At 31.6% G+C, this 72,089-nt stretch overlaps 1 protein-coding gene and 1 long non-coding RNA gene across 2 annotated transcripts; both read left to right on the top strand.

Annotated features, from left to right (window-relative positions):
• Positions 1–28,109: 28,109 nt before the first annotated feature.
• Positions 28,110–30,696, top strand: LOC139492975 (zinc finger MYM-type protein 2-like). The gene is made up of 2 exons (XM_071281122.1): positions 28,110–28,543; positions 30,258–30,696. The coding sequence occupies exons 1-2, from the start codon at positions 28,110–28,112 to the stop codon at positions 30,694–30,696; spliced, it is 873 nt and encodes a 290-aa protein (XP_071137223.1).
• Positions 30,697–59,553: 28,857 nt separating this feature from the next.
• Positions 59,554–70,988, top strand: LOC139491895 (uncharacterized). Its single transcript, XR_011656662.1, has 4 exons — positions 59,554–59,692; positions 66,866–66,949; positions 67,785–67,857; positions 70,134–70,988. It is a non-coding gene; the product is annotated as an uncharacterized lncRNA (long non-coding RNA).
• Positions 70,989–72,089: the final 1,101 nt, after the last annotated feature.

The following is a 72,089-nucleotide window of genomic DNA, read 5'->3' as shown; positions in this document are numbered from 1 at the left end:
GTTAAGGCTATATAACTAATTCTGTCACATTTGGCAATAACCAAAAATGACCTGTGTAGAATATACGATTTGATTAATATTTGAATTTCGACCGACATCGTGTTCTTTCCTATGAGCAATTGAACATATCTTATAAAAAAAAATGAGGCGAAACTTTCTTTGTAATAGTGTGTTTTTCTTCTCTTGCTACAAATAAACTCATTATAGATAACAGGCTTAAATTTGTGTACGCCAGACGCACATTTTGTCTACAAAAAACTCATCATGACGCTTGAATAAAGATTTAAATTAAAAGGTCAAATAAAGAACGAAGTTGAAGAGCATTTAGGACAAACAACTTCGAAAGGTTTTGCTAAAAACAGCTAAGGTATTAGAAGTATAAATTCGTAAGAAGAGACTGCAGCAATCTGAACTTATTGTTAGGTATATTATTATACAATAATCAATGATAAATGAAGGATATCAAATTACATTTGATGTAATGTCTGTGTAAATGCAAAATATATACAATGCTGATTTTCATTCAGATGTAATGGTGCTGGTTTCCTGTCTTTGGTGTGCAGCAAATCAGGGAAAATAATATGTTGTTTTTTGTCTTTGTGAACTACATTTTGACTTAAAATATAATAATTGCATGTTTATTGAGACCAAAATCGTTCGCACATGGGTAAGGAAAGTATTCATTTTAAGTTGTAAAAACTATTGATTTTGTTGCATATTTATACATGTTATAGGTCATTTGTTTTGTTTTTTATATGACCCTGCTTAGTTGCACAATAATGATCGTATTGTGACTTTGAGATATTTGAACGGAACTTATCAGCAACGTCACAGCGTTTTTAGGAGAATTAATTAGCGGCGTAATAATATGTGAGTAAATTATTTGTCTTGCGATGTAAATATGTTTTTAAAAAGGCAAATTATGGATTTCTATTTCTGTACTTTGTTTGGCCTTTTTAGCTTTTTTTTATTCGAGAGTCACTAATGAGTCTTTTGTAGACGAAACGCGCGTCTGGCGCAAATACAAAATTTAATTCTGGTATCTTTGATGAGTTTATTTTGGAGAATTAATTAGCGGCGTAATGATATGTGAGTAAATAATCTTTCTTGCAACGTAACTATGATTAAAGGGAAATAGACAACAACAAAACGAGATTAGCAGAGTCTCGTGTTTTATACGTTAACATATAATAAAATATCAACAGCTTGATGCAATGAGAAGCTTTTTTTTCCGGGTGCAAAATTGAATGAAAGTTATCATGGTACTTACAGCATTGTAAACTGTTCATATTAAGAAGTAACATATTTGCTTCGCATCACGGTGCGGAGCTATTAGTTTCAGTCGATAAACACGCCATCTTAAAATAATTACCTATCACATACAGATTCTGATTGGTTGCTTTGTGATGCGGCTGGGATACAGCACAAGCTATTGGCTTAAATGAGATAAAGAATTACTCGTCTCAGGATAAGACATCAACAAAAAAAAAAATAATTATGTGTGTTTCAGTTCCAATCAGCTGTCATTAATTAATGTTCGTGTTATTATGCATATATTGCACTCTGAAATTCAATATTGAAATATCATTAATACGTGTTTATTTGTTTTGTTAATCTGCAATATGAACGATTTGTTAAAAGTAAAAAAAGATAACCCTTTGCAGTTAAACTTTTATTCTGGGATTCCAGAAATCTTTCAAAATATCAGAAACCTGTAGTCTCTTGTGTCTCGACTTCGTCTCGTGAGATAATTGCAGATGTCTTCAACAAAAGCTATGGTATTATTTACGAAACATCGCAAAAATATTCAAAAGATATGAAATATCTATAACCTATCTTCCCATAAAATCCAATTTTGGACAATATGCAGGAGAGCATACAATACACCTATATATATGTAATAATTGTATCAGTCAGACTCAAGTATCAATTTATGATTAAACTTAGAGATTTGTTGAGGGCAGTGAATCTAAGTTTGCCAAAGGAAGTACAGAATGAGCAAATTTGTGAATTTGAATTTGATTTTTTTGTTTTGATAACATGTGAAAACTTTTGTGAAGTGAGAAACTGCTGCTGAATTGAAATGTTATTGGGAATTTCACCTGCATTTGTCTGTGAGCTACAGGAATAACCGTGATTACCTACGACAATATAATCAACGATATTATCAATGTTACTTGATATGGGGAATTCTGTATCCGATCCATAAAAGTAGTCATGTATCTACGATACATTACAGAAGAAGCGATCCTAAACCCACCGCCATTTTCTGCAATGTAATTTTCTATTTTTGTTACGATTGGACAACTAAATAGCAACGGTTATATATACATATGTGTTCGGTTATAATTTCTTCACGTCTTATTTATCTTTAACTTATGATTTTTATGACAAAGAAATCAGAGCTTAAGATAAGAACTGCAAATTAGGTTTTTTACCAACCTTTTTCATGTAATTCATTGAAATATTTTTCATATGCATCATCACTTGCGATTTCCCCCATTTACAAAGATCAAATTGGGTTTTAACCACAAAGCTTCTGAATAGTTAAGGTTGTACACCACAACATTCGTGAATGTTTTGGGTTTTTCATCCTCAGGTTATTGAACGAAGACATATTATTAGTGATGTCCCTGTTTGTTTTCTCCTATATTTGAGTGTGAATTCACATTGCTATAAGACGTGTCACGGTATTTTTCTATCCCAAATTCATGTATTTGTTTTTTTTTAATGTTGTGTCGTTGTTATCCTCTAATATTTAATGCGTTTCCCTCAGTTTTAGTTTGTTACCCCGATTTTGTTTTTTGTCCATATATTTATGAGTTTTGAACAGCGGTATACTACTGTTGCCTTTATTTATCTTAAGTAAATTAAATTCAAATATATATATTATAGCTGCTTAATTTGGTATTCTCATATGATCAAGTCTCTTTTGATTTTAATTCGTCTCGTTTGTTTAAAGGTTTATGCAATGTTTTCTCTGACATCACCCATCCCCTATTTACTTTTCGAAACATATTAGCCACTCATGGGAGTGTCCAAGTAATCACATAATCATTAATTATTTTTTTAAACAAGATAATCAAATAATCAAATATATAGTTCAAGATTATCAAATCATCAAATATACAGTCCAAGATAATCAAATAATCAAATATACAGTTTAAGATAATCAAATTATTAAATATACAGTCCAAGATAATCAAATTATCAAATATACAGTCCAAGATAATCAAATATACAGTTCAAGATAATCAAATAATAAAATATACAGTTCAAAATAATCAAATTATCAAATATACAGTCCAAGATAATCAAATAATCAAATATACAGTTCAAGATAATAAAATTATCAAATATACAGTCCAAGATAATCAAATAATCAAATATACAGTCCAAGATAGTCAAATAATAAAATATACAGTTCAAGATGATCAAATAATCAAATATACATTCCAAGATAATCAAATAATCAAATATACAGTCCAAGATAATCAAATAATCAAATATACACTCCAAGATAATCAAATAATCAAATATACAGTCCAAGATAATCAAATAATCAAATATATAGTCCAAGATAATCAAATGATCAAAAATACAGTCCAGGATTATCAAATTATCAAATATACAGTCCAAGATTATCAAATTATTAAATATACAGTCCAAGATAATCAAATAATCAAATATACAGTCCAAGATAATCAAATAATCAAACATACAGTCCAAGATAATCAAATGATCAAATATTCAGTCCACGATGATCAAATAATCAAATATACACTCCAAGATAATCAAATAACCAAATATACAATCCAAAATCAAATTATCAAATATACAGTCCAAGATAATCAAATAAACAAATATACAGTCCAAGATAATCAAATAACCAAATATACAATCCAAAATCAAATTATCAAATATACAGTCCAAGATTATCAAATCATCAAATATACAATATCAAGATAATCAAATAATCAAATACATAGTCCAAGATAATCAAATAATGAAATATACAGTCCAAGATAATCAAATTATCAAATATACAGTCCAAGATAATCAAATAATCAAATATACAGTCCAAGATAATCAAATAATCAAATATACAGTCCAAGATAAGCAAATGATCAAATATACAGTCCAAGATAATCAAATTATCAAATATACAGTCTAAGGTAATATCATCATGTAGTTTTCTTTGAATCAATGACATTACCTAGGAAATTGTTCTTGTAAGACGCCAAAAAAAAAGCAACGCCAAAATAGTATGATAATGGCCACTGTTAAACGTCCACTGCTAACTGAATACATATTTAGGACAAAAAAATGTGGTTAATATGATATGAATATAAATTAACTGATCAAGCTTTTCATTAGACTGATACTTTCATCAGCTTTGTAACGTGCTAGTTTACAAGGAACAATCCGTAGAAGGATGTCAACCGTCTCCCCGTAAAACACGATTCTGACTCCGACCCGACCAGCCATTGTTCGTACTCATAAATGCTTCGTTTTAAGGGCAAACAATACAGTTTTGATTCCATATTTTCAGTTTGATGAAAATTTCCATATAGACTAATTTTTGCCTGATTTAATCAAAAATGTAATAAAAAATATACTTTCATGTGCTATTTTTTTTAGTTAAATGAGGTCGGAATTTTTCATATTTGCTAAAAATTCAGATTTCTGGCCATGTTTTCCCTTTCAAAAGAAATCCATAACTTTTTTGTTTTAAAAGATAAACACAAATTGTTTTTTGTTAAAAAATTTGTAATTTCTGTATTTTATAAGTGTCATAAAAATATGCATTTTTTATTCAAAACTAAGTAATATTTATCAAATGGTCATCAATTGAAAAAAAAACGTAATTGTTTGCTGTATATTTATCAAAATTAAAAAAAGAAATGCACTATTTACAGTTTTATAAAATTTAGTCCACATAATCTCCCTGCAAAATGAAACAAAGTGTCGTTATAAAAAATAGGGGTCCATGCAATCGTTATCAAATTAAATCAGTTTGAATGATGAAAATCAGTCAAAAATGCATCTTTTCCCGATATATAAAAAAGAAGATGTGGTATGATTGCCAATGAGACAACTATCCACAAAAGACCAAAATGACACAGACATTAACAACTATAGGTCACCGTACGGCCTTCAACAATGAGCAAAGCCCATACCGCATAGTCAGCTATAAAAGGCCCCGATAAGACAATGTAAAACAATTCAATCGAGAAAACTAACGGCCTTTTTTATGAAAAAAATGAACGAAAAACAAATATGTAACACATAAACAAACGATGTCACAGTTTGACGTCGCGAAAATAAGATTTTACGTTAGCAACGTCATTACCTCCCCTGTAACTGTATCGTATGCCTTTAAGGGATGAAGCATCAACTACTAATATTCAATCAAGTCTTTTGTTTGACCCGGTCGGGCTTCGAACCCACAGCATACCACACTCAATTCAAATCAAAACATTATTTACAGTCGGTACACATGTTAGGCTCAGATCGACGTCAGTTCCTGAAATCAACGTCCAATCAGACGTCAGAATACAGCAAGATTCCAAATCTATTGCCAGTTATATGCCCCTCTATTCGAAGTTTGTTATTGGTTCTCAAATATACGTCAAACGTTTGTTTGAGACCACAAGACTTAAAATAAATAATTTGTTACATACAGAATTATGTTTCATCTATCAAAATTTATAAAGATTTACTTTTCAACATTATATCATCGATGTAAACAGTTAAATTCTAAAAGTATGTACTTCGTCGTATCATTTAAAAAACACAAAAATACACTAAACATTGTTGTTGATGGCTATTTTAAGCAATAGTGCAAATTTCATATGTTCTTGGGTTATGTGACATAGTCAAGCTGTATTTGAAATACAAGATATGGTTTTACTTTCGATAGAATTTTGCTCCTTCTATTTTTTGTTATTTTTTTGAAATTTATTTTGGTAAAATCCATCAAAATTGTGTTTACATTTAATTGTTCAATACGTAATTACCCATGTTACCTTCTTACACACCTGAGCAAGGGGCAAACAATTTTATAAAATTCCAAAAGGAACACAGATCAACTGTTTGCTTGGGTTCCCTTATTTTTTAGAACGAAAAAGATTTCTCTCAATTACAAAAGAGGGTATTTAACGCAACACCACTTTATCAGTTAGGATAAATTGCACACTCGATAGCATGTGATAGAAGAAAAATCCACGCTTTTTTTTACTTTTATAAATTGATAAGAAATGACTTATTTCATTTCATTTATTCTATGCTATACTCTTAGGTAAATTATTATTTTGGTTTTCTCAGCAATTTTATCATAGTAACAATACCGTCTTTAAGAAGTTTAATAACATTAACGGTACCAATTTTCCTGCACCAGATGTGCATTTCGACAATACATGTCTCTTCTGTGATGCTCGTGTTCAGCAGTCCTAATTTCAGATAGAAAAAGGCGCAATGTTGACACAATCAAAAGTAATTTAACAAACAGAATTGGAATGATTGGTTTATTGTTAAATCTAAATAAAGAGACTGGGAGTTCCAAAGATGAAAGATTTGCAATTAATCTCAAACAAACGCCAAAACTTGACTTTCGGCATATTTGTGCTTTGTAATATACATGTAAATTACCATAAAAGATTGGATGTGAAATACCTAAACGTATAACATGTCTACATGTGGATTTTTATTTACGAATGATGTCCTTGTACCGATGATAAAATTTAGTAAATGTTTTACTAATGTTGAAATATCAAACTGTTCATCAAAATTTGTAGCAAGTATAAAACCTATCAAATGGTAAAAAACTAATTATTGTTTAGTTGTACAAAATGCCATTCTTAGCTGTTCCGAAATCATTTTTAATTCTGAGTTTTGTTTTGTTATTATCAATAAGAAGTCGTATTACTGTATGTAATGTTTCTAATATCCTGTAATTAATAATGTAGACATATTAAACTATTCATCATAATTCGTAACAAGAATAAAAAAAACCTATCAATAGCAAAGATATAATCGTTAATGCCTGTTTATCGAAGCAATCTTATGACTATGATATGTCCAAAGACCACCTTAAGACACATCTTATATAGGGTTCGTGTTGCTTAGTCTTCAGTTTTCTATGTTGTGTCTTGTGTACGATTGGTTGTCTGTCTTTTTCTTTTTTAGCCATGGCGTTCAGTTTATTTTCGATCTATGAGTTTGAATGTCCCTATAGTTTCTTTCGCCCCTCTTTTATGTGGGTATATCAAACGTATTGCAAACTAGAATACATAGGAATTGTCCTAAGCTAAGACACCAATTTAGGTGTCATAGGATAGTATCCTTAAGATAGTCCTAAATTTAGGATACATTTGATGGTGCTTGATTTGAATCTCAAATCCCGGTAAGCACTATTGTTTGCAACATTGCATGGAGAGTGAGTTTCACTATCAAGGTATATTTGTTTCATCTAGAGAAGTTTCCCTGGATACTGTGTAATACACAATGCCATATACCATATATATTCCTGTTGGAACAAATATGCTATACTCTTTATTTCGTGAGGAACAAATACTGTTATATTTGTTCCAGTTGAAATAATATTATACAAAATATATTTCCAATTGGAACTGATAGGATGACGTAACTTATACTTTATGACACTACTGCATTCAGGTGAATCTTTTGTTCTGAATCTGTAAAGTTTGTTCCCTTATTTAGCTCATATTCAGTAGTATATTTCAACGTATGTACTTTTTGACTCTTGGAATGGACTCACTAAAAATTATTTCTTCGTTTCTAATAATTATGCAAATTTCCTGTTATATCATAGTTTTATATGAATGTTCTTCTTTTTGTCTGTTTCAGCCTTAAGTTTCAGTAGATTGATTTTTATTGACAAGTGATAACTAATACTAGTAGTGTGTACTCCGCAAATTGTGCTTTAATAGAGTTTACCTGACAGTCTTAAATAAGATTCTCCTAGAACCATCCTAACACCTTTATTCAATTAATAAAAATATGTAGAGAAATAAATGAAATATATTATGATGTATTTTAGTATAAATGTTAAAAACAGGAGGTTGCATTTTTTATGAAGAAAAACTAACTCAAAATAAAGTTTCAAGGTAATTCGTACTAAATAATACATTATAATTGTTTTATTTGGCTATTTTAACAAAGAAATGGCATTAATTTATGTATGTTTTCTAGTTAAATCTGACATACAACGCTATGATGGAATTTGTTTCTTTGTTTTGATACTGTAATGAAAAATTTTAACCACTGCCAAAAGTATCTGTAATGAATTTGCAGAAGAGATTAACAAAAATTGTTTGTGTATGAATAGAAAGAAAACAATATATTCCCAAAAGTTGGAGTCGTGTGTCCTATACTTGGGATGACAGTTAGTTAAACCTTGTGAATCGAACATGCATTGAAAAAATCACACTCAGTCTGTTCTTCGATCACATCTTTATTTGAAGTCAAAAGGTAAAAACTACAAAAGACAACATAAAACAACCTTACGTACGATAACGAATAAAAATGTGTTCAATAATACGATTTCGAATACAATGTCAAAAAAATTTTTACCAAAATTTATGACACAAATGGTGCCCATAAAAAAATCTAACTAAACATGGGGACAATTAACAAAGAAAAAAGTTGAAATTTTAGAGAGGGATTCATACCAAATACTTATACAAAACTTGTTTTGGACCTTTATAAAACGTATTTAACTGAATTACACATAAACTGACAAAATATTCAACAATATTGACATATTAATATAATATGTTGATAAAGTATGTGGCTGCGTTTTTAAACAACCTGATGCCCGACTTTAGCAAGGATTCACTGCCGAACGAGAGAAGACAAGGAAATATCATAGTTCTATACCTCAGTCAACTCTGGATAGAAATAATGAAATGGAAATTAAAGACCAAACAGCCTATTCATTTCTACCAGTAATTTTTCCTTAAAATTTAGTGAGAAGGTATTTCATGATTTGAGGAACAAAATATGATGAAAAAGTGGGGGTCACCGACTTAGTTTTGTCGCTATAGCAATCTCAGTTTCGTGTTTCCCCGAATATTAACATAATAATTGCTTGTTATATAAACTGTCCAAAAAATACTTAATATCAAACCTATAAGCCTAATTCTTGTTTCACGTTCAACAGTAGATTTGTATCTATCAAATACAGGTTCAAGAGTTTAAGACTCATATTGTTCTGATCTTTAAAAAAATATGATTTATTTCATTCCCCCCCAAAAAAAACTCGTAAAAATGAAAAAACATTTCCAGTATTAAAAAATATCTACCAGTGATTTCTTCGTAATAATTTCAAGAAGGAAAGTGCCATGTGTACTCTTCAAAATAAAGCAAAAAAAAGTGTGTGTCACCGACTTTTCAAAAAAGTTATGAGTAATTTTAATGTTTTTTTTTCTCGTTCGTTTTGAAGAAAAGAGTTCCTTTTTCTTCATAACGTTGCATCCAACGTCATAGTACAAACTTTTCTTGCTGGTGCACTATTTGAAAAAATCGCAAATTGGACGTTTGAAACCCACAATTTCCAAGAATAACAACTCTATTCACCTACTTTATTGTCCGGTCCGGTAATACAAGAAATTAAATGCACGTGTCAGTGCAGATCTTATGATGTTGTTGCCGCACAATGTTAACCTTCAGAAACACCTTCTGTCGGAATGGAAAATTGTTTGAAATAACCTTTCACGACGCTTTCGTCGGGAAAGTCTGTTGTTGTCCTCTGCCCCTTATTAGCAAAATTATTGAAAATAGAAAAAAAACAAATGAAAGATGGCACTGGCTAACTACAGAGTATTCCACTATATCAGACTAGATGTGTGTGTTTTTTTTTCGCGTCAATTTCAGGAGTTTGCCGTAACGAACTCATTTGCTACTGTCGACAGACGGACATACAAAAGCATGGACGGACTTCTTTATACCATTATTTTTTCCCGAATAAGACGAACGTATAGAAATTATATCATCTAGTTTGTGAATTCATTATTTCTGAATATTTAAGATATAAGGCAATTATAATTATAGGTATAATATATGAATTAAAGTTTTTGATTCTAAAACGTAATGTACATCTATTATACAATAAAATCCCTGTTATTACTACCTCACATGTTTTGGATAAACGAGACACTTAATATAAAAAACAAAAAGTTTTTAATTCAAAAATTAATTTAGAAATAATTTTTCTGTTGAAAACTACAAAGTAAGGTTTCTCCAACAGGATAAAATATTATAAATCTAAATTTCTAATTTTGGATATTAAAACAAAGACAAGGTTGTTGCCGGCATTGAAAATCAAAATTTGTTTTCAATCTTTCCGGTCATAGTTGTAGCTAAATGAAAGGGAGAGATCATAGTTTTATGTTGGACATTATTCTTGGAGCAATTGTTTTTGTCATAAGTTAAATTTACAACAAATTAATTTTAAGCACCGAATTTTTTTATTTTAATTCATATTCGCTGAGTTTTAATTTTATTAATATGTTTTGCCTTACAGCTATTTTCCTACTGCATGTAGGGTAAAACTTTGGTTGGCTTCCTTGCTATGTTTGTATAAATGTTTATTCAAGCTTTGTAAATAAGATTGACATCTTCATATATATAGGTATGTATACCTGTATATATGATATTTAAATTTAACTGGACATTATCAAAATATATAGTTATACAAAATATACAATCAAAGCAAGCAAGCTAACCAAAGTGTTGATCTACATACATTAGGAAATTAGCTGTAAGCTTCAGTCAGATCAGGCGAAATGATTATCATTTCTTCTAAAGACAATTTGAAATGAGACAAATGACAAACGACAATGACCCTTTGTCATCATTTTATTTTTATTATAACGCCTCGTTCACACGTACATTTAATTCAAATTGAATTTGAATCGAATTTCGAATCGAATTCGCCAATCGCGTTCACACGCTCTTCTTGGCTAATTCGAATTATCCGATTCGCATTAGAAATACGCTTTTGTTAATATGAATTAAAAGTTAACGGCGTTTGGACAATTTAGCGAATTTGAGAGCGCATTGCAATTCGGATTAGAATTGACGTTAGGACGTCAAACGTTTTGAATGCGAATTAAACTAATTAAAATTAGTTAATGCGAATCGAATTCGAATTACGTGTGAACTCAGCATAAGATTTTGTCAAATAAGCAGTATAAATAAATTTTAACTTCATTGCAATATCGGATATTATTTTGCGAGAATCATCCAGACATCAGTTACATACCTACGATGCCAGTATATCAAAACTTCTAGAAATAATTTTTTATCGGCCTGACCCTCTAAATACTCAATTTTTGAAATTTTTGAAAAATTGAAATTAAAATAAGAAGGATCAAATCATAGGGAACATGTGCACTAAGTTTTAATTTGATAGGATTTCAACTTCATTAAAAACTACCTTGACCAAAAACTTTGACCTGAAGCGAGACGGACGAACGAACGGTACAACGGACAAACGGACGCACAGACCAGAAAACATAAATTGGACATGAAAATAACTTTCCCCATAATTATCATTACCCCGGTAACCCGTACACTATCAGCGCAAATGAAAGACAAAATCTACACAAGTAAAAGCATTAAAAAAATGAAATGTAGATCGGTGCAAATATAAGACAAAATCTACGCATGTGAAAGAATAAAAAAATGAAATGCAGATCGGCGCAAAAAAGTCGAGATCAAAAGTTATGTTTTGTTATTTTTATTAGAACGAAGGTTTAATATAGTGTAGTATCTTTTGTGTCCATTTGTGTTAAATTTCCACAAGATATCAGCGCAACGCTTAATTCCTCTTTTCTTGGGAGACGAATTTTTAAGCGTACACCTTGTTGGCATCCGTGAAAAACGCAAAATAGGACGTTATAATTTGACGTTTTTGTAGAAACAACGTCATAGAGCTTTTATGTCACTACCAAGTTGCGTTAGTTGATGCGCATAAACAATAGGCTGTTTGGTCTTTAATACAACTTGTTTATATAGTGGTTTGATTACATTGTTGATAAACTAAAAGGTCGAAAGAGAGAAAGAACAGTAAAAAAAACCATGAGAGTATAAACCTCAAGCATGAGAAGATTTGAAAGGGACAACACCTAGCACGAGCGACAAAATCTTCCATATCATGATTATAATTAAAAGACTATGAATGGTATTGTGAACATGTAATAAATCATGAAACGAATGTTATGATAAACGATTTTACCATAAGAGCAAAGGAATATATTTATGTCCAAAGAGGACTAAAGAAGCCCATTACGTTACTAAATTTTCTTGAATGTTACAGTTATTTACGTATAGTTTTGTTTGTTGGTAATATTGATTTATGGTTTTTACCTTTGACATTTTCCTTTGACTTTGGCATGTTTGGTATAGTTTACGATATGCATCTTAAATTTATCTGTTTTAATGCAAAATATTAATATTATATCTTGTAAAATATAAAATGCATTGCCATTGGACAAAATTTGGTTGCTAGGTTGCAATAGCAATGATAATATTTAAAAAAAAATGTGAATTTAACTAATATTTTTACAGCAAATAAATGTATAAAGTTCCTATTAAACAAGTTGGATTTGAAATATTAATATTAATGTTTCCGTTGCTAGACAAAACAATAAACGAGATAGACCAAAAATGCGACATTTTTCAGATTTGGTATAGAGTTACAACATGACAAATTAAAAGAAATTTACGAATGTGGCCACAAATGGCCCTTTTCGCCCTATAATGATTTACACAGTCGTTTCCCATTCAACATCAGTGCACACTATCTTCACATTTACAACATGTATTACACTACAGTCACGTGACCAACATCGATGTACATTGTGGTCACGAATAAACGGACCAATGAATTTTTCAGTCACAAACACGACTTAAATGTATTCTTCAGACACGTGTTTAACATGCTGCAGTCATTTAAACAGAATCATGTTTGTAGACAACAGCCGCACCGAAACATATTTGACTTTGAGTCATTGTCTGAAATCAAATTTTCATTTCAGTTTAGTTTTTATACACTGTAAGATACACAGCTCCATTCATCATACCACCGGTTGCGCCAATAAATACTGTTGCATATCGAACACCAATTGGTGGTTCCTCAATCGCAATCCATACTGCTTCGACGACCCCCGCACCAAATTGTATTATGTGGATCAACACATAAAGGGACAGCTTTAAAGCAAGACGTCTAGCGTTGACAGCTGATTGTTGCCCGAAAGATGCATTCATCGCAGTTGTTTGTCTTCTTATATAAATCCACATAGTTATGTACAAAGCCGTAATCAAGACTAGTGAAACAAGAAATAACAGTCCAATTTGTAGAAAATGGGAGGTCAAAAATCCACGCTCTTCTTTCAATAAACAACTGAATAATTAAAAATTGAAAAACAAATCAGTAAAACGAATGTTCTAATCTATACACAGTCAAATGGGCAAAATTGTCCCTTGATGAATTTTAAACTTCTATTAATCAAATAGATCATTTTGTCAACATTTAACAATTCAGCAGAAAGGCCGATGTAAAATGCGAGCCTTTTTTGACCCCTGAAATAGCAAAAATATTAACTTATCCAAACCTTTCAAATTTATTTAAATTTTATTGATAAATTAACAGGTTACTTTAACTGGATACTTCAGTGCATAAAGTTGACGACTGATGTCACTATGACGTCATATACATGTCAAAATATGGGCGTCCAGCGTACCAATTGTAAGCCTGGTATATTAAATGACTTTTTGATTTTCTAAAATTGCCTTTTCACGCATATGTTTTGGTGAAATTATATATGAGCAACCCTTTTATCCAAACAGATAATATGTTAAAAACATTTACACCTTTGTAAAATACATCTTGTTGCAAAATATCTTGTATGGGTAAAGCTGTTGCTCATATCTTAATATGAATGACACATCTGAAGGCTTTTATTAAATAGATTGATTATATTAACATGATTAACACATTTGTATAACACATTTTAAATTTACTTATCTGTGTTGACAAAGCCTAGGCTCATTTCGAAAAATTAATTACATGATCTCAAAATGAGGCCATTTTTGCAGTTTTTCAGCTTTGTAATTAATTGAAGCAGTGTTAAGCCTAAATCAAAATACGTAAGACAATATTCCAAACTGAATACTTACATATCCCAGAAGCGTGTCTTATGTGGGCGTTTTTCAATAAAAATGTGACTTTCAGAACTAAAAAAATGAAAAATCAACTTGTCGAAATTTTTATTTCAAGAGTTATTTTAAATACCTCTATTATAGACCTGTTTGTAAACAAAAAGTGCAATCTTAAATATTCTTTAAAATGATATTATTTTCATAATTTGTGTACTGTTTCGTAGGGGACTTTTTTGCAATTTTAAATATTTCCTATAGACATTCCAGTTTGTTTACTTTAAAAACTAGAAAAATCTCTTTTTTTTCTGAATTGGAAAACCATTTTTATCGTTAAAGATTAGACAGTACTTCACATATGAAGGTACAACTCGTGTTACGTAGTGGACATTTTGCTGCGTTACGTAGTGGACAAAACCGTTTCGTAGTGGACTAAAAGTTTCGTAGTTAACATCAACCCTATTATATAATGTATATGTTAATAAAAACATAATAAAAATTACATAAAACTTACCCTTGTTATTTGTTTTGCACGAATATAATTGAAAAAAGATTAAAAAAAGACTGCATGGTAGTGGTAGTGTCCAATACGAAACGTTTTTCTCCCATACTTGTTTCGTAGGGGACCGTTTCGTTGGGGACATATTCGCATGTTTTATTTTCCCCCCACAATCCCTATATTGCAATAGTAACAAGACTGATTGTATTCATCAAAGCATTTATTAAGCTGTACACTGATATTTTTTTCATAATTTTAAAACCAGATACTGAAGGAGATTTGATCCGTTTCGTAGTGGACATTAACAAAAATACGGTATCACTCTGGTCCATTTGATGTGCTCAATTTTTCTTACCAACAATTTAATTGCCGTTATAAAAGCATCAGTTCTTTTGTAAGACCCTAATGTTTATATCTCTTGCAAACAAAAATTACATTGATTTTTTAAAACTGTTTATTGGCAAATTTTAATGACTTTGTTTCGTAGTGGACATTTTGTGAGGGACACACCTTCTGAAATTAAAAATCCTATATTGAAAGCTGTTTATTAAAATATGTTGGCTCTGAACATACTTTTGAATTATTAAAGAACTTATGTAAAGTAAAAATAACATTTATTTCTTCATTTTTTTGCGATATTTTAGAGTATGAATGTTGAACAGGCAGTCTAGGGACATGCCATTTTGGTTGTTTTGGACCATGCATGAGTCATTATCTTATCAATCCCTCTAAAAATAAACTGTTTCTTTGCTTAAAAATGTTAAATCTAATTCAATGTACTGATTGCACAAAAAATTACTTGTAAAGATCAAACATATTTTTTTTTAAATTGGCTGGGACAAGAAAATACGTTTTTATTGAAAAACGCCCATGTACACCTGAAGGATGTTACATGTATTTGGTAGATTTACACTGATGTTTTAATTTTTATAATATTTCATTTCAAAATTTGGAATCTATTTGTGACATAGACCTTAAAAATAAGTTTTTACTTCATACGTCTGTATATTACAACAAAAAATCGTCATTAATCAGTCGTTTCCAAAAAAAATAAATAAAAAAAATACATTTAATATATATATTTTCAATGACAAGTTAATATGCTGTCCATTTAAATCTGGAATAAATTCTTTCAGCATCTTACATAGGAGTGACATATATTTTTTTATACATAGGTCAAATATCAGAGAATAACTGTACTTACGATACTGGATTTCTTTCAAATTGATTAAAGAATGCTGCTATGGTAAGTGAAACCAAAGGGATTCCAAAAGCAGGACACAAGAGATAAGCATCCCACTTTCCTAACGGCATATTTCGACTCCGCATCACAAGATTAAATGCATAAATGGCTGTTGTTGCATTTAAAATCACTTGCGAAAGTTGAAACTCCATTATGAAAAATCCGTAAATTGTGCATTCCAACTTGCTGATTTCACGTTTTAGGTATCTTTTTAACCAATCATGAGTTCCATACGCTGTTTGAGAAAAATAAAACAGGATATCACAGATAACTGTATATAGACTAAATCTATCAATGACTTTCCATTTGAAGAAATTTCCCGTTTTTGTCTTCAATAGTACAATTAAAACTATAACGGAAATAACTATACTACAAAATGTAATAACGATCATTGGTATACCAACTTCCTTTGGAGTTGAGTAAACATTATCAGTGTCATTTATCAATTTGCTTCTTTGCATCGTTCTTCAGCTGTCGAATTTTTTGTTTTCGTACAATATGATCGATTGTCTTGTATATGAAAAGTAATAACAAATGGCTCTTTCACTGCCTTCAAAGATATCCGGGTATAATATGAGTTGCGTACATAGTTTAAATAAAGTTTTGACGAGTATAATCGTGTGATGTTAACTTGTTTTACCTCACCTTAAAACAGAGCCTGTTGGGCGTGGTTATGTCTTATCGTATCAGATCAGAATCTCCCATTTTAATGTGATCGGTAAATATGGATACAATTTTAGCAAATCCTGACAGGCAAAAACTTTAGAAAATGTATAATCTATAATATAATGTACGTGTTTGTGTTTAAAATATTAAAAGTTCGAAATCAACAAGAATTATTCCCAAGTCATAGTATTTGTTCCTCATTTTTATTTAATGATATATGCTAAAATTCAGGTAACCGATTGATTGATGTATATCCGTGCGTTTTTTTCAAAATAAAGTAACATGTATTTCTATGTGTTCTAGGCTTACCAGAAAAAATATGCTTCATTTCTTTAGATTAACCTATTAAGGTGGTTTGTTATAAATTATTATATATTCTTTCCAGTGCGCTAAAGAACATTTCTCTAAAGAAACCTATTAAGGTCGTTAGTTATAAGTCAGCATATATTCTTTCCAATGCGTTTAAGAACATTTTTTTAGAGACACCTATTAAGGTTGTTTGTTATAATTCAGCATATATTCTTTCCAATGCGTTTAAGAAAATTTCTTTACATTGCACTACGTATTATCATAATTTCATTAAGACACTATTATTTCATAGTTAATTATTATCACGTCTATTGTGAAATAAAAAATCAATATGAAGAAAATTTTGATAATTTATTTTACATTCAGTCAATGACAATGCATAATGAATTACTGAAATTGCACCCTTAAAGCAGTTGCCCTGCTTGTATTGTCAATTGACGTTTCTATTTGTTGTCATAGACATTCATTGTTTTAATTTTTCAAGCCTCTCATTGACTTCACATACGTATTTGAAAATGTGTTTTATTAAATTGTTAATGGTACCGTGCGTTGTTGTAATTAATAAATGATAAATGTCGACAACTAAAAAGAAATTTAAATTGAGAGTTTTGTTGGGCTGTTTGATATAAGAAATCATATAATTACTATATGTAATGTTTCCAGTGACCGGTTATTGGTAAGATGCAGTTACACCTTATTTCAGTATTCAGCATGATTCGTAGCAATAATAGGACCAATCAGATGGTAAAGATCTAATTATTGTTTTGTTGTACGAAATTAAGTTCTTAGCTTTTTCAAAATCACATTTAATTGCGAGTTTTGTTGGGCTTTTCGAAATAAGAAATCATATTAAGATATATTTTTTTAGTGTCCGGTTATTGATATGATGCAGTTACACCTTGTTTCAGTCTTTATCGAAAATAGTAATTTTAACATCAAACTATTCATTATGATTCGTAGCAATAATAAGACCAATCAAATGGTAAAGATATAATTATTGTTTTGTATTAACCTTAAGTAAATAAAGAGTAAATTTGCTTTTTTGATTTAGTTTTATTATTATAGATCTGCACACGCACTGTTATGATGGAATATGTTTCTTTGCTTTTATATTGTACCGAAAAATTGTAATCACTGCCAATAGTATCTAAAATGAATTGGCGGAAGAGACTTACAAATCTTTTATATATGAAAAGAAAGAAAACAATCTTTTCCCAATATTTCGACTGTTCTGTCCTATTTCGGAGTAAGTAAAACCGGGTGAATCCAACGTTCATTGAAAAAAGCACAAAGTTCTCCGATCAAATCTTAAGTATGATGACAAAAAAAAATGTGTTTAATAATACGATTTCGAATACAATGTCAACAAAATGGAGACACTTTACGAAGCCAAAAAAAATTTTAGAGAGTGATACAGTCCAACACAAACAAAAATTGGTTTGGACTTCCAAAAAACTTATTTAACTTACTTAAATGCACAAGGACTGACAAAATATTCGACAACAAATAATCAGGTGTTTCCGAAGGCTTTTTCGTGCAATTGCTTCAAATCAGCACAAAAATAATTATGAAACTGTCGGTACATAATAGAAACATACCTATTAATATAAAATAGCATACATACGACAGAAATTGATTCAAAGTTCCCAAACGAGCAAACATGTGTTGTGTTTATAAAAAAGATAATAAAAAAATGTACATATGGAAAGCATGTTCAAAAATGGGTCAGAACACTTCTCACCTGATATTAACATTTAATATCACTATAATTAAACATACAATATCAGTTATGAACTATGAATAAGGCAAAACAATATAGGTCCTAACATATCTTGCAAAACGGAGGAAATATAACGTACAAGTCTAGTAAAGTTGGTGACTATGTTGAACGCATCTATCCAATCGAACTTGACATAAAGATTACCACAGACATAGTTCAGTCTGACTTGCATCTAGGAATTGACACTGAAGATTGGTTGACAAAAGAGATGATTTTAGATTTTTAATTGGGAACTTTCCATTTTTATGTTTCTACATTCCAGCTAGCGCCTGTGTATGAAGTATATATCTCGAAATTAATACGATAGAATGAAGCAATTCCGAAGCTTACTGGTGTGAACTTACAAATGAACAGCACAAAGAACTTGGGAAAAGAAGAGAAAAAGCATGTTCAAATTGCAGTCTTTTCTGGTGGAAAGAAATACCTTTTTTTGATATTCGATTACGGAACATTGAGACTGGTACCCCCAGTTTTATTTCAACGTGTTGTTCCTGCAGTAAACAACATTTCCCAAGTTTTTTTCGGAAATTTAAAAATTCGAAATTTCGAGTACCCCCTCTGCATTATTTGAACCGTCTGGACTAATGCGACAAGCTCAAAAGGCAACATTAGACTGTACTTTTAGCAGAAAACTTGACTCTGAGCTACATTTTGTCATTGATGGAGGTTCATTGATTTAACGCCTTCCATAGAATAAAGGAAAAAAAACAACTTTTGGAGAGATAAGTCAACAGTATGCAGATTACATTAAACGTAGATATGACCAAGCACATCAAGACCTAGCACAAAGGATCATGTACACATGCCGGCGAAAATGATTAGAAGGTGCTAACATCGTTTTCAAAACAACTACCAATTTCAGAAATACTAACTATCTAAATAAACAAAATCTTTTAAATATGCTAACTAATGCCATATCAAAAAACGACTTTTAAACATAACATGCAGATGCTGATGCTGATGCTGATGCTGATGTTCTTATAGTAAAGACGGGTGTCAAATAATCAAAATCACACCCTACTGTGGTAATCGGAAAAGACACAGATTTTCTTCTACTTTTTGTATTTCACTATACATTTAGTTCACATGACCTTTTTTACTGATCTGATCAAAGCAATTGAAAACTCAGTTCGATCAAAGCTTTGGATTTACAAAAAATAAGCTGTTGTTGGGAAGTTCTTACAGGGCTTGCATGTAGACATTCGTGATTTTGTGTTGCTCACAAAAACGTTCTTTTAAAAATTTCATAGTTGCCGTATAATTATTGTTTGTGAGCGAAAGTCCATCAATACATCGTACGGCTTCATTGCTAAGTTGCGATTTCAAATACGTGAATTTCTGTATATATGTCGATAAGTGTGAGATTGTAGTGTACAGAGGATTCGAATGAGTCCCAAACAGTTTGCTACATGAGTGTATCTCCTGTAAATGTAGGTAAGGTGAGTTTCGGAAGTTGGTGAATTTTCGTAACGTTTGGCGGAACATGGTACATTTGTTGTTGATCAGAGCTATGTATTTTCCGTTGACTGATAAGGCGAGGTGGTAGAATTCAAAATTGGTGAATTTGAGTTTTTTTACGTATGTGTCTTATTTTACTATTCAAACAGATTTTATACTCATCTGTCCGTAGCATTTCATCCTCAATGTCCTCAAACTTTGTTAAATTTATAATGTCTTCATTCAAGGCACTAATGATCTTCTGCTTTTGTAAAAATGTTTTGTAATTCACGAATAAGTCTCTTTACTTTGCGTTGTGTTACTTTTGTAATCAGAATCTATATCTAAGGCGCCCATACAAAGGTACAAAGTAACGTCATAAACATAAGACGTAAATACGGGAAACATAACGATAAATGTTTGCACTATAATCTCAATAGTAAGAAAATGTTTTACCAAATCATAGAGTGGACAGATGGAACAAATCTGAATCCTTAGGACTGCTGTTGGTTAATCACAAATGAAAGATTGAAATCTATATCAATAACCCTTCCAGCAGCTCCGGATAAATTGTTAAACATTTTAAGATTGAAGTGTTAAACAAATTGTGACACACGTACATTTGTAGATGTACATGTCGAAAACACGGTTTGAGTGTACCATCGCATATACTGAGTTCAAAGAACAAGTATGTACTAAAGCAGAAAAGTTGATATTTGAAGACCAAAAGGAAGAGAACGATTATTGATAGCAAAGTTCGTTATTGTTACATTATTGTTGCTCAAGAGACAAAATCATTCAACAACTGTAATACTTTTAAATTTTACAGATTTTTGTATTTTTCATTTAAATTGTTAATTTGTTTAACTTCAAAATTACAATTTTCCAAAAGAAAATTATTTGTTTTGACCCTAGAAGATTAGTTTCTATAAATTTAACAAAATGCAATTTTAAAATTATGTCAGATTAAAAATGAATAAAAACAAATCAAGTGTTTAGCGATTTTTCAGCAAAAAACCCAATGGTTACCTCAAAAGTACAATTTTCTGAACGGAATCGATGTTTTTTTTTTAAAGCGTAAAAGCCTTTTTTTGCAATTTTACGCGACACATGTTCAAATTAAAATCAGATTAGAAAAATATATTTTTTTCCGGTTATCAGCGCTTTTTCAACAAAAAGCCAATACTAACCCTAAAATTACATCTTTCACATGGTCTGACACTTGTTAATCTTTGATATGTCAAAGATATCGGGTAATACCGCCTTGTTGGCATAAAATAGTTTCTTTTGCAATTACTTTGAGGTTAAGCCAATTTTAAGCTAGAACAAATGTAGAAAGACTGGACTATTTAGATATATTAGCGTATTACTGTTCTGGTACCATAATGCTATTATCTAATGAATTGATTTGGAATTTTTTGGGTTATTTGGAGATAAACCCCATTGGTTGACTGGGGTATATTAATACTGTCCTTCATTTACTTCTCTCGTGCAGCTGTTAAGTCCCTGATAAATTTAGGCTTTTCTTAAGCTGTGCATTGTGTATAGATATGCCGCCACGTCCGGTTGACACGAGGATGTTAAATCCTATACTATGTGAAGGGTAGATGCTGCACTAGCTACGTATAGACTTACAAGAACTTTTTCAACAACTGTCTGAGGAGTCCGTTACTGAGCAGTTGCGAAATGTGTGCTCCTATCTATGCACTTTACCATCACTTCCCAGCCTCAGACTAATTTGGTTGACCTTCATCCCAGTCGATATAACTCGCGGAATATTCATATGGTATTATTTATTTAGTTGTTCTCGCTCTGAATAATGTATGAAGTATTTACTGGTTGAAGCCAGACAAACAACAACTATTCTTCAGATTTCAGATTACCAATGTCCTCTCATATATGTCAAATGTCGAGACGGATTGCAATTCATTTCTTGAAAGAAGTCGATTTAACAGTACAAATACGGGTCACAAATTGATTGCCGATTTAACTGAAAATAATCCGGGTACAGGTCTTAAAGTTGCAAATGAAGAAATAAAATGGAGAAGTAAAGAATGTACAATAATAACAAAAAACGAACAACCATTCCGAAACATTAAACAAAAACCTTAATTGTATTAACATGAACAAACCTTTAATATCATAGTTTAAACGAAAATGAACAGAACGGGCAAGCATTTCTGCTCTTTACGTAACACCCGTCACTTATTTATAGATGTAAACTGGTTGTCTACTAGTCTAACAGATAATTAGTACCTTTGTTCGGAGACTTAGTGGAGCTAAAATCTTATCCTTTCACATATATTACAATAAAAAAGATATACAGCTATATGTCGTATTCACATTTTGCAAAAATATATGAATGCTGGCAGGTAATTAAAGGATATTACACACACCTTCTTTTGTAATGTAAAATAAGAAACTGTTGTAGGATTGTTTATGAGACACCTTTTCAACAGAGTTCAAATGACGTGGATTTAACTACTTTTTTTGGTTTTGTTCTTGTTAACGTTCTTCATATTTGACAATCAAACATTTTGGTGTAAAGCATTTATCATAAATAGTACTCCTCTCAAAAAAGCAATAGTCTTCAATTTTATCAAGTCGTAAGTATATTGTCTTTTTGAATTTTTCTTTTATTCGTTAATGCAAAAGTAGATGAGTCATTAAATAAAGAACATGAGGTGTAGGACAGTACAACATTGGGATATCTTTGTAATTAATCTAATGACCATGTGAATTTAGAGCATTCCTGGAAAGCATGATGCTAACATAAATAATAAGTATTACTTGAAATGAAAAGACCAGCATTGGCTTAATGTAGGCTTTGAATGCATATTCATTTAGTTTTTATTTTCCACAACATGTTAATTATTACTTGTTTTTCGCTTTTAACTAGCTGTCAGTAACTGCGAGTACTCTCAAATCGTACTTTTTTGTGTGATTATTTTCTAAAATTTGTTTAACATTTCACAGTGATATCATTCTTTAACTTTGTTTAAACTTGTTTATTTACTTTTGATCTTAATTATTCATCCCTTATGATTTTTATTAACTATGTATTTGAATTCACAGATCAAATGTAATCGTTCATTGTGTGTTAATTTGCGTTTTTTGATTGAATTAAGCCTTCCAATTGATATTTTATAGTATGTTTTTCTATGTTGTGATGTTATATTATTGTTTCAGAAAAGGGAGAAGGTTTGGTACCATTAAAACATTTAATCCCGTTGTAGATGTTTGAACCTGTCCTAAGTCAGGAATCTGATGAACAGTAGTTGTCGTTTGTTTTTGGTTTTCCCGTTTGAATGGTTTTACACTTAACTAGTAGTTCTTGGAGCCCGTTATTGCTTGCTGTTCGGTGTGAGCCAAGGTTCCGTGTTGAAGTTCGTACCTTGACCTATAATGGTTTACTTTTATAAATTAATACTTGGATGGAGAGTTGTCTCATTGGCACTCATACCACATTTCCTATATCTATTTTGTGTTAATTTGACCTGTTGACACAATTTTTTATGCATTTCTGTAATTCAAGTATTTAGTATGACGAAACATGATTTTCACTTCTGTACTCATAATATGAACAACACATCGATTTGTAAAAAAATGTTTCTGTACTCGTAACAACAAAGTTATTATATTTAAATTAACCTGTGTACGTTACTTTATTTAACGCCATTTTGTCCTTGGTTAATGTTGTGTTTTTGACATTGAAACGTCGTTTTTTATGTATATTGTGTTATAGATCAAATTTATTCGTTCAATGTATATTTAGTTGTTTTTGTGTATTGTCTTTTTATTCGAGTTAAGCCATTTCAATTGATATTTTATTGTGTGTCTGTAATGCTATTATTTATAGATTAAACCGTTGGTTTTCCTGTTTGAATTGTTTTACACTAGTCTGTTTGGGGCCCTTTATAGCCTGATGTTCATTGCGAACCACGGCTTTATGTTGAAGGCTGTACTTTGACCTTTAACTGTTTACTTTCTACACATTGTGATCTTAATGGCTATTTGTTTTATTGGCACTCATATTACATCTTCTTCTTTATATAATCGCATTATAATCCTGGTACCTTTGATAACTATTTACAAACGTGTGAGATAACCCTACTATGCAGAAAGGAAAATTTATTTGTTTTAGTTACCAGTAAATATTCATTGCTACTATCTGTCATATGAACAACAAAGAGAGTGCGTCAAAGTGAAACGCTAATTTTACAATGTTCCTCAACTTTCGTTTGAAAGCAAAACTTAAAAAATGTTGAGACAAATGAAACAGAGTAAAATTAGGAGATTAAATAATATTTCCAGTAATAAAATGGAAGCCCATACTTTTGAAAGTTATTGAATAATAATACATGAAAAAACTAAATTTGACACGTCTGGAAAACTATCTTTCGGCCACTAATAATTGGTTTCGAGATTTATTAATTCAAAAAGGCTATTGTTATGAATATTTCATGATACTCCGTTCATTTTTTGTTTACAGAAAACTGTACAAGAAAGACAATTCATGTCGTCTTATAATTTTGTTAAATTTGTTATCGTTCCTTTCGCATAGAGTTAAATGTTTTGCAAAAATTATTTTTGTTAGCATCGTTTAAAATCCATAAATTTTGTGTCATCTTGAGTCAAATTTTACCTACACAGATGAAGGATATTATTATTATTGCTTGACAACATTTAAAATTATACATTTCGTAAAGTAAAGTACGGATTTGTGTTTGTACATCGACTTTAGAGTATTACTGTAGCAGAAGAAGGTACATACACATTTTTGTTTATTTTTTCCATTAGATAAACAAACGATAATACATACAACACAAAAAAATAGAATAAAAACAAAACGTTTCACTTCTTATATGTTCTCTTAAAGCTATCGGTATTTATATTATATTTCAACTTTGCAGAGAGAAGTAATACAATGGAAGATAGAAAATCTATATATTATATGACTTGTCCTAGATATGTGAAATCGTGTTCATGATTTCCGATATTGTCAAAATGATAGCAGTCATCTTTGGTTCAAAATTTTACTAAAAAACTGAAATTGTTACAAAATAAAATTCCAGTTTAATGCGTGCTTGACAAATTGGTAATATTCTGTCAAATCAAATCACTAGTAGGTGATTTTTAGTGTTAAACGGTCATTTTGATCTCAACAACAACTGAAAATTCTGAAAAATAAATAATTAAGTCATGTTCAGTCTTTCAATCAATTTTCAGACTTATCTTCTATAATTTCAGTAGTTCACCTGCAGTCAATTCAGTATGTTATTGATGTGTACAGGGAAACAACAACTATTGAACAGGTTGAATATAGACTGAAGAATCATACTTGTCTGCAAGCGAATTGTCTAAACTGTACCCCAGTGCACAATCAAGAAGATTGACTGAAAGCCTTAACACGACTTATTAATTTATTGTTCAGTATTTTAAGACTTTTTAGAACCAAATAACTTTTTTTCAGGTAAAAATTTGTTTACTATTATCAGTGTCTTGTCACATGCGCCCACGTAGAAAGTGTTGTTTTTGAATTTTACGATTTTGATTTTTAGCTAACGGTGTTTTTTAATGCTACATATTGTTTTACTCATTCGGACAATTACTTCCATCAGAATAAAACAAAGCCAAAAGGAAAAGTAAATTGATTTATTTTAAGTATTGGCAGAATTCACAGTAACATTCAACTTTTCATACAGATTTTGTAAAAAGTAAAACAACAAAAATACAGAAATCCAAGCACAATTAAAAACGGAAAGTCCCCTAACAATTAATTTTGGTTCCATACAATAACAAATAACAATCAGTTAGATTCTTCTATTGGTTCATATTTGTTTTAAATCTGAATTCTGAGACTTATCATAGAAAGTTGTTTTCTTGCCATGTTTGCAAATGAATCTTTTTTTTTTCGTTTCAAATGTACCAGGGACATGTACCGTTAAATACATTCTTTGATTCTAATGTGAAGAAGAATAAAACGAGAAGAGTTGCATCCCTTCCTTAACCTTTCAATGTTCACACTACAAATTTGTCATGTGTTCCCGTTGGAAATATGGTTTACATTTTCTCTTCAATAATACGAACTTGCGGTTTGTCTTTTCAATCCAGATTTAACAAGCATCAATATAATTGCTACAATACCAGTGAAAACCCAACAAATCAGAACGTGTGTACTTGGAAAGGACGTTAAGGTTTAGCTAGCTATAAAACCAGGTTCAATGCACCATTTTCTACATTAGAAAATGCCTGTACCAAGTCAGGAATATGACAGTTGTTATCCATTCGTTTGATGTGTTTGGACTTTTGATTTTGCCTTTTGATTTTGGACTTTCCTTTTTGAATTTTCCTCGGAGTTCAGTATTTTTGTGTTTTTACTTTTTAAATTGCTTCTAATATATGTGATTTCTTAAAATTCAATACACAAAGCAATTTAATTAAGGAATTACGGAGACAAAATCTAGTTTGTAAAGAATTCGGTATTTTCACGTTTGGGAATGCTGTATATCTTGTCGGGGGTGTAAACACGAACGCTAAACTCAATGACGTCATACGCAAGTTTATACCGTTGCCTAGTATTTGGCAGGTACTTTGCAAAACATGGTTCAGTCAAATGTCTATTAATGCAAACTGTGAGATAAAAGTCTGTAAAAAAAACTGACACAACACTTGTGCCATTTTATGAAAACAACTACATGGAAATTCGATAGAAATATTAGACATGTGTTGCTGTTTAAAATTATTACTTCATCTATTAAGATGGTCTTTCAGGTAAACAATGTGATATTTATGCCCCCGGCCGTAGAAAAGGGGAATTTAGTATTACCCATGTCCGTCTGTACACCCGTACGTTCTGAAATTAGTTTCCGTTCTCTAACTTTAGTCTGTCTCTACCAAATGTTAGGACACTTATACACAATGATTATTACCACTAAACTCAGATCAAGTGAAAATTTGGGTTGTGTCACTTGTACCGTTACTGAATTATGTTCCGTTATAACATTATATCTGAACGGCGGCATCATCTGTGTTCCGTGGCGACAGTCTCAATTCATTTTAGCATTTTTATATACACAGAGAGGTATAAGGCTTGTCTATTTTCAATGACTTACTATAGAGATATAAGAAGATGTGGTATGAATGGCAATAAGACAACTCCACATCCAAGTCACAATTTATAAAAGTAAACCATTATTGGTCAAAGTACGGTCTTCAACACTGACCCTTGGCACACACCGCACAGCAAACCAAAAATCTAATCTATATAAAAACGAGAAAAGAGAAACACTTATGAACCACATCAACAAACGACAACAACTGAACATCAGATTCCTGACTTAGGACAGCAAACAATTGCAGCGGGTTTAAACGCTTTATAATGATACAAAAAAATGTACAAACCCTTCAACCTTATCTGAAACAATAGTGTAACATCACAACATACAAAGACACAGTATCAAAAATCAATTGTCTTAGCTCAATCAAAAGACATATTTACACACCTGAACATCAACTGAACGAATAAATTTAAGTTATGATACATGTACAATGTAAATACAAAATTTCCATATACAATGTATTGGCTTGATTGCAATATATAGTTGCCCTTATGACTATAAGTTGGCCTAAACGACCACATATTGACAACAATAACAATATATGAATGAATGAATTAATAAATGGTGTATTTGTGCAATCTGTATACACCAAGTATATGTAAGAACATGATAATCCTCTTCTTCATGGTTAAGTACGAGCGTTAGCGAGTACTTATCATGAAGAAGAGGGTTATCATGTTCTTACAAACTTAGAACATATAAACTCTATTCTTGATTAATTATATGTACTGTGTTAAATGGTATACATGAACACAGTTCTTGAAAATATGGCCAAACAAATAACCCCTCTAGCTAATTGTCTTGCTCTAATGACTATTAAAAGTATTATTATTTTCAAGTCAGTAACATGTATGCATCTTTAAGTCTAAAATGAATCAACTTGTTGGAATTGAAACTTTTGAATTAAAAGAAGAAGTGTCCGAGAATGATTTAATGCTTTTACCTACTCAGGACCTTGTAAAATATGAAAACGAGCCGGTCGTGTGTGAGGCTGCGGCCCCGCGTAGATTTTCTGTTCCATTGTCGGATTCAGACTTACAAGAGAGAATTCTTAAAGCTATTCCGAAAAAGACTAGAAATAACAACAAGTGGGCTTTAGGCGTCTGGGTTGCGTGGACTTTAGAAAGAAATTTGTATCAAGAAACAATAACTGATGGTGGTAATGCAATACCAAGTGATCCGAATTTACTCTCAAATGAACTTTTAAACTATTGGATGGCACACTTTATACAAGAATGTAGACGTGTTGATACCAGTCCTTATCCACCAAATTCATTGGTCCAGTTAGCATCAGGCATTCAAAGGTAAGTTACAAATTTTAAATTTCAATATATATAACACCAGGACAGCCGTTACAAGTAAAATCATCAAAATCAACATTTTATCGGAATTGTAGTCCACAGCTTCCACAATACAGTATATAGCGTTTGATGTAGATGTTACATTGTACTAAAACTATGAAAATGTAATTTTATGAATTACATTTGTGTTGATTTTGATATTTGTTTTTGTAACCGCTGTCTTGGAGTTCGGTATAGTTAAACGGGTTGGTGGAAAAGGGGGGGGGGGCAACAACTGTTGAAATACGTTCGTTTACTTGTTTTAAGGGAGCAAACATTTGATTTCGAGGGGAAAAGGGGGGTTTGCATTCTGGGTTTTTCAATACATATTGGAGACGAACTTTTACCTGAATCCTCATTTTACATTTACTGTGTCATATATATCTTGCCTTTTTTTTAACTTTTTGTCATGGGTCATACTGCTTTTTTTTGCAAAAGGTTTCACCTGTCCTTTTACATTTGATTTTAGCCCCTCTCCTTAAAAATAGTTTACTTTTAAAATGTATCGTAACTTGTTTTGTGGATGCAACATTTGAGGCAGGAATTCTAGGCAGGGGGCTTATAAAAAAAATCATCAATTGATTTTTTACTGCACATCAGAAAACCTTTCTCCTGCATTTTCGTTTACAAGTACTGTCACAAAGGACAAGCCTGTCATATTCATCCTACCAGTTTGATTTTATAACACTGCTCATTCTGCATTTTTTTCCTAAAATGTTCGATCGTATTTTTTTACTTAAAATATCTTCCCCTCCCCCTCCCCTCCCCAAAACCTCCAAAAATCAAAAGGGTGTTCCCTTTCCTTTTGTGTGTTTTTTTCTCTATTCGATACCATTTATATACCCCAAACCCTTCAACCAAAAAATATATTATAAAAAGGTGTTATTTTAAAACTACTATTATGGACAAAAAAAAAATACAATAAAATAATTTGACAGTTATTTTTCGGATATTCTAATAATTTTATTCTGCTTGCCAATAATTATGTATCCCAATGTTATTATTTCCGAATATGCTTAAATTGTCTCAACCTATACTTTCAATAAACTGTTTTTAATAGATAATTGAGATATGATGTATTCGTGAAGAGACAGCAAACAAACAATAATTAATTCTAAGACATACTATTACAGTTTAAATTAGTCTAGTTTTAACATGGCTAATTTCATTTTGTATTGATTTACTAAAAAGCTGTATATTCAACTCATTCGGCCAATTTTGGAAAGCAAACTCATACATGTATACATTTCTTGTCTTCTGGGGTTGTCTCCCACCCCCTCGCTCGGGAGATAAAACTCGCGTTTAAAAAAACACGAATGACTATTTTAATCTCAATTTTAACTACGTTTTTAAACTACAATGAAACCAGTGTAAACAGAACCTTGAATGAATCGAAAACCCACCTAAACTTAACATATATGATCCTAAGTCCAGTCATATAAAATTTTATGCGATGTGAATCTGTTAAACCGAACATCTAACAAAATCTAACAAAAAATTGAAGTACCAAGGAGGTCGTACTAGACAGGTTTCACTGTATTGCAATTCGTCGTCGGTTATTTTACTTTTCTGAAAAATAATTTCTTCTTCAACCAATTCATCTTTAAAAAAGTTCTACTAATCCTTTATAAGTCTTTATATGTATTAAAACAAAGAGTAAAACCACCACTTTTTGTAGGTATCTGAGAACAGATTGTAACAGAAATGACGTGAGCCTCTTTGAAAAGGATTCATCTACATTTGCGTTTTTTAGAAAATGTCTTGACAGTCGAATGAAAGAAATAACCAATAATGGTATTGGAACTAACGTAAAAAGGGCAGACCCTATATTAACAACAGACGAGGAGGCCATGTGGGATAGTGGAGTTTTTAATTGTAACACTTCAAATGGGCTAACCAATATAGTTTTTTTCTACAACTGCAAGTTATTTGGATTTCGTGCTTTAGATGAACACAAACAACTTGATGCTAGTCAATTTCGAATTTCTGTGGACACAATTGGTAATAAATTACTCCATTATACCGGGAGGCTGTGTAAGAATGTACAAGGTGGCCTGAATAACAGAAACGTTGATGTCAAACTCAGAAAAGTGACCCAACAAACCCAAGATGCCTAGTTACAATTTATGAGAAATACTTGTCACTTATTCCACGTGAAGGTAGGTTTTACCGTAAACTGCTACCACATAAAGCTAACGATGGTTCTATTCGCTTTAGCGTCCAGCCGATTGGTATTAACACATTGTCTAGCAAAATAAAGGAATTATTTAAGGCTGCGGGAATTTCAACTACTGATCGTAATATCACCAACCATTCTGGGAAAGTTACATGCTGCACCACACTTTTCAATGCCGGATTTTCCGATTCAACTGTAAAATCAAGAAGTGGTCACCGATCAACGGCCGTCGACACATATAAACGCCCGTTAGAAACATTACAGGATAATGTAAGCAAGGCATTACAGCCTCCAGTACCCACAAGCAAAAATGTTAAGCAAGAAAATGACTTGTCCATTGCCAAAAGTAACCAGCACAGTTTCGAAGACAAAGAAAACGATAATAGTACCATGACAATAAATGTGCCAAATTGTATAAACAAAGTTGTCATTTTCAAAAATGGAAAAAGATATTGTTTAGAAATTTGAACTGCTTGTGTATTAAAGAATATTTATTACAGTTAAATTTATACAAATAATTGAATCTTGATTAAAAAGCCTGGGGTCATAACTATTTTTTCAGTACACTGTCCTTGCGAATTGCCTCTAGGCAATATTGGCAACACTAATTGGCCCTTTGTAATTCAGAGCATAACAATAAGATAATCACTAAATAAGAACATGTTTTGTGTCATTCTTCACTATTAAGAGGGTGAAAATCCTTGCATTTCATTGGTCGAAAGCACTTTACTATGTTCTAAATACATATTAGTACAATATTACATTACAGTCAGCCAGATAGGTTTACGATACACTAAATTGAAACTCAAGTTTTTGAGAGAAAAAAAAAACAGATAACAAATAATTTTAGACGAATGGCTAAGTTAAAGTAAAATAGTTGGAAAATTTTTCTTTGGATACGATCACAGTTCAAGACAAAGTTCGCTATACATTTGTGGCTGTTAGATAAAAGTTCATTAAGGCAGCATTTGGAGGAAGTTCATTTATGCGTAGAGGATACGCAGGATCTGTTAATATTGCAGTAAATAGTTTATGACTCAAAACCGAGTAACGATCACAGTATAAGATGAGGTGTTGCTAATCTTCAATATACCCAGAATTGCACATTTTCCATACTCGTTGTTCGATTGGAATGTTTCTATAACGTCCTCGTTCGATTTTTTTGGAAATACATTTTTTTGGTACCATAGCAAATTTAGCAATTGCAGATCTTTGGGTCCTCATTAAATGGTTTTGTACGTACGGTTTCTATTCGGTTTTTAAATGTTTGTATGTCCTTAACTTTGGCATATTGTTTATTTCGTTCAACCACTTTTCTTTTCAGTTTGCTACACGTTTATCTTTCACAGAGTCTAAGATGAATCTTGTTGAGATATCGGAGACATTGTCAGTTAGGTCTGAAATATTGCATTTGTCCAGAGACGTTTTTACACTGTTAAACCACGTGTAACGGTAACGTCTCGACATTTCTCAATCCCAAACAAACACTTTCTGGCAAATTGTGTGACAAGGCATGTTCATAAGAAGACACCATAAGCGGATAACGTTACACTGGTTGTGAATAAAAATAATGGATGCAATCCCATGTCTGCGATTATTGCTGAAATTGGTGTTGTTTTGCTGACTCCAAGAAACGTTTTGATAGCTCTATAATGTAAGCGTTCGATATTGTCATATTGCTTGGCTCGCATTACCCCGAATGCATAATCGAGAATATGTCGGAGTCCAAAGTACCAATATTAAAGACTGTTTATGTCAATGATCCAAATAATCTACTACCTGCACCTACGAGAACACTGTTAGATACATTATAATCCATATATTCGGATACTATGAGTTCCAAACAGCGGTATTTAGTTACAAGTTAAACTGTCTTGTCCCCTAGTCGAAATGCAAATTGAGGTCTTACCTTTGTAGTCTTTCGAATATGCATAATTTTTGTCTTTTCTGTATTAACGTTCATCAATTGTGTCTTTGTCCAATCGTTCAGAGCATTACGCTGATTTTGTAATCCATTAACAGATCGTCATCGTATATCAATCAGCTGATCATATCGTCATCGACTAATGCGCCACAACAAAGTCCGTTAATTAGTTGTACCAATCCATCAATAAACAATGTAAAAGAGTGGGCGCGAGGTTATAACCTTGACGGACACTGGAATCAAATGAAAACCATTCAGTAAACGTCGTAGGCGATAATCATACTGCACTTTGTAGCTTTAATTAGAGACACTTAATTAATTTGTACATATTTCCATACACAACCTTGGCTAAAATTTTATTCCAGAGTATATTATGCTTCACTAAATCGAATGCCTTTCTGGAGTCAACAAAGCACAAACAAATGTCAATGTTCTGCAGTGTTCTTTTCTTCAACATTGTACACAGTGAAAAGATATGGTAAAGACATGATCTAAGCCGCCTAAATCCGTTTTGTTCTTTAGTTAGAAAGTTGTTGTTTTCGAGATGACTGATGAACCTTTCATTCAAAATCTGACTAAATGTTTTTGCGACAGTTAACACCAAACTTATGCTTCGGTGATCCATCAAATTGCAGAAATCTTTGCCTTTTTAGCAGAGGACATATAATACTTCGACACCAAGGCACTATTAATGTTTGTCGATGTTTTTTTGGACTTAGTTTACTGATTTCCCGCCAAAATGTCTAAACAGATCACACATCGTTCGCTCTTCAATATATCATTTGGGATGTTCGTGACGTCATATTTTCACCTCACAGATTTTACAAAGTTGTTTTAGCGTTTTAGTTACATGCGAACTTTTATAATATCAATATTCCGAACAATCAAAAGAACACTGTAACACTTAGTGATATGGGACTCTTGAGTTTGTATGTAATTCAGTATTGTGATCGATCAGCAAGTCCGACACAAGTTTTACCTCGAAATCGTAAAATGTTTTCAACGAGGCATGCGGAGAAATCGTGTAGTCAACGACAGATTTGCCGAAAGGTGCGTAAAGTTGTCCCTTAAACTGTCTACTCTTCCGTTTATCAGACAGAAATTTGAGTCGTTTAAGAACTCCATCAGAAATACAGCAAACGAATTTTTTATAGAATCAATATAGCATCGTTCTGGTAGAGTACCGATAAAGTCAGTTAAGTCTTGTGAGTTTCCTATACGCCCATTGAAATTACCACTGGATTATAGCTACTATAAAAATACACTTGCGATAGCACACACACACACACACACACACACACACACAGATAAAGCATAAAGTTTGGATTATATTTTTGTATTTCAAATTTATCCAAAGAATATCATCTCTGATATTGTTAAGAATATCGACGTCAAAATTGTCAAGTATACAGTTTTTAATAATAACAAAAATACTATTCCACCACTACCCCTCCACGCTTTTGTTCGAAATATTTCCCTTATTTCAACCTATCTACTTATAACCATCTAGTTCGTTAGCGTCATTGATTTTCAGATTGGTCTAAAAAATGCCATACACATCACAATTCAAAGAAGTTAAAATAGTTTGCCTTAAAAGTCTGCCATTGTCATTTTGTAGTTTAACTACCTGCCGTTGAAGTTCCAATTACCAATTGTCAGTTTTGCATCGGTTTTATTTAACTGGCATGCATATTAGTATAATTCGACAACAACACGACCACCCCGGAATTCCAAATTTGGAATCGATTTAATGATTCGCCGAAGGTTCGCCTCCAACATTTGTTCGTGACGTAAACAGTCCGTTCTTCTGTATAAAGTATTGTACTCTTCCGTATCTTTAAGCTTCCGGGATTTTTTTTTTTTATTTCGTAATTTCGTCTTTTATTTTAAAACTGTTATGAATAGAAAAAATCTGGCAGAGACAGAATTGTTTGAGAAAGTTGAAATTTACCTGCAGTCCATTCACATTAAATTGTCAACGACTTCTAATTGAAGTTATGGTCCTTCAATTAAAAATAAATCCCTATTTATTTATCAGTTTTGTCATAATATTTAAAAAAAAACTAAAATAGTGATAGAAACTTTATATAGCAAAACTTATCAGCAAGATATTGTCTACAAATGAGCTATCAACGCTGGAATATTAAGTCACCTTTTTAATCCAGTTACTTCACTTTAAACATGTCTTTCCTGTTATCTAGAAAAAAGTTTTTAGATACAATTGTAGAAATAAACTCCAAAAAAGTCAAAACGATCAACAAGATAAGATATACAAATAAGAGAACATAATTGAAATTGTCAATTGACTACCTATTGAAGTTATTGCCCTTTATTGACGTTTTTTCCACTTTTTTGCATTTTATTCTATTAGTTTGAAATATGTATTTTTTGTTGAGTCTGTGACTTCTGTAGCAGAAAGCTGAACAAAGGGATAGTGAAAATGAAACGGCGGTAGTGTTAACTAAATACTTAAAATATATACATTTAAGAAGATGGAAGACCCGGGTGCTTCATATTTTGTATATAGATGCCTTATGCTATGAGTTTTCCGTCTGGTATATGTCCATTGTTATTGGCCTCATGTTTATGGTTCAGTGACTTCTTCAAAAAAAGTTAAAAGTTTTTGTAATATTAATTTCCTTTTTATTATGAGTAATATGATAACTATATTTAGAATGTGCGCACTTTGCCTGTCAGATAGTTTTCATCTGATCTTCACTTCGTTACATAGAGCATAGAACTAGGTTAGCATGGTTAACTTTTTGTGTTTTAGTTCGTGATTGGATAATAAAAGCAATATGTGTATTATATTTGTTGAAGGCATGATTGTTGAGTGTACACGTCCAACTGACAGGATTCATCCGACATTGACCTCAAAGTTCCTGGTTCAGTGGTTAAAGGTAAGTTTTTGTGTTTTGGTCTTTTCTTCTGATACTTTATGCAATAGGTCATCTGAATTTGGTGTATGGAATTATTTTATGATGTACATTTCAGTCTGGAAGTTTTATTTTTACTTTAACCTCATTTTCACGGTTCATTGCTCAGTGTAAAATTTTTATGTTGTGTTCTGGTTTTTTTTAAACTATAAACAACAGATCAACTAAATGTTGTATAAGAAATGAGTGTAAGGTGTATATGTCAGTCTGATAAGTGTCATCTGACCTTGACCTCATTTTCATAGTTCATTAGTCAATGTTTAGTTTACCGGTAAAGTTTGTTTATAAGAAACTTTAAACAATAGATCAACTATATTTGGTGTATAGAATGATTGTAACATGTATTTCAGGTTTGGTTTAATATCTGACCTTGACCTCATTTCCTTGGATTTTTTTTAATTTATATGATACTTGTAGTAAAGCTTTATATCTAGGACTATCAACAACAAAAAATCAATGGTCAGTAAGGCACGTGAGACATTTAAGTATGTGCAATCTTGTGTATATTAACTTGGTAGTAACACTAAGCCAACCACAACTAACAAGTTAAAAACCCAATGGGTAATAATACACTTGAAAGCATGTTTTAGATTTAATGTGCCTCAATCTTTACTTTTCTTAAAATTTCTGAAGAACTTCTGAATAATTGTAAATCTCTGTCTTTTTTCTGAAATTGGTTCTACCAATACTTTTGATTTTTCAACCCTGTATACCACCATTCCCCATGTGAAATTATAATTTTGAAAATTCTTTGAACGACAACATTATTTTATATTGACGTTTACATTCTGACGCCGAACACGCGACTCTTAGCAATGAATGTGGCTGTTAAATTTGATAGATGCTGTTTGTGCTTCTTTGTTAAATATTTGTTTGTTTTTGTTCTAATTAAGATTGTGACACAGTGATGACTGCTGTACCCCTGTTTTTTTACAATTTTACATGTTATGTTAATGTTGTTCACGCATCGTTGTAAATATAATTGAGTTGGATGCGACTGTCATACAAGTGAGATGTTTAGCGCTATAAAACCAGGTTCAATCTACCATTTTCTAAATTTGAAAATGCCTGTATCAATTTAGGAATATGACAGTTGTTGTCCATTCGTTAGATGTGTTTTGTCATTTGATTTTGCCATTTGATTAGGGACTTTCCGTTTGAATTTTCCTCGGAGTTTAGTATTTTTGTGATTTTACTTTTTGCTTTCACGAATCGGACAACACTACACTTTTATTTTCTGTTCTGGTAATAATTACATCAGAAAATAGAATGTTAGCCTTTAAAGTCAAACCAGATGATCCAAAAAAGTTTTTTAAACAGAAAATAGAATGTCTTAATTCTTTCCTTTCATATGTATCTAGACAGTTTATGCATATTATGATACAGATATTTCCTATATGACAAAGGAAAATATATCTGCTTTATAAACTCGATCGGTATAATGAGAAAAGTTGCACAGAAAACATCGAATATTAAGATTAGTATGATAAAGTCTTATTTAGACGAAACGTGAGTTTGGAGGAAGGAATCGTTGACTCATTATTTTTTATGGGTTACTTCACAAAGGTTATCTGACCCTGCATCTTCAGTCATGATTCATTAACTGAATTTGTTGCATAGTAAGCTAGTTCAGGTTTCAAACTTTTGTATCTGGGCGTCCCTAGTAAGTCTTGTGTGGACAAAATGCACTTCTGGCGTTTTAAAATTTTAAACTTGTTGCCTTTTGTTAGCTATTATTCGTGTGTTTCTTTGCCAAATTGTGATCGGTTGTCGTGTGTATGAAAAGTAATTAAAAAAAATACACTTCCACTGATATCGAGGTATAATATATGTTTCGTAAATCGGTGTTATCAAGGTTTGAAGAGTTCAATCGTGTGATGTTAATATGTTATGTTGCACTTCAGTTGTTTCGTCGTTTTCCTCTGATAGTTGATGTGTTTCTCTCGGTTTAATTTGTAATCTGAATTTGTTTTCTTTCAATCGATTTATCACTTGACCATCAAGTGAACTATTGTTGCATTTAGATATCACTTAATTACAGAGGTTTTTTTCGGGCTTGGTTATATCTTATCGTATACGAACAGAATCGCCTATGTTAATGTGATTGGAAAACATAGATACAGCAAATCCTGACTAACACAAGCTTTGTAGGTTTTATCTATAAAATATCGTACGTTTGTGTTAAAAAAAATATGAATTCGAAATCCACAATAATGTATCCTTATTTCTTAAATATTAGATGATGCAATTCTTGTAACCGATTAATTGGAGTATATGTGTGGGCTTAACAACATCAATTAACATGTATATCTTTGTATTCTATGATTTATTCCAGAAAAAAACAAATACATTTATTCAGATAAAACACAAGTCAGCATATGTGTTTTTCCAATACGTACCCGAACATATTGGCCGTTACACTTACTTTCAGTCTACATCGTAAATATTAGTATTGAAATATCATCAGTATTCCAAAATATAAATTTAACAAATTAAATCATAAACATGTAACATTTATTTTTATATTTTTTATATACCATCAATTTCTTTTATATATATATATATAAATAGACAGAAAATAATCTTTCCTAAACGTTCGGTTGATGCTTAACGGAGGTAGACACTTTGTTTAACCAGGTGAATCACATCTTTATTTGATGTCAAAATATAAAAACTACAAAAGACAACATACATGTATAACAACCTAAAGTAAGATTACGAACAAATATGTGTTCAATAATACAATTTCGGATACAATGTCCCAAAAAAATGTTACCCAAAATTTATAACACAAATGGCGGCCCATAAATTTCTTTAACCGAAAATTGGGACACTTAAAAAGTAAACAAAATGATAATAGCCAAATAGGCAAAACAAACCAGTAAAAGGAATGTACTTATCGATACACAGTCAAATAGGCAAAACAAAATTCCCAAGTGAATTTTTCCCTCCATGAATTTATATTTCTTTTTTTTTTTTTTATCTAAAATCTGATTTATTGCACTATTGCTGTTATAATGAATACCATGTCTACAGCATTTGACAGGGCACCCCTGTAGTGTTAGTTTTACTGTACAAACAGGGAGATTGTTCAGTAAATTAATAATAATAATAATAGAAGGTTAGATTTACATGTACCAATATTATGTATACAGATTACTACAGAAATTAATTTCCGGAAAAAATTACATTCGTGAACCGCTTTGACTCTGTATATATGCTTGATGACCTGGTCATGACCTATTGATCAAGGATCACACGATGGAGGCAAAATTAACAGTCGAAGCAGTTTGTTATATTAATTATGTAGGTGTACATACTTGGTTGCGAATTGAAGTACATTATATAAGTTTATTTATTTATGAATGTGTGATATATTACATGAAGGATGCTTCAAGAATAGTAGGGGTTAAATCTTTTATCACTGTCGCTGATCATGATCATGACGAAGTCCACAGCACGTGGTTCTAAGATTAAATAATATTGAGACACATGTATTGCTGCATAAATATAACATATAACATATATGCAGGAATAATAATTATATATATAAGCTTACTTCTTTCAAAATTTTACCATGTTTACCACCTGAAAGTGTCGAAATATTTAAGTAGTTTAAAAAATCTTTTTTGAACAGGGCATACACATCAAAATTTGTAGTTTTATAATTTGAACTGTGGGTGCACTTGTGAATAGAAAATGTGATGAGTGTCACCAACAGATTTATATCATAATAATTAATATCACTGATTTTATATCCTATAATGAGATTTCTGTAGTTTAGGATATAATGACCTATTTTAACTTTATTTAATAGTATTTTGATCTTTCCCCAAAAAGTTTTAAAGTAATGACATTCTAGAAAAAAATGTTTATAATCTTCTATTATATTACATAAGTCACATTTACTGTCTTCTTTTATCTTCCATTGAAAAAGCAGTTGTTTGCAAGGAAGGATATGATGCAGCAATTTCCATTTAAATATTTTTAATCTGTTATCTTTTAAATAAGTAAATACAAAGTTAAACATTGATTTAATTGGGATTAAAGAATCTAAATTTAGGACACGTTTCCATTTAAAGAAACTTGAAGGCGTGTCTTCATTTCCACTATTAATGTGTGTGTATATCTGTTTTGTTTCCATTACTTGTAAACTTATTATCTTATTTTTTTCTTTTATGTTAATGCAAAGGTTAAGTTTATTTTTTACTTTTGATTTTATTGATTTTTCTGATTGAAGTACCTTGAGCCATTCATTTGGTATAGCGTATTTAAGTTTTGAAATTTCAAACATTAAATTGGATTTTGAGGATATTTTCTTAGATATTATTTCTTGAGAGATATAACCATTTTGGTCAATTATATCATTAACATATATAATACCTTCTTTTATCCAATTTATAAAAACTAAACATTTTCCTTGAAATTTTATCAGTTTGTTTCCCCATAAGATTTGTTGTCTAATGTTTTTAAAATTCATATTGAGTTTGGTATTATTTAAATTTTGTACTTTGAACCAAGACTTTACAATTTCTAAGTAGAATTTTGGTAAAGTTTTATGTAGGTTTTGTATAGAGTAAATGTTGTCTAGATTCATGTAAAGTAGCATGAAATTAGCACCAAATTTATTAAAGTAAAATGTCGGAATTACTTTCCAGTTAGCAAAATCATCTGCAGCAAGTCTTTTGATCCATGCTATTTGTAGTGCAGTTATATAATTATCTATATCTGTCATCTTAAGCCCTCCCTCAGTAGTATTTTTGCTTAGTGTGGTTCGTTTGACTTTTTCTCGTTTACCATCCCATATAAAATTGTAGATAAGAGTTTTAAACTGTTGAATGAATTCATGTGGTAGGTTTGTGACTGAAGCTAAATATGTAAGGTTTGGTATAAGAAGAGATTTTACAACTGTTATTTTACTTATCATTGTAAGATTTCTTTTTTTCCAATTACTTATTAATTTGTCACATTTCTGTATTATTTTTTCAGTATTCAGCTTACCACATTCAGCTCGATCTGTTCCAAAATAAACTCCTAGACTTTTTATTGGTCCTTTATTCCATGTTATATTTTCAAACTTATCTTTACATTGTTTTAATTTTCCTAACCAAATGCCCTCAGTTTTTGATCTATTTAGTTTTAAACCAGACAGTGTTCCAAAGATTTCAATAATATTAAGAGTGTGACGTACTTCATCTTTTGATTTTAGAAAAAGTGTTGTGTCGTCAGCTAATTGAGAAATCTTTAAACTGTGCGTTTTAGTATCTAGCTTAATTTGAAAACCTTTGATGTTGTTATCTTGTCTTATTCTGCAGGACAAAATGTCTACAGCAATAACAAAAATTCAGGGAACTTAACGGGCAGCCTTGTCTAATACCACGTTTAATGTTATATGGTGATGAGACCCACCCATTGTTTAACATACAACCAGTTATGTCTTTGTACAGAGTTTTAACCCATTTAATAAAAGAATTTGGAAGGCCAAATTTCTTGAGTGCTTCATACATAAATGGCCATTCCAATGAGTCAAAGGCCTTGGAGAAATCTATGAAGAGCAATGCTCCTTCAATATTAAAGTATTCTGCATGGTCTATTATGTCTTGAATTTGACGAATGTTGAAACCTATATACCTATTTTTTATGTAACCGTTTTGGTCACTATGGATGATTTTAGTTAGTATTGGTTTAAGAAGTTGTGCTAAAGAATATGCCATAAGTTTTGTATCAACATTGAGTAAAGTAATTGGTCTATAGTTGTCTAAAAGAAGTGGGTTTCCTTTTTTATATAATAAAGAGACTACTCCTATTTTTGTAGTGTGCTCATTTTTTCCTTTTGATAGCATGTGTTAAAAACTTTAACAACAATTTCTTTTAAATTTGTCCAGAAGGTTTGATAAAATTCTACACTGAGCTCGTCGATGCCTGGTGATTTATTTAGTTTCATAGATTTAATAGCTTCTGTACATTCTTTTATGGTAAGCTCCCCTCCTAGATTTTGAGTTTCCTCATGAGAAAGAGTTTTATCCACTTTTGTTTCTGTTATATATTTTTTTATTTCATTTTCATTAGGATTTGTACTTTTATATAAATTTTCATAAAAGGTTTTTTCTAACTCTAAAATTTCAGATGAATCTGTTATAATTTCTCCTTTTTCATTCGTAAGTGCAGAAATATTTTTATGAGTTTGTCTGGATTTTTCAAGGCCTATAAAAAATTTTGTGTTTTTTTCTCCTTCTTCTGTCCATTTTACACGCGATCTAACCTGAGCTCTCTTTGCTTCATTTATGTATAGGTTCTCTAGTTTTTTCTCAGCATTGTTTATTCTATTTTGAACATTATTATCCTGTAAGTTTTCTACATTTTCATTCAATTTTTTTAATGACAGTTCTAATTTAATTATTTCATTTTTATTTTCAGCTTGTTTTTGCCTACAGTATTTGATGGTTATGTCTCTTACTTCAGCTTTAAAAACATCCCACTTAACTCGAGGATCTACAGCCGTAGTAAGTATTTTTTGTTTGTAAGTTTTAATTAAGTTATTAATGAGCTTTTGATATTGTGTGTCATTCAATATACTGTTATTAATTTTAAAGAAACCTCGGCCTCTGCTTTGTGCTTTGTGTCTTAGCTTTAACGAAATTGCCTGATGATCAGTGTAAGAAATAGCAGCGGGTCTAATATCTGCTGCTGTAATATGTGGTCTTATATCGGAGCTGATAAGAAAATAATCTATTCTGCTTGCTATGTTAAAGTTATTTTTCCTTCTCCAGGTAAACTGTCTTTTGTTTGGGTTAATTTCTCTCCATATATCAACTAACTTGTGTTTTTTTTATTAATTGTTTCAAACTATTTACAGGTTTATTAAATTTTTGTGCACTCGTACTTTTTCTGTCGTTTTCAGTCAGACTTTCATTTATATCCCCACCAAGTATTAAAATGCCTAATCTATTATTTTCAATTAAGTTGTTTATTTTTTTGAAGAAAGACTTTCTATTTCTTTGAATATTTGGTGCATATACATTAACTAAAGTGAAGATGTTATTATCAAGTTCTACATTAATTAGAATAAACCTACCCTCCTCATCTTTAATTTCATTTATTATTTTGTGATTTATGTTATCTTTAATTAAAATTGAAACACCTCTAGATAAGGAATTGCCAAAGCTATGGTATATCTTACATTTAGTTTCACTATTTATTATATTTATGTTTTTATCAGTGAAATGGGACTCTTGAATAAACAAGATGTCACATTTTCGATTTTCACACCAAATATATAGTCTATCTCGTTTTTCTTTTTTTCATAGCCCTTGGCAGTTCAAGGAGCAAATATGTACCTGTATGTATATAGGAGCTTGATTTTCAGAAATTACTTTTTCTATTTTCAGATATTTGGATTGTTCAATAAGTATTGTTCGAACGCTCAACGACGTTATAACTGTGATCAAATGAAACATATGTTCGACAGTTTTTGATGACGTCTTAAACTTTCCATACAGTTGAACCTGGAAATGATGTCTGTTTGTGTAGAATTCGTTGGAGATTTTTGAATGTTCACTTAAAGCTGTTGTGTGTGTCATGTGTTTTAATAAAATACGGATCTGTACTTCAAGTGAATATACTGCGTCGAAAGGATTAGCATAGCTGGTTGTGGAGTATGTGTGTCTGGATAGTATAGAGCAAAAGTATATGAATGTAATTATTTTCGTACTTCCTTTGTGTGATGCGGTGTATAGTGATATACTACATATGGTTGCGTACCATATTTGTAATTTCGTAGGAATATTTAGTGGTTGATATATTTTCCAAGCATCCTTGTTTGAATTGCAGAAAATAGAAGATTCGTTTGTGCAATCAGTGCATACATGTAATAAAAGCATTTTTGGTGATGAGCTGAATTAAACTAATGCAGCCTAATGACGTGAATATTAGAACTAATGATCGTTTGTTAACTAGTGAATAAAAGTTTTTTCTTTTTGTTGGTTTAATGCTTGTGTTAAAATTATCTGTTTCTTTCAGACATATGTTTTTGTTGGTATTTTGTGAATAAACATACATATACATGTAAGATAAATTAAACATTACACTGTTTTCTATTTCTACATTGTCAATTGAGAACGTATGATCTATTGTGTCATATTTCACTTTTTGATTGGTTAATATACATGTACTACTCTTATCAACACAAATACAATATACAATATGTATGGAAGATAAGTAATTTTCATTTTCGATATCATTATTCAAACACATATAATCTAATATTATATCGTATTCTTTTTTTTTGTTTTTTTTTTACATAATAAATAAAAGTCATGAAAAAACATAAAATGAAAACATTGTTTATGTTTGCCATAACATCAGTTGGACACATACAATCTTTTATTGCAAAAAGCTCTTTTTTTTGGTTTGTTTTTTACACTATAAATAAAAACACAGAAAAAAAGTAGATATATACAAATGTTCATGGAAATAGATAGATAATTTTACTATTTAATGTTGATAAAGTTTATGTACATTTAGTTGAGCTGGTTAATAGTTAGGGTCCCTTTGGTTTCTGAATGTTTGATGTTCGTTCGTGAATTTGGTCGGTTGGTGTTGTTGCCGGGCGTTTGTCTTTGCGTCCATCAGGCGTTCCAACATTGTTGTTTCCTTGGAAATGAAAGAACAATGTTGATTGATTAGGATTCTCTTCATTGTCTTTATTGAGTTGTTGTGGACCGTTTTATTTTGCCAGACTTTTTTTTAGCTTTAGCTGTTGCCTTTTTAATTTCATTGTTATGTTTAGCTGCTGGAATGCCTTGGTGTTCAGGCTCGTTCATATTAAGAGCTGCATCCTTTTTATTTGAAGCATTGTAGCTGAAATTTGCGCTTGTCACATTGAAATTTTGTAAAAAAAGACGGAGACTGGTTAGTGGTTCCCATCTTTTCAGTATTTGTTTGTTTATTTTGAGATGTATTTTCATCTTCGCTTGTTGAATCTTCAGATTCATGCATGCTAGCGTTATTGACGTTGACTGGATATTCTTGGGCGTTGGCAATAACAGTCTCGAAATTTGGACATTCAGATTTCTTATGTCCTTGGTTATTGCATGTTGTACATACCCATTCATTTGGACACTCTCTGAGCACGTGCCCAGTTTGCAGACATTTGTTACATGTGAGCTGAGAGGAATCAGTTTTCTGCTCTTTGTGTAACAAAACGGCCATATATTTACCAATTCTGAGAGTTCTAGGTAAGACCTTTCCCATGGGTTCACAGTATAATATCCTGTCTCCTGTTTGGCAATTGGTGAGTAAACCGTCAACTCTGAGTCGCTCTCTGTCTAATGTGTGGACTGTCCCTCCTTGATTTTCTACCGCCCTCATAATCTGTCCATCCTCAGCAGAGCATGGGATGTTCTTGACCCTAACACGCCAGTGATGAGGATAGTCATTATCGTATACCTTTGAATTAGGATTGCGGGTATAGATTTTCAAAAGTTTTTTCCTTAAAACCAATCCCTTTGTTATTAAAGTGTCTCTGTCAGTTTCAGAGTCGGGATAAATACGCCACATCCCTTTTAACCTTTGCAAACCTTTGAGGTTTCTAGAATTAACAATATGATCAATGGATTTATAAAGTTCAACATGGTTGAGAAACTGATCTATGTTTGGTTTGACATCACCAAACAGGTCTTTCTCCAGCAGGAAAACTGGTTTAACAGAACCTAGTATCTCGTGTGGGTTCATAGGGTTTTCAACCTGGTTATTGGACATCAGACAATTTTTCACTGCGTTTTTGTATGACTCGGGTAAGTTTTTAATATGGCTGACATCAGCACTGTTGATGTCCGAACTTGCCATCTTCAATATGGTTATTTGTCCGTATATTTGTAAAAGTATTGAAAAAGCTAGTTATAATTCAATTATCTACCTAGTAGGCACCTATTCAATATACTTATACTCTGTATTACGTCTTTAATCTATTGATTTTACTTGGATTTGTAGGAGCGAAAAAATTTCCGTGGAATACCTTCGGCCCCTTAAGTCCTATATACGTTTATATTTATTTATATTTCTATGAATTAAAAAGATCAGTCCAAAATATTTTTGATATTTAAGTTTTTGAGTGGCTTATCTAACATGGGAAATTTGTTTGATATATTCGACTTTTAACAATTGAACAGAACGACAGATGAAAGACACAAGCTTGTGTTGGTCCCATAATTTACTATATTTAAAAATAGTAATCTTAATCACCGCCTTCATTTATCAGATTTGATTTCGTTCAACGTAATCAGTACGATATTTTACGTTTGAAGTTAGATTCAAAACAAACCGGACATAGTTTTATTATATAGTTAATTGCTACCTTAGTTTGATATTAATAAGTAATAACATGTGCTTTGTTATTAAATGCAATATCAGTATTTAGTTCAAATATATAATCTTAAATCAATCCTAATTCTATCTTATTCATTCTTATGTGACGTCATTTTTCATTTTTTGATGATCTGTTTTACAAATTCAAATGACGTCATTTTTTCGTCATTTTTCAGTTTTAAATAGGACGTCACTTGGCGTAGAAGTTTTAACTTATTCGGATGTGTCTACTTTTGTGTTTCAAATGTCTGGTTATGTAAATGTATTTCAGTTGTTTCCTGTAATTAGTTAATACTTCAGTTTTATCATGTACATCTTTTGAATATTCATTTTATTACATTTACTGTTTGCAAAAGTATAAATTATTCTAAATAATAGGGATTTTCTGGTAACTAACAGAAAACCCTTGCCGTTTTTGGCACAACCTTTTTGATCTTTTGGTCCTCGATGCTGTTCAACTTTGTACTCGTTTCGGCTTTCAAACTTTTGTATCTTGGCGTCACACGTAGGTCTTGTGTGGACAAAATACACTTCTGGCGTATTAAAATTTTGAACTTGTTGCCTTTTGTTGGCTGTTGTTCGTGTGATTCTTTGTCAATTGTGTTCTCCAATTTATTTATATTGTAGTCCTGTGTTGTCATTTTGATGTTATATTTCACATGGCCATAAAAGTGCGAGGTTTGGCATGCCACAAAACCAGGTTCAACCCACCATTTTTTCCCTTTAAAAATGCCCTGTACCAAGTCAGGAATATGGCCATTGTTATATTATAGTTCGTTTCTGTGTGTATTACATTATAACGTTGTGTCGTTTGTTTTCTCTTATGTTTGAGTGTAAATTCACATTGCGATAAGACGTGTCACGGTACTTGTCTATCCCAAAATCATGTTTTTGGTTTTGATGTTATATATATATGTTATATTTGTTATTCTCGTGGGATTTTGTCTATGTGTGGTACGTTTAAGTGTTATGTCGTTGTTCTCCTCTTATATTTAATGCGTTTCGCTCGGTTTTAGTTTGTTACCCCAATTTTGTTTTTTGTCCATGGATTTATGAGTTTTGAACACAGCGGTATACTACTGTTGCCTTTATTTATCACCACCGGACCGGAATCTCTGCTGGTGGACAATCTGTCCCCGAGGATTCTACCAGTCCGGTAGCCTAACAGCATGAAAACTAGTAGAACAAAAAATATTATACTGGATGATACGACGCCAAGGATAAAAAGGTGTCAATCGGCTGTTGTCAAGGACACAACAACACCGATTTTATCAGGTGTCCCCAGGATGATCCTAAATGATGTTATGAAAATGACACACGTGTAGTCTTCTGAATCCTCATTGTACTATAAAAATTCAGACAAGTTTGAATATATTCGGCCGTGTACTTTTCAACTTTCAGATATTTTAGATTTCAATGACAACCATCAATATTACTCTATTTCCAAATGTAACCGTAAAAATTGTAAAACCTGTGATATACTTATAAAAGAGGGACGAAAGATACCAAAGGGACAGTCAAAGTCATAAATCTAAAACAAACTGACAACGCCATGGCTAAAAATAAAAAAGACAAACAGAAAAACAATAGTACACACGACACAACATAGAAAACTAAAGAATAAACAACACGAACCCCACCAAAAACTAGGGGTGATCTCAGGTGCTCCGGAAGGGTAAGCAGATCCTGCTCCACATGTGGCACCCGTCGTGTTGCTTAAGTGATTACAAATCCGGTAAATAGTCTAATTCGGTAGGTCATATTCATGAAAGGGAAGGGGATTGTAGTTACGACGTAAGGAACATATCCGATATCATTTGTGAAACGGTTATTCCATAACGGTCAACCAACTCGTGATGGCGTCCGTAAAATTTACGAAGGGATGATTTCAACTTCACCATTTGGAACTCTTGGTTTAATAGCTTCCTTGTGAGCAGCAAACCTCTATCAAGAAAATCATGATAGGAAATGCAAGCACGGGAATATCGTATCAATTGGGAGATATATACCCCGTATGCAGGTGCTGCTGGAATGTTGCTACTTAGAAATGGAAAGTTCACAATTGGAAAGATGAAATCATCTCTTTTGTCGTAAAGTTTTGTTTATTACCGAGGGTATAGTTTGCCGGCCTCGATGGTCGAGAGACCCGCGGTAGCCCGTCCGCGTCTAACGTGCGACACCTCGATGAAAATTTCACCTTATAACTGATACCCACTTTCAAAGTAATTTAACCACCAAAAATTACAATACACATAGTCATGCGGATTTGAATTGCACTGCTTCAAATATTGTATACGGTATTGAATGTACTCTTTGTGGATTGATCTACGTCGGGGAAACTCGACAAGGACTCAATTTTAGGATGAATGATCATCGGTCTGATGTAAAGGATCCTAATAACAACAAATTTCTCTATAAACATTTCAATCAGCCCGACCATTCTATTGTTTCAATGAAAGTCCGGATTATAGAGAAAATATATCATCCAACAAATGACCCCATATTGAGTACACCATATCGTTTACAAAGAGAAGATTTTTGGACAAGAGAGTTGGGAACAGCCATTCCCTATGGATGCAATGACAAAATTGATGGTGTAGGTATTTTGTCTAGTCCCAGGTGTAGTACCGTCAATACATTACAATTGTTTAATACTTCTGCTCGACGAAATAGAAGTCATGGTCACAGAAAATATATACCACCTGCTGTACACACCGTGACAATTGATAGTCTATTAACGTCTGTTCAAAAACCTTTAGGAATTCATCATATTAGAACTAAATTATACTCCATTCCATTGTCAAAACTCTCTTTACTATTTCAAGATGCCCAAAATACTTCCGTTACTGATTCTCGTTCTGTTTTGTATAGATTAGTTGCAATTATCATGGACATTGCTAACCATAGACTATTCAAACCCGTATCGACTACATCCAATAGTGAGGAAAAACGTTATTTTTTTAAGGTAGAATTCGCCAATAAAGGTTTAGATGCTGTAAATATTAGCAATATTTTCCATCAAAAATCTGTACAAAAAACTATACCTGATTACTTCAAAAATAAAGCTACACCTGTTATTTCTTATACTTTCACCAAGTCTATTGCATCCAAGATTTTCAACCACAAGAGAGTTTTAGAGGCTTTTAACCTCAAAGACACAAAGTACAAGCCTCCGGATAGCTCATGTGCATCGTCACAATACAATTACAGTCCAGCAGGTCATATTATAACTGGAGACCTTGGCATCGTTACCAATGAACAACTAAGAGAGTTGTTAGCCAAAGAACCAAAATATAGAATCCCCCAGCCCATCAACTGGAAAAAGAATTTCAAGTTACTGATGGATGCAATTGAGGACTATGCAAGAAAATGGGTAAAGCGCGAACCAGACGAACCAGAACTGGACACTTTGTCTGAATGGATCAAAGCTATTCGATCATGCATTCAGAGGCGCATACAAAAACTACGATATAATATGCGTACTAAAGTTTCTAACCCTTTCAATAATCCGGAGGTTGTGTATGCTTTATCCTCTTTGCATTACAAATATGTCGTTGTTCCAGCAGATAAAGCCTCCAATAATATTGTCTTCATATGTAAAAAACATTATTTCCAATGTCTCACTACAGAGCTTGGAATTGATAAAACTACTGGTAATCCTACATATTCTTTAACATCATTTACCAAGGACGAAATTTTACAAAATCATAAATCTGTCCTTCTTTCTTTTGGTATCAACATCAAAGAAAACGAAGAAAACTTGCCTTCATTATACTGGATACCTAAATTACACAAAACTCTATATAAAGAACGATACATAGCTGGGTCTTCAAAATGGTCGACCAAACATCTTTCTTAAGTACTGACTACTATTCTTTCGACAGTTAAAGATGGGCTTCAAAAATATTGTGAGGAGATATATTCTACCAGTGGTGTTAACCAGATGTGGATTCTTAAAACTTCGAAAGATCTACTGCTTAACCTTCAATCACAATCTTTGCAATTTTGCAGCAACATAAAAACTTTTGATTTTTCTACGCTATATACTACTATTCCCCATGCTCAGTTGATAGATCGACTACACCATTTCATAAAACAGAGCTTTTTCTATAAAAATGGAAATCGTAGATACAAATTTCTTGTTTTAGGTTACAATAATTCATATTTTGTTAAAAATCACACTGAATCTCCCAGAAAATATACTGAAGATGATATTATCAAAATGCTGGACTTTTTGATCGACAATATATTTGTTGAGTTTGGAGGATTTAAATTTCAACAGACAGTCGGTATTCCAATGAGTACTAATTGTGCACCCCTGCTGGCTGATTTGTTTTTGTACTCGTATGAAGCAGAATTCATTCAGAACCTTCTAAAAGACAAAAAGAAAAAGCACCTTGCGAAATTCTTTAATTTTACTTTCCGATATATTGATGATGTTCTATCATTGAATAACCCATATTTCAGCCAATACTTACATCTCATATATCCAAGTGAATTTGAAATTAAGGATACCACTGATACTAGAAGGACTGCTTCATACCTTGATCTTTTCCTCAATATTGACGTAGATGGACGACTTCACACGAAAATCTATGATAAACGGGACGATTTCAACTTCCCAATTTCCAATTTCTCAGCAGTAACATACCCTCTGCTCCTTCGTATGGTGTTTACATATCACAATTACGTTATTCTCGTGCATGTTCACACTGTACAGACTTCATATACAGGAGTGTGCTCCTTACGCAGAAACTGCTCCAACAAAGTTATGAGGAGGACAGATTAAAATTGACACTCCGTAAATTTTATGGACACCATCACGATTTGGTAGATCCATACGATGTGTCGTTGACCAAACTAGCTAAGGACATTTTTACCACATGGTAGATTGTGTTTTGTCATAATGTCGTCTAATCTTTTAATTGCCAAACGTGACTTATTCCCGATTGTGACTGTTTTGCCGGGTGTGAACTCGCATTACTATAAGACGTGGTACGGTACTTGTCTATCCCAAATTCATGTATTTAGTTTAAATGTTTAATATTATATTTGTAATTCTCATCGGATTTTGTCAAATGTGTTGACTTCTTTTTATTATATTTATGTGTTATGGTAAAGAAAATTAATCACCGCCTTCATTTATCAGATTTGATTTCGTTCAACGTAATCAGTACGCTATTTTACGTTTGAAGTTAGATTCAAAACAAACCGGACAAAGTTTTATAATATAGTTAATTGCTACCTTAGTTTGATATTAATAAGTATTAAAATGTGCTTTGTTATAAAATGCAATATCAGTATTTAAGTCAAATATATAATCTTAAATCAATCCTAATTCTATCTTATTCATTCTTATGTGACGTCATTTTTCATTTTTTGATGATCTGTTTTACAAATTCAAATAACGTCATTTTTTCGTCATTTTTCAGTTTCAAATAGGACGTCACTTGGCGTAGAAGTTTAAACTTATTCGGATGTGTCTACTTTTGTGTTTCAAATGTCTGGTTATGTAAATGTATTTCAGTTGTTTCCTGTAATTAGTTAATACTTCAGTTTTATCATGTACATCTTTTGAATATTCATTTTATAACATTTACTGTTTGCAAAAGTATAAATTATTCTAAATAATAGGGATTTTCTGGTAACTAACAGAAAACCCTTGCCGTTTTTGGCACAACCTTTTTGATCTTTTGGTCCTCGATGCTGTTCAACTTTGTACTCGTTTCGGCTTTCAAACTTTTGTATCTTGGCGTCACACGTAGGTCTTGTGTGGACAAAATACACTTCTGGCGTATTAAAATTTTGAACTTGTTGCCTTTTAATGGCTGTTGTTCGTGTGATTCTTTGTCAATTGTGTTCTCCAATTTATTTATATTGTAGTCCTGTGTTGTCATTTTGATGTTATATTTCACATGGCCATAAAAGTGCGAGGTTTGGCATGCCACAAAACCAGGTTCAACCCACCATTTTTTCCCTTTAAAAATGCCCTGTACCAAGTCAGGAATATGGCCATTGTTATATTATAGTTCGTTTCTGTGTGTATTACATTATAACGTTGTGTCGTTTGTTTTCTCTTATTTTTGAGTGTAAATTCACATTGCGATAAGACGTGTCACGGTACTTGTCTATCCCAAATTCATGTATTTGGTTTAGATGTTATATATATGTTGTGTACAAGTTATCATTTTGTACAAATTATAATTTGTACAAAAATATTGTACAAATTATAATTTGTATTTTGCCTTTGTACAAATTGTAATTTGTACAAAAAGTGCCTGTACAAATTACAATTTGTACTAAATTTGACCAAAATTTACTTATAACTTGTGCAACATTTTTAAATATGAATTTTGGTGAAAAATGCATTGATTCACAGGATAGAATTGTAATTTACTGACCACACATTAAACCTTATTAACAAAATACACCGTTTTCAAACAATTACAAAAGGCAGATTGATTCCTGACTTTAGCATAGTCATATTCCTAACCTAATCGTGGGTTCAATCTCGCTTTCTTTCTGGGATATTTATTTGTCTAAGCAGTTAAAATTTGCCTGTAAAACAGTTTGTCATCGATTTGAGAGTCAAAAAATGTTGTGCAATACCCGATTCCATAAATCACTATATCACCTGCTTAAACGAATGATAAAGAACTACTTTTGAATTTTGTAACTTAGATGTACTGTGAGGCCATTTAATAGCAATTCAATAATGTGTATCAATGCTTTTTTTACAAAAATCCATATGATAAATTATTGTACAAGTTATAAGTGATTTTGTGCCCGTTTTTGTACAAATTGTAATTTGTACAAGCACTTTTTGTACAAATTACAATTTGTACAAAGTCAAAATACAAATTATTATTTGTACAATACTTTTGTACAAATTATAATTTGTACAAAATGATAACTTGTACACAACATATATATGTTATATTTGTTATTCTAGTGGGATTTTGTCTATGTGTGTTACATTTTAGTGTTATGTCGTTGTTCTCCTCTTATATTTAATGCGTTTCCCTCGGTTTTAGTTTGTTACCCCGATTTTGTTTTTTGTCCATGGATTTATGAGTTTTGAACAGCGGTATACTACTGTTGCCTTTATTTATTTATTTATTAATTGATATTAATTTTATTTATAAATGAACAAGTTAATTCAACTGGATATCCAATGCATAAAGCGGACGTCATACGCATGCCAAAATATAAGCGTCCATCATACCGATAATATGACTGGTATGATTTTTTTTAAATGGCCTTTTCACACATAGTTTTTGGTGAAATATATAATGGAAACAGTTTTACCTAAACAGGTATGTTAAAATAATTAACAACTTTGTCAAATACATCCTGAGCAAAAATATAGTTTATAGTTGAAACTTTTGCTATTATCTGAAATTTCATAATATTAATGACTTGATTTCAAAATGAGTCTATTTTGAAAGTTTTTACTGTTCTGCAATAAAAAAAAAAAGCAATTTGCAGAACATGCAGAACTACTTCCAGCATCAATTAGAAACAATCCTAATATAGAAGGAAAAAAACTTCCTACTAGAACTGGGGACTATATTGAAACAAAGCTAAATATGTTTGCTGACGATACTCAACTCTTTAATAAAAGCGAGGAGTCTATCGAAGAAACATTTAAAACTTTAAAACTGTACGAAAACGCTACGGGGGCTAAAATGAATATGATAAGACTGTTGGCATGTATTTAGGCAAGTGGCGAAATAAAAAACCAAATTTTAACAAAATTAAATGGTCTAAGCGTCCTGTGAAAACATTAGGAGTACATATGGATATGGGATGGACTTGGATCAAATTTGGTTAGAAAAAATAAATAAGATAAAAAGCTGAATGGAAGTTTGGAAATCCAGAGATCTCACATTTACGGGAAAAGTTTTAATTATTAAATCCTTTGTACTGTCTGTCATTGGATACGGAATTGAAATGAGAGGTATTCCGGATATATACGAAAAACAATTAAATAATATTATATTTCATAGTCCAAGTTATGTTATATAACATAATTTAAATTCAGCATAGCTTCCCAAGAAGTTAAGAAAGAAAATTACGATTTTAATTTTCTGTGACCCATTTTTTTCGTCAACACCTTGACTTTGAAGACATATTTTGAGAGAAAGAAATAAGTTTAATCTATAATTGAGTTGAGTAATATATATTTCTTAAATACTCAAGAATGTTCCCCTTAAAAGGAAATTAGTTTTAATTCATGTAAAAAACTACAAATTCTAAAAAACGGGCTTCACTTTTTTTGGTAAAAAAATGCCCCTATATGGTTATCACTTGACGTCCATTGTTGCTTTAAGAAATGGGGTAAAACCGGGGTCAGCTTTCCGACTGGCATAGCAAAACCAGAATCGCATACCTGACGTGACATCATAATTGGAATGACGTCAACGTTTGATCTATGTCTGATTAGTCTATGACGTCCAGTTGCTGTATTTCCTGGCATATGAAAAAATGAGTCCCAACTAAAAAATAGGTCCTATCATTTCAACTAAAATCAATATTTTTCCCAAATTTATTACCCAGTACAACTACGAACAATTTATATACTAATTACACTTTATGTAAGAAGCCTGGGTTTTGATTGGTTGATAGCCAGTGTATTTTTCACCAATTTACTGTTATCAAATGAATATCGTCAATTCTTTAACGCCGCCGGGGTATATGCAAAAAGGATATGCCTTTTTTTACCCTCTCTGCCATGGTATTTGCCAAAAAATACTCTATCCGACCTGACGCTTGTAACGTCACGATCATGAATGCGTTTTTGAAAATTAACATTCGGTGTAAATAAACAGATATAGCATGTTTTTGAGGGGTATTTGCGAAAAACACCAGTCTTGAGAATGAATTTCCCTCGCCTTACGGCCGAGAAATTTAACATTCTTTCGACAGGTATTTTTCGCAAATACCCCTCCTTAACATGATATATCTGTATAATATAAAAAAAAAAATAGTATGTAGAAAAATCTGAGGTTTTATTGTTTACTTGGTCACAATTTTTCGTGAAGTTTGTTTTTATTACCTGATGAATTAAACACAATGCAAATCTTTACGATTTTAATTTGGTTAGAATAGATAGCAAAGTTTTCAAGAAATATTTTTCTTGCTGTTCACCTCGTCAGAAAATTAAAAACGATCATGAACAATATCATTGCCAAATAAACAATAACAATTTAAAGAGGGTCTTATAATGGGGTTCTGATTCCGGATTCCGCTTACTGTTTTGTCAGATTCCCGTTTCTCGCTTACACTATAAACGTAAGCAATTCTCATGTTTTTTTGGTACTTTCCCTTGTCCCGCTAGACTTTATTTCCCGTTTTTACGGCACAATAATTTTATTTTCACGTGTCACGCTTACAAAAAATCGTCACGGTGAATCCCACGTCACACTTAGACCCACTTATAGATAAATATTAATTTTAGTTGAAATAATAGGACAGTATCGTTATTGGATTCATTTTTATACATATACATGGTCTTTACCGTATATTGAGAATGTAATAATGTTACAGGGGAAATAACGATGTGGATTTTAAGCAAAAAAGGAATTATATAAAAAAAAAATCAGCTGAAAAAATACAGGGAAATCTTAATGTTCTTTTCTAGCTGATAATTTCGGACGAATTAAAAAAAATGAATATCCCATGGATTTGATTCTATTAACATATATATGATAAACAGAATAATACATGGCAAAATTCTTATCGCATGCTGTATCACCACTCAACCATTATCAGTCATCGGGACCTTCGGCCCTCGGGACTGATATTGATTTCTCGTCGTGATACAGCATGCGATATGTTATTCTTTATTTTTTTATGTTGTGTCATGAGTAGAATTATTTGTCTGTTTGTCTTTTTCATTTTTAGCCATGGCGTTGTCAGTTTGTTTTTTTTTATTTATGAGCTTGACTCCCTCTGGCATCTTTCGTTCCTCTTCTATATATATTTGTACACAGTTTTTAATTTGATATTACTACTTTATTATTTCAATTTTGAGGGGAGAAGTACATTTTTGTAATATCATGGAAGATAGTAATATATGGATCACATGATCTGTCCTAGATATGTGAAATCGTGTTAAACATTTCTGATATTGTTAAAATGATAGCAGTTTTCATTAGGGCAACCTTAGCCGTATTTGGCATCACTTTTTGAAATTTTGAATCCTCCATGCACTTCAATTTTGTACTTGTTTGGTTTCATAAATATTTTGATCAGCGTCACTGATGAGTCTTATGTAGACGAAACGAGCGTCTGGCGCACTTAATTATAATCCTGGTACCTTTGATATCTATTGCTACAAAAAAACTGAAATTGGTTTATGTTTGCTAGAAAATTCGTGAAAATCAGTCTCTTTTAATTTTCATAGCGTTTTCTGTTAAAAAATATATATTTTCGGTAATTTTCTGATCAAAACAATACTAATTCTTATTTGCACTTTTAATTATTTAGGCATAGTTAATTATATTTATAGAAATATTTAATACATTAAATACTTGAATTATACTCAAGAGGTGTTGCCCACGGTATCTCCTTTGTATTGATTTATATTTATTACAAATCGATGCTTTATGAACATAAAATATGTAATAACTTGTTTTTATGTCAATTAGAAAATTATGATCTCGTCTCACTATTTCAAAAAAAAATATATGTACCAGATTTGTGTTTGGTATGAAGATCAATTTTCACTTCTGTTCACGTACTACCCGCAATATTATTATTTTGTAGTAAATATTTCTGTACACCATGACTGTGTACCTTACAACAACATTATGTGATACAGTTACAAAGGATAAGCGTTGATTCTTGAAAAAGAAACCATGAGCCCGGAGGGCAAATGGTTTGTTTTTCATGAATCAAGGTTATCTATTGTATCTATGACTTAAACTATTACGTTAATGTCTTTTAAATATTTACGCCTACTTTTAATTAGTAGGTATTGTAGGTGATTTTAAACAACCATGTTATCGTGTCAAACCATCCATTACAATAAATTAAATATCACATTTAAATGGTTAACAAATACAAATATATTATTCCACAACACGTCTGCCCTTAACAATAATTATAAGGCATCTGAATATTATCTGTTTTTACAAAATAAGAAATATTCGAACTTATTTCTATTAAAATTAAAAAATGACAATGAAGAATGTGTCAAAGGGACAACAACTCGACACAGAATATATATATAGTGCATATAATAACCCAGACAACATGAGTATGTTGGCACAACGTATATCATTGCATTGGCCAATCGTTGTATTTTAACGTTGGCCCAACGTATAAGTGCAAAGTGGACATACGTTGGCCCAACATGATGGCTTCATGTTGGCCCAACGTTGTACGGTTATACGCAATACATAGAGCCAACGTTGGCCCATTGTATGAAAAACGAAATCCATGTTGGCACAACGTTGGTCCAACGTAGAAATATCTTTTCTTATGTTGACACTACGTTGGTCCAACGTAGATATGTCTTATTTTTGTGTTGGCACTATGTTTGTCCAAGGTAGACATTTCTCATTTTTATGTTGGCAATACGTTGGTCCATTGTATCAACCAAATAACAAGGGATTCTGCATGAGGAGCATTTCTGTATCTGTGTCTTACCCATTGTTACTGTCCTTGGTTTTTTTCCATGAATTTTGACCCTTTAATTTCATCTATTGTGTTACACTAAGATATTTCTTCGACAATGTTTGTTGGACCGATCAGATAAACTCTGTGTCATTTGGTCTCTTGTAAAGAGTTGTTTCATTAGCAATCATGCCACATCTTCTTTTTTCATATCAATTTCATTTATTTCTTTAACAGCACAAATGACGTATGGCCAATGGTAAGTCGCTCATACAAATAATTTTATATTAGATGTAATTAGGTCTTTCCACTTTTCTGTGGAAAGTCCTATTGTATTTGTTCTGATTATTAAGTCTTTCCACTTTTCTGTGGAAAGACTTATTGTTTTTGTTCTGATTATTATTATTATTATTTTTTTTTTTTTTTTCTTCCGCCAAATTTTGTTCTTGCGCAAAATGTTTGTTTCGCAATATGTCGCTTAGATATTTCTCATATGGCATCGTATAGTTTATGCGCTTTTAAATTTCACCCTGCTAAGCTGAACCATTTTCTATGTAAGAGTTATCTCCCTTTTCACAGTTTACACTCTGTGTGCATCTCCTTTGTAACAAAACAAGATAGCGACAAAATTCTTTTTACAAATTGTTCGTTACATCCTCAGTAATTTTTGGCGTATTTGGATCGAAGAGATTTGATGAAATTTTATAGGAGTTATCTACCTTTACAAAATAAATTTGTCGGTATGTTTATTTAACTCATAAACAGTTAACCATATAACCCTGGAATGTTTTTATTTGAGTCCCCTAGGTCCTTACTTAGAAAATGAGGTCAAGGTCAAAGGTCAAGGTCAAGTTCTCAATTGTGACTTTTGCTTGATTTTGCATTTTCTCCGACACTTTGAAAGATACATATTAAAGAACTAGTGCAAAATGTCAGTTTTGTTGTAATGAAGATATGCTACATTTAGTCTTCTACAATTTAATGGCATCTTATAGGAGTTGTTGCCCCTGAAATGTCTTGATATGAGGTTATTTGATTATAACTTCAACTAAGTTCATTATAAAGGCATTTGACCTTGTACAAAAGGTTAGGTGACAAATGACCTTGAAAAATGACTACCGGAAGTGACCTAGAGAAAACCGGAAGTAGTCTTTTTTGCAATTTTTTCATCAAAAAGTACTTAGAATCCAAATATGATCAAATATTTTGTCATATAAATACATAAACTGATTATTGTTAAAAATATTTAGACAGAAAATTATCAAGTCAGCCCGGACGTCACCTGTAAATGAACGTACCCAATATCTCACTTTAATATACAGGCAAAAGTATGTAGGATTCATATATATACTATATATTTTGAATCAATGTGATTAAGCTAACAACTGAGACTGGGAGCAACATTTTTAAACTGAAAGTTGACATTAGACAATTGTCTCCATTATTTCAGGCAATAAAATATAAAAACCAGATTTAAACTTGTTACAAAAGAGATAAATATTCAAATTCAAAAATTCAAATTCTGAATTTCCTTATTACATGGCCAGACATGGCCCTTTCTAACATTAAAAATTAACACGATTATTCACATGCACTTTCATACGATCTTTAACACTCAAATCGCTCTGATTATATCAATTAGATACAGTTCATTATAACATAGATGATACACAAAAGTCATTTGAGTGTAAATGATATTAACTTCAGAAAGTGAATAAAGAGAGATAACTCAGATTGTAATTATTATTTACAGATTGAGCACTATGTTGTTTTCTTTCTTCAAAGTAAAGCTTTAAAAATTCACACAATACAGATGAAAATGTATTGTCTTTGTCTATCATGGTCAATATACAAAGGGGATTTGTATTTAGATTAGATATTTTATTTTTGAGAGCTGGGACTTACTAATCCATTATATCCGGAATTAATATCCAGATAGCGTTTGTTTAAATTTTAGAAAGTTCTTCCGATTTCCTTTGCATGATATTTTTGTTTGCTCTCATTCCAAGGTTTAACATTTCGAAGTTAGTTTGTACAACTACATTATTGAAGAAACAGTTTTCTATCGTCATTCGTATATCGTTCCTTAGGTAAGCACAACGAAGTATCTGTTAACTTGTTATAGGCACGTAACACACAGGCACTTGTTTCTGTCAATGTGCGGTTGTGATCCACACCCGTACGAAAAATCATGTCGTAAGAGTGTGGATAGTAAGCATCACATTGACAAAAACAAGTGCCTATGTAATAGTCAAGAATTGCTACTTGTCGTTGGTTAGAGGATTACGAAGGAAAATACATGGTCCAGACAGACGGATATTTTTTTTATTTAACAAAACTAAAATCTATGATCATGTTGATTTACTGTCATAAACATGATATTTAAGAATTGATAAATCACTAGCTTAATTATTTATTAAAGGTTTTTAGAAAATGTGTCAGTTCGTATGATTCCAATTCAACCATTTGTCATTCAGACTAACCCTTACTTATACTGTAGCAAACCACTGTTTATCCGACCGCAGTACATACACTCAAACACACACTCCAACACACGTCTTCAAAGTTGCATATTAAACCATGTCATTTCTGTATTAAACAATGTCCCCCAAAAGAACCAGTATCACTCATGTGGCCAAATGACCCTTATCCTTCATTGTTTATTGTAGGAACGTCACAACCCTTTAGTCAAGTTGTTGTGCATCCGTATAGGTTCATAACCTGACTATGGAAACTGCAATTCTGGGATCATCTATGAGATTTAATACGTAGTCGATCTGAAGAGTTGATCCATGAATGTGTGACCTAGGCATATGATAACATATATCATGTATATATGTACTTAAACAGGGAAATTTTCACAGCAGTTTAATTTTTTGCTATTTTTGCAGTAAGACTTGGAACGCAAAAATAAAACGACAGCAAAAATTTCAAAGAAACTCTGATAAAACTTTGATAAAATGATTACCATACATGTATACGTAAATGATTAGGATATGAACCCTGCATAACACAGATTTTTACAGAACATGCAGAAGACAGATAGATTCCTTAAATCATAACTGTATTTCTAAATGAAAAGCAATGTTATAAATCATGACTTTAACTCAAGTTAAGCTCATAAGCATTAAAACCATCTCTAGCAAGCAGACATGACGAATATTGTTATGAAAACAACACTTCGTACAAATATGTTAATGACGCCTTTCTATCAGTTAAAGTTAATGTAAAGCTTTAAATATCCCATACGGAAAAAAATATAAAGGCCACAGGGATATTGCGAATTCAAAACGGCACAAATTTAGATGGTAGTCATAAAACACAAAAATTTCCCTGTTACAGTAATGTATTAGGAAAATGGCACTTAATGTTCTAATCTTTCTGTGTAATCTTTAACAAGTTAATGAAATTATCAATGTTCTTTCAACAATATTCTCCATTCATATGGTTATGTGTGATTTCATGAACACGATGAAATCATAAATCTAAAGTTAGCAATAGATTTTAATATTGACCGTCAATATACATACATTTTACAATGTTTAAATAGAAACATACTGACATGCATGTAGTTTCAATATACCTAAAAATAGAAACAAGGCTTTTGGATAGGCAAAATACATGAAATAACTTTAAAACATGTGATCCTGAATATCCAATAAAAAAGTATAATGCTACACCATTTAAATTTTAGTTTCTTGTGTACAATTTGGAAATTAGTATGGCGTTCATTATCACTGAACTACATGTAGTATATATTTGTTTAGGGGCCAGCTGAAGGACGCCTCCGGGTCCGGGAATTTCTCGCTACATTGAAGACCTGTTGGTGACCTTCTGCTGTTGTGTTTTTAGCTCACCTGGCCCAAAGGGCCAAGTGAGCTTTTCTCATCACTTGGCGTCCGGCGTCGTCGTCTTCCGTCGTCGTTGTCCTGCGTCTGGCGTTAACTTTTACAAAAATCTTCTTCTCTGAAACTACTAGGCCAAATTTAACCAAACTTGGCCACAATCATCATTGGGGTATCTTGTTTAAAAATTGTGTCCGGTGACCCCGCCAACTAACCAAGATGGCCGCCATGGCTATAAATAGAACATAGGGGTAAAATGCAGTTTTTGGCTTATAACTCAAAAACCAAAGCATTTAGAGCAAATCTGACATGGGTGAAATTGTTCTTCAGGTCTAAATCTATCTGCCCTGAAATTTTCAGATGAATCGGACAACCCGTTGTTGGGTTGCTGCCCCTGAATTGGTAATTTTGAGGAAATTTTGCTGTTTTTGGTTATTATTTTGAATATTATGATAGATAGAGATAAACTGTAAAAAGCAATAATGTTCAGCAAAGTAAGATCTACAAATAAGTCAACATGACCAAAATGATCAGTTGACCACTTTAGGAGTTATTGCCCTTTATAGTCAATTTTTAACCATTTTTCGTAAATCTTAGTAATCTTTTAGAAAAATCTTCTCCTCTGAAACTGCTGGGCCAAATTATTTGAAACTTGGCCACAATCATCATTGGGGTATCTAGTTTAAAAATTGTGTCCGGTGACCCCACCAACTAACCAAAATGACCGCCATGGCTATAAATAGAACATAGGGGTAAAATGCAGTTTTTGGCTTATAACTCAAAAACCAAAGCATTTAGAGCAAATCTGACATGGGTAAAATTGTTAATCAGGTGAAGATCTATCTGCCCTGAAATTTTCAGATGAATTGGACAACCTGTTTTTTGGGTTGCGGCCCCTGTGTTGGTAATTTTAAGGAAATTTTGCTGTTTTTGGTTATTATATTGAATATTATTATAGATATAGGTAAACTGTAAACAGCAATAATGTTCAGCAAGGTCAGATTTACAAATAATTCAGCATGACCAAAATGGTCAGTTGACCTCTTTAGGAGTTATTGCCCTTTAAAGTCAATTTTTAACCATTTTTCATAAATTTTATATATCTTTTACTAAAATCTTCTTCTCTGAAACTGCTGTACCAAATTGATCCAAACTTGGCCACACTCATCTTTGGGGTTTCTTGTTTAAAAAATGTGTCCGGTGACAGATGGTCGCCACGTCTAAAAATAGAACATAGGGATAAAATGCAGTTTTTGGCTTATAACTCAAAAACCAAAGCATTTAGAGCAAATCTGACATGGGTAAAATTGTTAATCAGGTGAAGATCTATCTGCTCTGAAATTTTCAGATGAATTGGACAACCTGTTTTTGGGTTGCGGCCCCTGAATTGGTAATTTTAAGGAAATTTTGCTGTTTTTGGTTATTATATTGAATATTATTATAGATAAAGGTAAACTGTAAACAGCAATAATGTTCAGCAAAGTAAGATCTACAAATAAGTCAACATGAACGAAATGGTCAATTGACCCCTGTAGGAGTTATTGACCTTTGTAGTCAATTTTCAATCTGCTTCCTTTGTTTAATATTCACATAGACCAAGGTGAGCGACACAGGCTCTTTAGAGCCTCTAGTTTTATTTTGGTCGGGTTGTTGTCTCTTTGACATATTCCCCATTTCCATTCTCAATTTTACACCATATATATGTAATATTAGATCATACGATGTTTGTTATTTACAATGCAGGGATATGGCCTGTTGAACTATGGAGCCCTGCCATCGTTCAACATGTTCAAATGTATTGCGCCATGGTCAAATGACCCGTGCCATTGTTAAATTGTCTTCCGTCATCGTTCAAAACTGTAATCATTTTTATAGCTCGATGCCAATTTTTTTAATCAAATGCATGTATTGCATAATCCTAGGCTTTTTTATATTATAATCCAATACAGTTAACGCCTAAGGGATATCCAGATTAAGATCGCTAAGCACTTGTACCTGAGCTTGTACAGGTAAATCAACAAATCAGACAGGAGAATATTATCTGAAGATAGATGATTCATGTGTGGAATTATTCAACAAAGTTTCTGCAAATCTATAATACTAAAATTACGAGGTCCAATTTGTCAGCCGTCATCACGTAAAAACGACGAATCACAGAATTGAACTTTATATATAACTAATATAGTACAAAGGTGTAGACTAAAAATTACACCACTCCAGGCCCTTTTGTTTTCCACGTAATTAATATTGCCAATAATTAAGAAGTTCCGGGTCGAGTCCGATACCAATACCAATAGTATATTCACCTGTTACCTATTACCTTATCTGTACGTTCCGCATCTGACAGGCGCACCAACAAACGGTGTAATCAGAATTAATATGCTACATGTATATACACGGGTCATTATTACAGGGTTGACAATACCATGACTACTAAATTGTCAAATTGTGACCTATGGTAGTATTTTAATCAGACTTTCTAAGATAACAATACGAATACTAAAAATAAATTTAGTGGGCATGACGTATAACAGCGAATCAAAGAATTCAACTTTATTTATAACTAATATATGATAATGCTGTTGATTAAAAAATACTCCATGCCAGGACCTTTTGTTTTCCAAATAATTAATATTACCAATAATTGATAAGTTCCAGTTCGACGGGTTCACACAGAAAGTTTCGAAAACAGAGAAAACTGTATCTTATAATCGGCATGATCTTTATCAGATGACAATACTAACACTAAAATAAGGCTGGCGCATAGTAATATACTTTAATTCAGTCACGGACCTGCGATATCACGGGTGTGTTCTAGTGCTTATGATAGTTTAGATTACATAAATAAATTATTAAACCAGTTTCAAAGAAAACAGATTAACAAGTCGAACACATGCTTTTATTTTGACTTACGCAATCAGCATCCCCCTTTTTTAAGAAGTACACAATAAGATGTATAACAGTAATTAATATTTCATCGCAAATAACTCGAGTACTGCTGTACTTGGATAATATAGAATTACTTTAAAAGTTGAAAAGTTGAAAAGTGAAAACTTAATATTTCCTGTAAAGAAATATCATATCGTAATTCATTTCATCATGTTCATAGTGAGCAATCAAATTGATACATCCATGTTTTTGGTTTATTCAGACTTGAAAGATGCGTTTTGCATAGCATCAATTTGATAGATAAAGTCATTTAAAACCTTTCATTTGTCAACATTTGCTTTGCTAATCTTTTTAAACTATTACACAACCCTTACAAATCGTTTTGTTGTTGCTGCAAATTACAAATGTAGCCATACCGGTAATGCCTAATGGGTTCATGACTTCTGAATTTGTCAGTGTCCGTGAAGCTCCAAATAACAATTACCAAAAATAGAAAGAAAACTACATGGGGACCTTCATGACAGCTTTTGGTCATTAACTTCTAAGGGGGGACCATGAAGGCTTGGAATTTGAATGGTTACAACAGCAGTTATTGAAAAAAAATATAGTTCTATGATGAAAATTCAAATAATTATAATTTATGTACGCAATGAATTAGCATGTTCACCATTCTTTATATGGAGGGATAAATACTTTCTATTGCGCTACACTGTACAGAGTAGACACGGTTTGTGATGGTGAAAGTTCCTCCATCGTTCAATTTGCGTCCATGGAGATCCCTGTAACTAATATAAATATAAATATATTTGAGTATTTGTTTACCGTTTACCATGTCTACTAAATTTTTGTATTGAAAATTAAGTTAATTTGAATAACCAGTCCTTCAAAAAGTTCTGTAAAAGACATAATTATTCAAATATAGTGATTTCAGATGTTGAGCATGATCTCGATTAGTCTTATTACATTTTACCAGTTATATAAAGCAGCCCAACACCATAAACACAGAACTTTAATTAAATTTTTTACGAAGTAAGTTTTGCTGTGTAATAAAATGATAAATAGTGCTTACTTAAACTTGCTTGTTTACCATGTTTACATATCAAACATGTCAAGAACAAAATATTGTCGTTAATTCAATTACCATGATTACAGTATCCTATTGGTAAACATTAAATTGCTTTGTTTGCAAATCTGCAACTAGTCTTGTTTGTTTTTACATGGTAATTTATTTATTGTATTAAGATATAGCATATAACTAGATTGATTTATGATGCCCAGTGTTTTGTATGTAAACAGTTTTAAAGAAACAACCTAGATTTTGACATTTTTGTGCGAGATACACAGTATATGTTCCGGACCATATGAGTATTTGGACCATATGCGTATGATCATGACCAAATGTGTATACTTATATGGTCTGACTGTATGCGTATGGTCGGACCATATGAGTATAATACTTGTTTTTAAATAAACTATGTTACTTTGCAGTGACTTCTTGTGTAGCAGTTCTTTAAGAAATTTTTGGATTTTTTTTTTGAAGTGGACATATCGCCATTCACTTGTAATAACAAATAAGTAACGACCATCGGTAATGACCATTGGTATAAAATGTGTTTATTATAGTTTTGACAAGAAAGAAAAATTAACTCAGTGTGAAACTTTTAATTTTTATTTAAGCAAATAGTTTTATTATCATGATTATACATGTTATAATATAATAATAAAATTAACTGTAATTAAGATAGCGTCTTTTTAATGAACGGTCATACCATATGAAGAGTTTAGAAGTATTATAAGTAAACTGTATAAGGGTGTTAATTACCCCGACCATATGAGTATATAACCATATAGTCATGACCATATGCATATGGTCCAAATACTCATATGGTCATGATGGTCCGGAACATATATATCATGTATATATAGCAAATGCTTTTTCAAAGGCTATCCTATTAATTATTAATGAAAATATAAATATTTGGATGTATACATCATGTACATCTTAAAATCTTCTAATTATTCAACCAGTACAAAATGTATTTGAATACAAATAAACATAAAGGGTTGAAACATGTTCTGTGAGTGAAAGTACTCTGTACCTGTATTTATAAGCATGTTAAGGTATATATATATATATATAGTTTTTATTATACGATCATTCGGAGACTTTATATGTATATATATACAACTCGTCTCAACATCAACCTAACAATTATTATTTATTTAGTCTCAAAGGTAGTAGTTTTACATTTTTGACTTATGAGACTAGATGAACAAATGTAAAAGTTACCTTCATCTAAAAAAGTTTACAAGAAAAACACATGTAAAGTTACCCTCATCAAAAAACAAAGGTCAACAATTGCAACATTAAGAAGTTTGCCTATCATTAGTTCCTTTTATCTCATGACAGTATGGTGTAGCTTCATCATGTTCATGACTATAATAGTACTAGTTCCAGTCAATATTTGTTGTATGATTATACTATTGATATTCCAGTGTAGATCCATTATCTTTTTTTTTTATTTTCAGATAATTTATAGCATTTAACATTGTTTGAAGAATTAGCACTAGACTCCTCTTATAGTCACAGTTGGTTGCATCCTGTACATTTCAGTAAGGATTATTAAACATTTGAGACCAAAAGTTTTAGAAAGCAAGCAGATATAAAGTTAATTTCAACAAACATTTTTAAGACCAAAAGTTTTGGAGGGTAACTTAAGTAAAGATCAAGCACATTTGAGAACATTTTCAGTAGGCAAACAAATAAATTTGCATCATCAAACACATTTGAGACCAAACATTTAGTTTTAAATCAGGAAAAAATATTCAATTAGCTAATATACATTTTAAGATCAAAAGTTTAGAAAGGGAACAAATTTTAAAGTATTCTTCCTCAAACACAAAGAAATCCTTGCCCACATTGACAAATGTGCTTTTTATTAGTATCTGTCTTACAGCTGATTCCATTGTGTTTGTAGCAAAAGGTAATATCTTTGGTTAGATTGCTTGTTAGCTGAACCATAAAGTCATTATTAGGTCAGGTATACTATATAACCTCCTTTCAAAGTAGCATAGTCCAACAGACAGATCAAAATTAGTTTTCCGTCGGACTAGTCTAAGTTTAAAGTACATGTAGGGTAGTTTACCTAACCTAACAATGACTTCTCGTTTCAGCTAACAAGCAAACTAACCAAAGATATTACCTTTGGCTACACACTCAGTGGAAATGGCTGAAATATCTTGGGTTAATTATAGATCAATTGACAATCCAAATATTCAGTGAAGCATTGTCCAATCTTTACTTTCAAATATATTACAATATGTCAAAGCTTTATGAATTTTCTTTCTAATTACAGTTACTGCTATTTTATATTGATACTGAAAATACCCGTATTAGGGATACAAATTTGTCAGTTCTATAATTTTAACTTTCTTTTTTGATTTTCAGATCACAAATAATTACTGGAGAATTGAAGTGAAATCAGCTAAAGGTCGCAGTTGACTGCATAATTTATATCTGGGTAAGGATAATTCAGTCAGAATAAAACAGATTTGTGATAATTAAAAAATCCTGTTCTGCTTGCAATATGCACATGACGAACTCATTTGAGACCAACATGTTTTAAATAATGATAACAGAAATAATGGTTTCTTAATATAACTCATTCATGTCGTCAAACTCCTAAAGTTAACAAAAATCAGACAAATGTAAAGATAGCTTGTTAGTCTTCATCAAACACATTTTAGAGGTATTCTCTCATCACTTGGCGTCCGTCTCCGTCGTCGTCTGTCGTCGTTAACATTTACAAAAATCTTCTTCTCTGAAACTCCTTGGCTTCTCTGAAACTCCTTGGCTGAATAAAATAAAACTTGGCCACAATCATCATTAGGGTATCTAGTTTAAAAAGTGTGTCTGGTGACCTGGCCAACCAACCAAGATGGCTGCCATGGCTAAAAAGATCATAGGGGTAAAAAATGCAGTTTTTGGATTGTAACTCAAAAACCAAAGCATTTAGAGCAAATCTGACATGGGGTAAAATTGTTAATCAGGTCAAGATCTATTTACTCTGAAATTTGCAGATGAATTGGACAACTGGTTGTTGGGTTGCTGCCCCTGAATTGGAAATTTTGCTGTTTTTTGTTATTATCTTGAATATTATTATAAATAGAGATAAACTGTAAACAGCAAAAATGTTTAGCAAAGTAAGATCTACAAATAAGTCAACAGGACCAAAATGGTCAGTTGATCCCTTTAGGAGTTATTGCCCTTTATAGTCCATTTTTAACCATTTTTCGTAAATCTTAGTTAATTTTTACAAAAATTTTCTCCTTTGAAACTACTGGGCCAAATAAAATCATACTTGGCCACAATCAAGACCCCCTAAGGAGTTATTGCCCTTTATAGTCAATTTTAAACAATTTTTTATAAAATTTTAAAATTTTTACGAACATTTTCCACTGAAACTACTGGGCCAATTATTAAAGATAGGGATAATTGTATGCAGCAAGAATGTTCAGTAAAGTAAGATCTACAAACACATCACAATCATCAAAACACAATTTGGTCATGAAACCATCTGTGTCCTTTGTTGAATATTCACATAGACCAAGGTGAGCGACACAGGCTCTTTAGAGCCTCTAGTTTATGAAGTTTTGACAGAACCTTTTTTAGGTTTATAAGAGACAATATCTAAATCAAAGTTTTCAAAATACTTTTTTCATTTCCTTGCATTTAACTGATTTAGGGATTTTCAACAAATTTTACAAAACTTTGACATAGGCTTTCCATGAACAACAAATAGCAGCTAAAGAACACATTCAAGTATTTTTTGTTTTTATATATTGTATATATATCATCATATTGAGTATTTTTTTCTTCTTTTTGGTATTTGACATTGCATATTTACGCTTGCAGCAGTCTTCTCAAGCCAGAGATAAAGGGTTCTTTCGCTATTTGTTTTAATGATTCTTTTAGTGATCTTTTTTTTTATGAATATATTTCATGAATCTGTATGATTACAACAAATTTGCTTTATGGCAGAAGGTAGAAGGGAAATAAAAATACAGGAAAATTATCACTAACATGTGACAACCATACAACCAAACTTGGTTTTGAGTATAACTTATGATCATCTCTTAAAATTGAGATTGAAAACCCCACCCCATCAGTCTTCAAACATGGTTAAAATAGAAATTTATAAAACTAATGAAAGGCTCATTTTGACAAATCATTAGTTAATGTAAAACTCGTTAGATGTGGTATGATTACCATTAAGACAACTCTCCATAAGAGTCTATATGACACATAAATTAACAACTGTAGGTGACTGTATGGTCTTCAAAAATCAACATAGCCTATACCACATAGTCAGCTATAAAAGCCACCAAAGGACAAATGTTAAACAACTTGAACAAAAAAAACCTAACACTCTGTTTTATTTACAAAATAATGTACAAAAACAAATGTGCTACACAGCAACAAATAACAACCCCTGATTTACAGCCTCATATAAACTTTGCACAGGCACATACATAGTATTGATAAATCAACATTTCTTAAAATTCAGTATTGATTTAACTAATTGTTTTCAACTTTCTGAATAGATTAAATAGGTATACAAGATATAAGAGTTATCATTTTTGACATCTTTATAAAGCAAGGCAAACAAACATTCATTTTAGAGTTTTTTTTTTTTATTAACAAACACACAGAAGATAAAACAATAAAAAAAAAATAGATTGTCATTATTGATTTTGCTAACTTATTTGCTATATTTTAATACTTTTTCATTCATAGGTCACAGTGAAGTCCTTGAATTAATATTGGTTATCTTCCTGGATACATATACAGATTAGACTTGGTAGGAATCATTTGAAAATCAAGAAGAATATATTGTAGATGAATTAAATATTTTATTCTTAATAATATTTTTTTGTTTGTGGTTGTAAATAAACATTGGAAGAAGCAAAGGTATACATGTATGAACGCTTGTCCCAGAGCAAATGGACTTTGGGAAATGATACATCTGTATGTGAGAAAAACTATGTGAGTTTTGATTCCTTCTATTGTGCAACTATTTGATAAAGAACCATTTCAGTATTGAGACACAACATTGTTACATTGAAAAAATGAACTCTTCAACTTTGTACTTTATTTGGCCCTTTTAACTTCCTTTTTTTTTATCAAGGGTCACTGATGAAATAATTCTGGCACACACATATAATTTCAATCCTGGTATCTATGATGAGTTTATTATAAGATCTTCTTTGATGAGATAGATAAACTTCACCCCAAATCAAAAGTCAGGATTGACCTATTCAATATCTCAATATTATCTGGCTTTTAGTGAAAAGTATAGTTAACAGGATTAATGAATGGTATTGTCATTTTTATTTAAGCAGACTTACTGCTCCACACTTCTCTAGTGACAGTTGAATGTTAAAATTGTTTTGTCCATGCATTTGACAATGAGTGCAAATTGCACATTATCCATAGGATTTTATATTTTGACAACTTCATGGCTTAATCATTATTTTAATGCTCCTGCCTAAATGGAAGGGCATTAAGTTTTACCCTTGTCCATCCGTACGTCCCAAAGTTGGTTTCTTTTCTCTTACTCAAGTTTGCCTCAAATAAATGTTATGAAACTTATACACTGATGAGGATAAGCCTAGGTCTACATGACCATAACCGAAACTCCTTTTTTAATACAGACACAATAATTATACTACAAACATGCAATTGTAAATTTTTTAGAAAAATATGGAAATAAATGCTGAAGAATGTATTCCATAACCGGAAATATTAATTTATCATACACTGAGTTTATCAGCTTTTAATTATTCTAAATGTATGCAAATAGAAAATTGATTGAAAAACGAAGGATTTTGATAAGATATACTGGATTGGTCCTGGACCCGATTGATTTTAAAATACACAATGCTATTTTTTACCGAACTGAGATCAAATTCAAATTTTGATGTTGTCACTTTAACCGTTCTAGAGTTGTGCCCTTTACAAATGGAAAAAATGCTGAATTTTATGTTTCCGTTCTCTAACTTCAGTTTTCCTAAACCAAATGTCATGAATGTTATGAAACTTAAACACAATGCTTTAAAATAATATATACACAAAATACATATCAAGTTCAAATTTTTGTGGTGTCAATTAAACCATTCTAGAGATATGCTCCTTTACAAATGGAAAAATTGCTCAATTGTTCCTTTCGGTTCTCTTATTTCAGTTTGCATAAATAAAAAGTTATGGAACTTTTACACCTTGCTTATAAACCGAAAATACAGATCAAGCTCGAATTTTGGTGGTGTCACTTAAACTATTCTAGAGTTTTGCTCCTTTACAAATGAAAAAAATGTCAAATTTTATTTCCCTTCTTACTTTAGTTTGTCTGAACCAAATGTGATGAGACTTATACACAATGCATATGGTAACAAAACACTGATTAAATTAGAATTTTGGTGGTGTCATTTTCCTTGTTCTAGAATAATGCCCCTTTACAAATGGAAATATTGCAGACATTTTGATTTCCGTTCCCTAATTTGAATTTGCCTCAACCAAATGTCACTTAACGTATACATACACAATGCTTATTACAACAAAACTCGGATCAAGATTGAAGTACAAAGGACTAGGGCAATAAGGCCCAAACAATACTACAAATTTTAAAGTAATCATACCTACCCTTAAATCAATGAAAACTTGACTAAGGTACAAGATATTAGAAAAACTTAACAA

This window comes from Mytilus edulis, chromosome 10 (genome assembly GCF_963676685.1).
Source record: "Mytilus edulis chromosome 10, xbMytEdul2.2, whole genome shotgun sequence".
Classification (NCBI taxonomy): domain Eukaryota; kingdom Metazoa; phylum Mollusca; class Bivalvia; order Mytilida; family Mytilidae; genus Mytilus; species Mytilus edulis.
Note: the sequence above shows the minus strand (reverse complement) of the source record. Positions and strands in the feature narration are given on the sequence as shown.

Excerpts from the sequence above, each read along its gene's own strand:
- LOC139492975 (XM_071281122.1), top strand. The coding sequence starts at position 28,110 with ATGAATCAACTTGTTGGAATTGAAACTTTTGAATTAAAAGAAGAAGTG. Across the intron at positions 28,544-30,257 it reads TTAGCATCAGGCATTCAAAG|GTATCTGAGAACAGATTGTA; the intron begins GTAAGTTACAAA and ends CACTTTTTGTAG.